The sequence below is a fragment of the Lathyrus oleraceus genome, chromosome 5 (assembly GCF_024323335.1).
Source record: "Lathyrus oleraceus cultivar Zhongwan6 chromosome 5, CAAS_Psat_ZW6_1.0, whole genome shotgun sequence".
NCBI classification, from domain to species: domain Eukaryota; kingdom Viridiplantae; phylum Streptophyta; class Magnoliopsida; order Fabales; family Fabaceae; genus Lathyrus; species Lathyrus oleraceus.
The window spans coordinates 37,639,574-37,711,662 of record NC_066583.1 but is presented as its reverse complement, the minus strand read 5'-3'; the positions used below and the strand labels follow the sequence as shown (position 1 = coordinate 37,711,662).

Sequence of the window (72,089 nt, the reverse complement as noted above, 5' to 3'; positions counted from 1 at the left end):
CTCACAAAAAAGGTATCAAATTCACCCATAATACCTCATACATTTAGAGCATTCAAATAAAAGGCATAAAGATGATGGATATAGGGCAAACCTGATTGGAGAGCTTGATTGAAATTGAGTTGCACCCGTGAGGTTTACAAGTTGAGTTCCCTTCAGGGTTTGGAGGCTGCTCTGAGTTCTCTGTCAGGTCTTCTCTCACTATCTTTTTCCTCAGGGTTTGTTCCAAGGAAACCTCAGAGTGTTTTGTTTCTCCTCAAAATCCCCCTTTGTTCTGTCTTCTTTCTCTCACTATCTTTTTCCAGTGAATCTCCCAGTGTAACTCCAAGTGTAACTCCAAGTGTGTTTTCCTCTACTGAAACTTCAGTATTTATAGACTGATTTTCGTGGGTAGTGGGCTCAAATGAGGGAGACCCAAGTCCAAAAAAATTTGTTATATTTTATTTATTTATTTTATTTATTTAATTAATTAATTAATTAATTAATTAATTAATTAAATAATTTTTTTTTCGTTTTTTTTTCGTTTTTTTTTTTTTCGTTTTTTTTTCCAGGAACAATGAAGGGTAAATTTTGGGGTATTACAGCTGTCCCTATTCAATCAACTGGAGACCCGGAAAGAAGATGGCAGCTGCTTTCGTGCTTTCGAGGTATCAAGGGATTGAATACAATAAAAGCCCAAAATTGCACTGAAGTGAAGTGAAGTAACAATGTCTGTCAGAATCGACAAAGAGGTGGTCTTGAAAGAAGAATCCGTCTGGTACGGTGAGAGTCAGTCTGAATATCGAAAAAGAATGTTAAACTGGATACCAAAATAAATGGTAACACAGAAATAACCATGGCCTGAATGCCGCTCAGCAGTCTGAATACTGGAAAGGATTTCGATCTGAACATCGGAAAATTGGCCTGAATGCCACAAGTCGCATCGACCTGAACGTCGGAAACTTCTTCGATCTGAACATCGGAAAGACTTGGCCTGAATGCCACAAGTCGCATCGACCTGAACGTCGGAAACTTCTTCGATCTGAACATCAGAACACTGGCCTGAACGTCACTTCGGTCTGAATACCAGAAACTGGCCTGAACGCCACTTCGATCTGAATATCGGAACACTGGCCTGAATGCCACTTCGGTCTGGATACCGGAAAACTGGCCTGAATGCCACTTCGGTCTGGATACCGGAAAACTGGCCTGAATGCCACTTCGGTCTGGATACCGGAAAACTGGCCTGAATGCTACTTCGGTCTGGATACCGGAAAACTTCATGCCTGTCAGCATTGGCAGAAATAGGGAATGATAATAGAGGCGGCGCATGGGCCAATGACACTTGCTGGGGATAACAAAGGTAAGTCATGAACAATCTTCAGTTTGAGTACTGGAAACAACTTCTAGCTTATCACTTGGGATACCGAGAATGTTTTATGCTTACATGCGTATGTTTGAATTTTTCAATGGCGTAATGCTCCATGAAAATGGAAATGCTACGCGATTTGGAAGGATGCAATGCAATATGATTCTACATGCAGGGATGCAAAATGCTGGGTAGAATGCCAAGCCGAGGCAAGGGGATCTGCTGGGGAAATGATTACCATCCTCTGGGCTCTGGCCAGGCTGCTGGAGATACACACCACAATGAACTCTGTGGGGAGATGACTAGCCATGCGGTGTTCTGGCCATACCGAGACTCCGATCGGGGAAAGAATGGCATTGGAAGCCTGCTGCTGAGGAAAGCTACAATGGTTCTAGCAACCACGATTTGCGAGAGATGACTCAGCAGGGGGAGCAAACACTGATACGGTACCGAGGTTCTGCTTCAAGGAAAGAAACCATGGATCTGGCATTGGGATTATCGATCTGGCATCGAACTCTAAGGAGCAGCCACTTCTGCTGGGAAGATACAGTCTGGCACTGTCAACTCCGTTGGGGAGTGTATGTCCTGAAACAACCGCTTGGGGAAGTACGGTGGTGAGAAACTGCTGGGGATTGAAGAATCCAACGCTCTGATCAGCTCTGCAGGGATAAGACACCGAATTTGTCTGTTGGTGACTTCACTGAGGAAGATATTCACGATCATCTGCAGGGAATTTTAAGGAAATGCCCCGAGGGTATCTGTTCTGAATAGACGATCCAAAGCACTTAAAGTTTACAGCAATTTTAAATGTTTATTAAGCATGTACCTGTAAAGCCCTTACGTGTCATGATGCGATGTTTATCAAAAATTCGGACGTCATTTTTGCAAACAAAACAGTAAAATGAAAATGAAAACAGAGATATACTGAATAACATGATTTTATTGATTGAATGGCCTCTGAATAGGCATTTACATCAGGAAGCAGTCCCTGGAAAGAGGTAATCGCACAAAAGATAAAAACAGAAATTAATCTAATGGCAATGTGAAATGGATTTCTATTGGGTTCCAATTCTGCTATGACTTGCTCATCTTCAAGATCCTCCAGATAATCAGCCTTCTGAAAGAGTGATTGGACTGTTTCCTATCCTTCAAAAATTTCCAGTCATTGGCACGAGATGAGATTCAGAACTACTCAGAACGCAGTCATTCGCTTAATCCCTAACTTTTGCCTGGATCGCCCTTTTCGGGTTTTCAATCCACCGGGATACCCATTTTTGCCTAAGTTGCCTTTTCAGGTTTTCAACTTACCGGGTGTACAATCTTTTTTTTATTTTTGTCCCTAATTTTTGCCCGAACCCTTTCATTTTCTTGGTTCGCCGGGACGCCCATTTTTGCCTGGACTACTCTTTTTTACTGTCCAGCGGGTCTATTTTATGCGAAGTATTTTTTAACTGCGTCTGAGTTCACAGGGGAAGTGAAGTTTTCACCATCCATAGTTGCAAGCATTAAGGCCCCACCATCAAAAACCTTGGTGACAATATACGGTCCATCATAGTTAGGAGTCCACTTGCCCCTGTGATCTGTCTGAGGAGGAAGGATCCTTTTCAACACTAAATCTCCGACTTGGAAACAATGAGGATGCACTTTCTGATCAAAGGCTCTCTTCATCCGACTCTGATACAACTGCCCATGACAAATGGCTGCCATTCGCTTCTCTTCGATAAGACTCAACTCATTAAACCTTGTCCGAATCCATTCAGCTTCGCCTAGCTTGACATCCAACAAGACTCTTAGAGAAGGAATCTCCACTTCAACAGGTAGGACTGCTTCCATACCATACACAAGGGAGTAAGGGGTTGCCCCAGTCGATGTACGTACTGAAGTGCGGTACCCATGCAAGGCGAAAGGTAGCATCTCATGCCAATCTCTGTACGTGACGACCATCTTCTGCACAATCTTCTTTATGTTCTTATTTTCCGCCTCAACAGCGCCGTTCATCTTAGGGCGGTAAGGGGAAGAATTGTGATGCTGAATGTTGAAGTTCTGACACAACTCCTTCATCATTTTGTTGTTGAGATTAGAACCATTATCAGTAATGATTCTTTCGGGAATCCCATAGCGACAAATGATTTCTTTCTTGATGAAACGGGCAACCACATGTCTGGTGACATTCGCGAACGACGCTGCCTCGACCCACTTGGTGAAATAGTCGATGGCAACAAGGATGAAGCGATGCCCATTGGAAGCAGTCGACTCAATCTTTCCAATCATGTCAATGCCCCACATGGCAAACGGCCACGGCGAAGACATCACATTCAGAGGATTCGGCGGTACATGCACCTTATCAGCATAAATCTGGCATTTATGACACTTCCGAGCATACTTGAAACAATCTGATTCCATGGTCATCCAATAATAACCCGCTCTCAACAATTTCTTAGCCATTGCATGTCCGCCGGCATGAGTACCGAAGGAACCTTCATGAACTTCCTGCATTAACATGTCCGCCTCGTGTCTGTCCACGCATCTGAGCAAAACCATGTCGAAGTTCCTCTTATACAGCACATCATCTTTGTTCAAGAAGAAACTGCCTGCCAATCTTCTCAAAGTCTTTCTGTCATTGTTGGATGCCCCTGCAGGGTACTCTTGATTCTTCAGAAAGCACTTGATATCGTGATACTAGGGCTTGTCATCGACTACCAGTTCAGCAGCAAACACATACGCGGCCCTGTCAAGGCGCATTACATCGATCCTGGGAGCATGGTTCCAACGAATTACCTTGATCATGGAGGATAGAGTAGCAAGTGCGTCTGCCATCTGGTTCTCATCACGAGGTATATGATACAATTTTACTGTTGTGAAGAAAGTCAACAGTCTTCTCGTGTAATCTCTGTAGGGGACCAGAGTGGGCTGGAGAGTATTCCAATCACCATTTACTTGATTGATCACCAGAGTTGAATCTCCGAAGATGTCCAAAGTCTTGATTCTCAAATCAATGGCTTGCTCAATACCCAAGATACAGGCCTCGTACTCAGCTTCATTATTTGTGCACTCAAAAGTCAAACGAGCGGTGAAAGGCATGTGGGCACCCTTCGGAGTAGTAATGACAGCGCCAATTCCACTACCTCTAGCATTGACAGTCCCATCAAACAACAAAGTCCACTTTTCGTTTGGATCAGGTCCCTCCTCAACAACTGGCTCTTCACAGTCTTTCATCTTGAGGAACATGATGTCTTCATCTGGAAAATCAAACTTCATCGGCTCATAATCATCAATCGGTTGCTCGGCAAGGTAGTCTGACAGAATACTCCCTTTGATGGCCTTCTGTGACGTATACTGGATATCATACTCTGTTAAAATCATCTGCCAACGGGCAACACGTCCGGTGAGAGCCGGCTTCTCAAAGATGTACTTCACTGGATCCATCTTAGAAATCAACAAGGTAGTATGGTTCAACATATACTGTCTCAGTCGGCGAGCAGCCCAGGCCAAAGCACAGCAAGTTTTCTCAAGCTGCGAATATTTGATTTCACAGTCGGTAAACTTTTTGCTAAGGTAGTATATGGCATGCTCTTTTCGACCAGACTCGTCATGCTGTCCCAATACACACCCCATCGAGTTCTCAATCAATGATAGGTACATTATCAGAGGTCTCCCAGGAACTGGAGGTATAAGGATCGGAGGTTTCTGTAGATACTCTTTTATCTTCTCGAAAGCCCTTTGACAATCTTCATTCCACCTGATAGCCTGATCTTTCCTCAGCAATTTGAAAATTGGCTCACACGTGGTTGTTAGGTGAGAGATGAACCTTGCAATGTAGTTCAACCTCCCTAAGAAACTACGGACTTGCTTCTCTGTTCTTGGCTCAGGCATTTCCTGTATTGCTTTCACTTTGTCAGGATCCACCTCAATCCCTTTTCCGCTAACAATAAAACCCAGCAATTTTCCCGATCTCACCCCGAAAGTGCACTTGTTCGGATTAAGTCTCAGTTTGAATTTCCTCAAACGCTCAAACAGTTTCTGCAAATTCACCAAATGTTCTTCTTCTGTCTGAGATTTGGCAATCATATCATCCACATAAACCTCGATTTCATGATGAATCATATCATGGAACAAAGTCACCATAGCTCGTTGATATGTTGCTCCGGCATTTTTCAGACCAAACGGCATCACCTTGTAGCAGAAAGTGCCCCATGGGGTTATGAAAGTTGTCTTTTCCATGTCCTCTGGTGCCATCTTGATTTGGTTATAGCCAGAAAAGCCATCCATGAAGGAGAATACCGAGAACTGAGCTATATTATCCACCAAAACGTCGATGTGAGGTAATGGGAAATCATCTTTAGGGCTAGCTCTATTCAGATCCCGGTAGTCGACACACATCCGTACCTTTCCGTCCTTCTTAGGTATTGGGACGATGTTCGCAACCCATGGCGGATAATTGGTGACTGCTAGAAACCCTGCATCCAACTGCTTTTGTACTTCTTCCTTTATCTTGACAACCATCTCTGGTCTTGTTCTTCTGAGTTTCTGCTTGACCGGAGGACAACCTTCTTTGAGAGGCAAGCGGTGTACCACGATGTCTGTGTCCAGCCCAGGCATGTCCTGATAAGACCAGGCGAAGATGTCAACGTATTCTTGCAGCAATTCAATCAGCCCTTTCTTCACATTGTCTTCTAAAGCAGCCCCTATCTTGATTTCTCTCTTGGCGTCCTCGGTGCCGAGATTAATCACTTCAACAGACTCTTGATGCGGTTGAATGACCCTTTCTTCCTGTTTTAATAACCTGGTAATTTCTTCAGGGAGTTCACAGTCTTCATCACCCTCTTCTTCAGCTTGAAAGATTGGATTTTCAAAGTCGAAGCGAGCCATAGCAGAACCGTTATCAATAGGATCCGGTGATGTGCATCTGCATGAGTGATGGTATGTGCTTATGAGTGTGAACAAGAAGTGAAAACTAAACAAAACATTGCCATTTTTTTATTTGAAAAACTGCAAAAAGAAAGACAGGGAACGAAATATTTGAATGCAAAAATACGTCCTTTATTTATGATAAAAATGCAAGTGTCACATAGACGGGCCCTACAATGAGTCATTACGCCCTGGGCGGAACGTAAGACTTGGATATGCATGAATAAACAAAGAAAATTACTCTTCAAGAAGAGTGACTTGGATAATCTCTTCAGAAGACCAATTGTTGATGACTTCACCCGGGATCCTCGGACGCACCCAGTTGTCGATGTCACAATCACTATCCCCATCTTCTTCGTTGACTGCAGAGACTTGACCATACTGAATGATGCCAGCACTGGAGAAAGTGATCGGCCCCTGAAGAGTCTGAGGCGTTGAAGTACACACGTCCGAAACATCGGAATCAAGTTCAATTACATCAAGATCATCCACATTGGAAAAAATAAATACATCATCATGGATTACAGAATCAGTAGGAACAACATCTGCGAATTCATCAGTAGCATCTTCAAACCCTTCTTCCTCAACCCCTTCCACAGACTCTTGGACAGACAAATCTTCAACCTGGAGGATACCTTTGTCGAGCAAGGCCTGGATACCCTGCTGTAGCTTCAAACAACCTCCACTCTGAGTGGCACAATCCAAACAACCCTTCCCACAACCGGGGAAAACATCGGCCTTTAGTAAGCATCCTTTGATATCCAACAATGGAGTCTTCAACTTCAACACATCCTTAATGGACTTGGCTTCTCCCTCTACCAAATTAACGTTCGCACCACCATGCTGGGGCATGGGATTGTTAACGACATTCAGAGCCGGTGCAAGGTCGATGGCCTTTGAATCTATGAGGTCTTGAACTACGTGCTTAAAAGCTTTGCAGTTCTCAATATTGTGGCCAGGTGCCCCAAAGTGGAAGCTACACCTAGCGTTGGCGTCGTAACCCACCGGAAGTCTACCAATAGGAGGAGCCAGAGTGCGTAATTGCACAAGTTGTAGTTGTTGAAGACTAGAAAGCAACTGGGCGTACGACATTGGAAGGGTGTCGAAACGCCGGTCCATCATCCTTTGCCTCTGTTGATAAGCGGGTTTGTTACCCGGTTGTTGCTGCTGTTGATACTGAGCTGGTTGACGTTGTGATTGTTGTTGTTGTAGTGGCGCTGCAGCTGGAATGGTCACAGCTGCAACATACGGTTGCTGATGATAATTCTGAAAGTTATTCCTCCGGTTATCCCTGTTCTGATAAGAAGATATGGCACTTGCATCCCCTTCTCTCCTCTTTTGTCCCTGAATGAACGGCTTCTTCACCCCTGATGAGGATCCACCTCCACTCTGGCTCTTATAGGTCTTTAGGTAATTCTCCACCCTTTCTCCAGTAGAGACCACATCAGCAAAGTTGGAAGCATTGCAACCTACCAGACGCTCCAAGTAAGGTTCAGGCAGCGTATTCATGAACATGTTGGCCATTTCCTTTTCCAACATAGGAGGCTGAACACGGGAAGCTGTATCCCTCCAGCGTTGAGCGTATTCCCTGAAGCACTCATTGCTTTTAAGAGACAGATTCTGAAGTTGAGTTCTGTCCGGAGCCATGTCTGCATTATACTGATACTGCTTCACGAAAGCCTCTGCCAAATCCCTCCAGCAACGGATGTGGGCTCTGTCCAGCCTCATATACCATTCCAAGGATGCCCCAGCTAGACTATCCTGGAAGAAGTACATAAGTAGCTTCTCGTTATCAGAGTATGCAACCATTTTACGAAAATAGGCTTGCACGTGAGTTTTGGGGCAAGAGCTGCCATTGTATTTGTCAAATATCGGGACCTTGAATTTCGGTGGCACTCTCACACCTGGGACCGGCCCCAAGTCAGCAACATCTACTCCCAGAGGATTCTGTCCTTCCACTGCCTTCAACCTTTCTTCCAATCTCCTAAACATGGGGTCCATGCCAAAGTCTTCCTGAAGCAAGGGGAACTGATCATCCTGACCATCCTGAATGGGTTGTTGACCGGAGGTGACATGTAGGATTGAGATAGGCCCCGGTCCATTGGGACCATTAGCCTCTCCAGCTGGAGGATCAGCCAACGTCTCCGGTTGAGTAATAGGGGGATCCCTCTGTACCAACAATCTAAGCTCCTGCTGTCCTTGAGCCACCCCTTGAACCAAATCCATGAATTGATTCATGCGAATCTTCATCTCGGCGAGCTCTGCTTGTAGGCTTTCCATTACTCTCTGTTGATTCCTGCGGGTACCGTATCGGTGAATGCCTGAGTCAGCTATCCTGCTGATGGAACACCAAACAAACTGAGAACACTGTGGCGGTACCTGTTATGCAAGACATGCGGATGACTATGCAAATGCAATGACATGTTTATCAATTCCAAAAGTATTCTACCCCCTTGATTCCAGTCTCACATTTGATAAACAGTGTAAAAAAAAAAAGACTAAGCCGTTGATGAGAACCAAGAAAATTCCGACTAGAATCAAGTAGAAGATATAAACCCCACAGAAATGGATAAACATGTGTTAAATGATATGAATGCAAATGATGTGATGCAATGATGTGAATGCAATGCAGTGGCATGTCAATCAGGATTGCTGTATCTGCTTGAACATCTGTCAGGTTGCACTGTCTGGAGAGAAATTAAGAGCACACCAAACAAAGGTCATGGGATGGATCATGTTATCCTTAATATCAACCACCCATTTTGGCGGATTATGGTTTACACCTTATCAATACCCGAGTTTCATTGATATTAAGGATACCTGATCGGATCAACCATGAATCAAGGGTTTGTCGCAAGTCACGAGCATGGAGTTTAGGTTAAGAACCACCCAAAAGGAGTGTACTAAGGTTTAAACCTGCCAAACATGTTCTACAAAAGGTTCCCATAGTCATAATCCCATCTTTCGGATATTATTAGAGGAACGACTACTCGTATTCCAACAATATTCTCAAGAGAGACTCTTATGAGTGTAGTATCGCGTAACAATCGTATCAAATCTTACATTTGAACGACTTTCGCACTACGTCCTACGAATAGGCCAAGATGGGTTAGGTAAACTAAGGTCCTTGGCTTCTTAGGTCTATATTGGAACAAGTAATGTCTAACCACAACTTACTTATGTGACATTATTGATCTCAACATGACCTCCACCAAGTGAATGGGCTTGCAAGTCAACTCGCTAAGGAATACTCCACACAAGTTGACAGGACTATGCCATTCTCCTATCTTAAGTGCACTCGAGTTCGGGTATAGAACTCATCTCACAAAGATCACCAAGCAGCCATAGCCAGCCAACAGATACAACAATGATATGTACACAATGCAATAAGGTAAAGCAGGTAAATAAATAACTGTACAAAAGCATGAACACCCAATAAACAAACAAACTACAAAAGCTAGGAGGGACTCGCTTAGGGAAGATGGACCAGCAAGAGGTCAACTTCTTAGGGTCCCCAGTGGAGTCGCCAGCTGTCGCAACCTGAAAAATACAGTGTGCGAAAAAAACAACCGGCGAAAGAAAATGACAAAAGAGTCTCCACCGTGCGTTATTTATCCCAAGGGAGGGAAGGGAAACGCTCGAAGTAAACCTGAAAAAGGAAAGAACAAGACGGGGTCTCGCAACCAAATCTTGGGTTCGGGAGTCGGTTATGCGAAGGGAAGGTATTAGCACCCCTACGCATCCGTAGTACTCTACGGGATCCACTTTTGTAGTTTTTGTCTAAAGGGTGCGGGTTTACCTAATGTGTTTATTTACTAAAAAGGTTAAGAGAAATGACTCGCGTGGATGTCGCATCCACTGCATACGTATCTCATCTGAATATGAGAATCAGAGTCTTCGTAGCTCGGCTGACCTATGGGTTGGGGGATGTGTGCTCGCTAAGACATCGCGTCTTATGCCTACGTATCTCATCTGGAATGAGAATCAGAGCAAGCCGTAGTTCGGCTAACTACGGGGTTATGGATTGGGTTTTGGACGAACGACGTCACTACGCAATCTACCGGATGCTCGACCTTCGGAGACTTACTCGCCTGTAGTAGGAGGAGTAAACGTGTGTTATGGGTTTTAGGGTTTGGGATGCTCGAGGGCAAAAAGGCAGTCCTTGACGAAGGAACCACGCTACCTGCAGGGATATGAATACAAAACACAAAACATGTATCTCAAAGTAAAATGCCACCAAGGGGCTCAAACGTTGCCTCCTATCGAGGTCTTCCAGCTAGGAAAGCAGTAAAATGCGGGAAAAATGTAAAAGTACCACACGGATAAAGATCCGAAGCTATAGCAGTTAAAGGGGCAAGAAACCCTGAAATGTCTCCAGCTGGACCGTCAAAGGAAATCAGTCAACACGAATAATCAGAATAAAACTCCAGGGGGTATCCCACAAATAAAGTGGGAAACCACGCGAGTGTCTCTGCGAAAGCCATGTGAGCCCTCACAAAACTCGACAAAGGGTTAGAGCAGCAGGATGAAATCAAGAGAAAACAATGCCATGGAAACACAAGACAGGTTAGAATAAACAAAATAGGGTAACCCAGAGTTGCCCCTAAATCAAAATGTAACCACATGAATAATTCCATCAAAATTCACAAAAGGCTCACAAAAAAGGTATCAAATTCACCCATAATACCTCATACATTTAGAGCATTCAAATAGAAGGCATAAAGATGATGGATATAGGGCAAACCTGATTGGAGAGCTTGATTGAAATTGAGTTGCACCCGTGAGGTTTACAAGTTGAGTTCCCTTCAGGGTTTGGAGGCTGCTCTGAGTTCTCTGTCAGGTCTTCTCTCACTATCTTTTTCCTCAGGGTTTTGTTCCAAGGAAACCTCAGAGTGTTTTGTTTCTCCTCAAAAATCCCCCTTTGTTCTGTCTTCTTTCTCTCACTATCTTTTTCCAGTGAATCTCCCAGTGTAACTCCAAGTGTAACTCCAAGTGTGTTTTCCTCTACTGAAACTTCAGTATTTATAGACTGATTTTCGTGGGTAGTGGGCTCAAATGAGGGAGACCCAAGTCCAAAAAAATTTGTTATATTTTATTTATTTATTTTATTTATTTATTTATTTAATTAATTAATTAATTAAATAATTTTTTTTCCGTTTTTTTTTTTCGTTTTTTTTTTCCAGGAAAAATGAAGGGTAAATTTTGGGGTATTACAGTCATCCCTAAAGAGATCTGCAATAATTGGGTCGCTGTGGATATTCCAACAGTTATCCATAAGCCAAAGTAATGTTCATTGTGTTTAAAAACCCTCTTCCCATGCCAAAGGGAGGAGTGATGACATTGTTGGCGCCTAAATACAATGATATTTTCATTCAATAGATTCATGTTAAATGTTTATTTTTCCCATTATTTTCCCCTTTTCACTTTTGCATGAAATTGGTGATCACATAAAACCTCAAAAATAGAATAAAATCAATCTTTTCATCTGCATAATGATTTGCCTTGTTTGAATTCTAAAGCTCTTTATATCCAAAAAACATTATGCAGGTTGATCAAACCCATTGAACATAATGATCCTACACCATCTCCCAACTTTGAATTCTCTGTATTTGAGGCGGAAGAAGATGATGAAGAGATTCCTGACGAGATTACCCGTCTACTTGAGCATGAAGAGAAGATCATTCAGTCGCATCTTGAGAATCTGGAAACAGTCAACTTAGGGTCTGAGGATTGTGTGCGAGAAGTGAAGATTAGGGCACTCCTGGAAGAGTCTGTTAAGAAGGGGTTGATTGAGTTGCTACGAGAATACGTCGATGTCTTTGCCTGGTCATATGAAGACATGCCTAGTCTAGATACTGATATTGTACAACATTTCCTACCTTTGAAACCTGAGTGCGTGCCTGTGAAACAGAAGCTCAGAAGAACTCATCCTGATATGGCAGTAAAGATCAAAGAGGAAGTTCAGAAGCAAATTAATGCGGGGTTTCTGGTGACTTCTACATATGCTCAATGGGTGGCCAATATTGTGCCCGCGCCTAAGAAAGATGGAAAAGTCCGAATGTGCGTGGACTATAGAGACTTGAATAAGGCTAGTCCGAAAGATGATTTCCCTCTACCACACATAGATATGTTGGTAGATAATACGGCTAAATTCAATGTCTTCTCATTTATGGATGGATTTTCCGGATATAATCAGATTAAAATGGCACCCGAGGATATGGAGAAGACGACATTCATCACACCTTGGGGAACATTCTGTTATCGAGTGATGCCCTTCGGTTTGAAGAACTCCGGAGCCACATACCAACGAGCTATGACCACCCTGTTCCATGATATGATGCACAAGGAAATCGAGGTATATGTTGATGACATGATCACTAAGTCAAGAACGGAAGTTGAACATGTAGAACACCTGTTGAAGCTTTTTCAGCATTTGAGGAAGTATCAGCTTCGCCTGAATCCCAACAAGTGTACATTTGGAGTCCGTTCCGGTAAGTTATTGGGCTTTATTGTCAGTGAAAGAGGTATTGAGGTTGATCCTGCAAAGGTCAAAGCAATACAAGAGATGCCTGCGCCCAAGACTGAGAAACAAGTCGGAGGTTTTCTTGGCCGCTTGAATTACATTTCCAGATTCAGATCCCACATGACTGCCACATGTGCACCGATATACAAGCTCCTCCAGAAAGATCAGTCCCATAATTGGACCGAGGATTGCCAGAAAGCATTTGATAATATTAAAGAGTATCTGTCTGAGTCTCCGATCCTGTCTCCGCCCGTGGAAGGAAGACCATTGATTATGTATCTGACTGTTCTTGAAGATTCAATGGGTTGTGTCCTTGGTCAGCAAGACGAATCAGGAAAGAAAGAGTATGTTATTTACTATCTGAGCAAGAAGTTCACTGATTGTGAGTCTCGATACTCAATGCTTGAGAAGATATGTTGTGCTTTGGCTTATGCTGCTAAGCGCTTACGCCAGTATATGTTAAATCATACGACTTGGTTGATATCCAGAATGGATCCAATCAAGTATATCTTCGAGAAGTCTGCTTTAACAGGGAGAATTTCCCGTTGGCAGATGTTGTTATCTGAGTATGATATTGAGTATCGAGCTCAGAAGGCTATTAAAGGTAGTATCTTGGCTGATCACTTGGCATATCAGCCGATTGAGGATTATCAGTCAGTGCAATATGACTTCCCAGATGAGGAGATTCTGTATTTGAAAATGAAAGATTGTGATGAGCTTACGCTCGATGAAGGGCCAGAGCCTGGTTCCCTTTGGAGCATGGTATTTGATGGCGCTGTAAATCAATATGGAAATGGTATTGGGGCAGTGATTATTACTCCTCAGGGCACACATTTCCCTTTCACAGCAAGGCTAACTTTCAAATGCAAGAATAATATGGCTGAGTATGAGGCCTGTATTATGGGGTTGGAGGAGTGCATTGATCTAAGGATCAAGCATCTTGATGTATATGGTGATTCGGCCCTCGTTGTTAATCAGATTAACGGTGAATGGGAAACAAATCAGCCTGGCCTCATTCCATATAGGGATTATGCGAGGAGGATTTCAACGTTCTTTACTAAGATTGACTTCCATCATATTCCTCGAGATGAGAGTCGGATGGCAGATGCTCTTGTTACACTTGCTTCGATGATTGTGGTTAGACTCTGGAATGAAGTTCCCAATATCATTGTGATGTGCTTGGACAGACCAGCTCATGTATTTGCAGTAGAGGAAGTGCAAGATGATAAGCCATGGTATTATGATATCAAGCATTTCCTTCAGAGCCAGATTTACCCGCATGGGGCATCTGTGAAAGATAGGAAGACTTTGAGGAGATTGGCAGGCAGTTTCTACCTCAATGGTGACGTACTTTATAAGAGAAATTTTGACATGGTACTGCTCAGATGCGTGGATAGACACGAAGCAGACCTGTTAATGACTGAGGTCCATGAGGGTTCATTTGGTACTCATTCCAATGGACACGCCATGGCCAGAAAGATGTTGAGAGCAAGCTACAATTGGCTGACAATGGAGTCTGACTGCTGCAAGTACATGAAGAAATGCCATAAGTGTCAGATTTATGCGGATAAGATTCATATTCCCCCGACACTTCTGAATGTGATTTCATCACCATGGCCTTTCTCCATGTGGGGAATTGACATGATTGGCATGATAGAGCCAAAAGCGTCCAATGGACACAGATTTATTCTCGTAGCAATTGATTACTTCACAAAGTGGGTTGAAGCGGCATCATATGCTAATGTGACCAGGCAGGTGGTTGTGAAGAATCAACTCTTATGCCATTATGGTGTGCCAGATAAGATCATTACTGATAATGGATCTAACCTGAACAACAAGATGATAAAGGAGCTATGTAGCGAGTTCAAGATTGTGCATCATAATTCTTCCCCTTACAGACCCAAGATGAATGGGGTTGTTGAAGCTGCTAATAAGAATATCAAGAAGATTATCCAGAAGATGGTTGTTACGTATAAAGATTGGCATGAGATGCTGTCGTTTGCTTTACATGGATATCGTACCTCTGTTCGCACTTCGACAGGGGCAACCCCTTTCGCTCTCGTTTATGGCATGGAGGCTGTGCTCCCAGTAGAGGTGGAGATCCCATCAATGAGAGTCTTGATGGAAGCCAAGTTGATCGATGCTGAATGGGTTCAGAATTGTTATGACCAGTTGAATTTGATAGAAGAAGAGATTGACTGCCATGTGCCATGGTCAATTATATCAACAAAGGATGAAGAAAGCCTTTGATAAGAAGGTCAAGCCTCGTGTGTTCCGAGAAGGTGACCTTGTGCTCAAGAAAGTCTTGTCTTTCGCGCCCGATTCCAGGGGAAAGTGGACTCCAAACTATGAAGGTCCATATGTTGTTAAGAGAGCCTTTTCAGGCGGTGCTTTGATACTTACAACTATGGATGGGGAGGATTTCACTCGTCCTGTGAATTCAGATGCAGTCAAGAAATACTTCGCCTAAAAATAAAAACAGAACAACTCGCTAAGTGTAGCGGTGTATTCGTCACTTTATGATTTATTGATTAAACCAAAAGCAAAGCATACAAAGAATCGAGTCGCCACCGCACTTTTATTTATCCTAAGGAATGGCTAAAAAGCGAACAAAAGCCTAAGAAGTTTTACACATAGAAAACTAATGGAAAAGATCAGAGAATCTGGGTAAGGGGTAAATTACGCAATGGGAAGGTGTTAGGCACTCAAAACGTCCTAGGTACTCCTAGGGAGCCCTTTTCACACTTGTTGAATGAAATGTTATTTGTTATGGAAATATTATTGTGCAAACATGATTGGGAAGATGAGAAAAGAATATACAATTTATTATTTTTGTGTTTGAACGGATGAACCCGTTGCCTACGTACCTTTCCATGAAAGGTAAGGATCAAAACACCGTAGTTCGGCTAAAAGATTTCCAAAATATGAGTGGGTTCATTTTAAAACAAGAGCACTAAGGCTTTTCATTATCAATGGGAGAAAACTCAACCAAGACCAACAATCCACCATGCGAGGATAGCTTCAACATACTAGTGAGGGGTTAACCCTATAATAAGTATGGAAGACTTACAATCAACTCACTAAGGATGTGGTGAGATTTACATCAACCACTATGATAATTGAAACCTATGGCTAATGTATGAAAACATATCAACAATGGACAAAGCCACAAAACAATTGAATGGGTGTAATTAACCAATTATGAGTATTTACAAAATATGGTCAAAGTATGATTAGAATTCAATTCAAAGAAGTGTTAAGAAAATGAATTTGAAAATCAAGGGCTTAAGGCCCAGGTTTCTAATTTGAAAACAGGTGAAAAGTTTGCACAATAATATTTTCAAGTTTTGAAAGTCAACAAGTGAAAGGGGGTTTAAAGAAAACAAAAGGATGGGGGTGAAGGAGTGTAAACTTCTCAGAAAGGTTCACCTCTCGAGATCATATAGAAGATGATTCAAGTGTGTCCTTAGGAATAGGCAAATGAGCAATAACAAATAAGCAAAGCAAATGATACCGGATGCCAATTGCTGGACTTACACCAATCTCATAAACAAAGGTGGATACTGGATACCAATCAATGGATTTACACCAGTCTCCTAAAACAAACAAGGATATCAGATCCAATAAATGGACTTATACTAATCTCCCAAAACAAAACAAAACATGGATATCAGATGCCAATATATGGACTTATTCCAATCTCCCAAAACAAAACAAAACATGGATGTCAGATGCCAATCTATCTGGGTTACTCTAATCTCCAACAGATGATCATGGGAAAACAAATGCCAACAACATGGACTTACAATTGAATCCTCACATACAACAAACAAACAAAAGCACTAAGCAAAGAGGACATAAGTGGCCAATGAAATGGTCTTACACTCAATCCCTTCCAAATCATAGGAACAATGGCCAATGAATGGACTTACAGTTGATTCCTCAATGGACAAACAAAGATGTGTCACAAAGATATGAAATGATGATCATGCAATAATGGACAATTAATGATGATAAATGCACAAAGGCAAACAAGCAAACATGTACAGATGAACCAATAAGCAATCAATGATTCAGTTAGCACACACTATATACAAGCAATTAGGCTCAAGCAAGGATTAGACTTTACAGTCAACAGGAATTGGGTAATTGGTGCTCTTAACCTTAACATTGAGGGTTAAGGTGAAGCAGATGAAAAGGAAATGAGGGGTGTGCCTCATGGCTTCTATCCCTGGCCTGGGAGAGCTTTGAATATTAGAATGTGGGGGAGTTCAGAAAGTTGGAACTCTCTCCACAAGTGAATGACTCTATAGATCTTGGGTTAAGATCCACAATGCATCAACATGTGATGTGAGCAAAGGGATGACACACTGAATAGTAGGAGATGGACTCCACATCTCTTTTATCTACCAATTGCCTTATCAAAGGACTTTTCCTGCTTAGCACAAAGATAAACAATCACAAGCATTGCCTCTTAAGGAGGACTTCAGACAGGTGCCTGACCACATAACAGGCCAGGTCTTCCAGACTACATGAAGAAGAGAAATTATACCTAATGTGGTTAAGCAACCAAGCAAAAGCAAGTTCAAAATGAACTTAAGCAACTAATGTACCTGAAAACAATCCAACTCAATCAGTATACAATTCAAAAAAATCAAACAGATAATCCAACAGTCAACAGACAATACACAATCAAACAAGCAAGGCTACAATGTGCAAGGCACAAGCTCAACTCGAATGAGCTAAAAGCATCCTACAAAACAAGTCAAAGTTAGTCAATATCAATCCAATAAACCAACTCAAGCAATGTGAATCAATCCCCTTATGGCCATGTACTTCTTAACCTGAAAACAAGCTCAAACATGAGAAGCAAACCACTAGGACAAGGCCTAGGGTCAAAGAAGGAGAAATAATCTAAAACAGAACATGAAAATTGTCATGAATCAAACTCAACCAATTAAGAACATAATCCAAAAGGTCTCATGTCAATAGCATCAACCAAATTCATTTCATAAACCAAATAAGGCAAAGTATGCAAGTTGAAATCTCATTGCAGCAACAGAATGAACAAAGGCATATTAATTCCAAAATGGCTCAACAAATCTCAAGAAAAATCAAGGCTAAACAGGACACATCAAATGATCAACACACCAAAAATCAAGGCATTTGGACAAGTATAAGCATGGAAAATAAATTCCATAAAGCAATGTAAGCACAAACAAGCTCAAAGGAGGCACAAATTGATACATCAACTTAAGGCAATCCTAAAACAGAGATGACAAGTGATAAATGACTCAAACCAAAGCCACAATAAACTTCAAAGTGTCTAGAAACAATGTGCAAAATTTCACATCCATATGATACAGCATAAGCATTTCCCAAATCATGGAAGTTCAACACTCATCAAAAGTCCAAACATGACCAACCAACAAAGAAAATCTCAAACAAATCAGAAATGGATCCAAAATTCCACAAAAATTCATGATCAATCCTAACATCCAGAAGAAGCATCATGCAAAAAATCAGATCATTTGGCATTTATTTGGCATGGTAAAGAAAATCAACAAATCAAGCAAGCAAAGGTGTGACACACATTGTCACACCTACATTAAACAGATCATATCTCAACAATCAAAAATGCAAAAAATGCAAACTCAATTCCAAAATGTCAATTAGGATGTCTAGTTTAAGCATGTCAATTTTCACATTCATTGAATCAACCATCATTATTTCACAAAGAAAATGGCAAGCAAGGTACAAGATAGCATATGCATACACAAACCCTAGGCTGTAATACCCAAAAATTTACCCTTCATTTTTCCTGAAAAAAAAAACGAAAAAAAAAATGAAAAAAAAACGAAAAAAAAAAAAATTTAATTAATTAATTAATTAATTAATTAAATAAATAAATAAAATAAATAAATAAAATATAACAAATTATTTTGGACTTGGGTCTCCCTCATTTGAGCCCATTACCCACGAAAAATAAGTCTATAAATACTGAAGTTTCAGTAGAGGAAAACACACTTGGAGTTACACTGGGAGATTCACTGGAGAAAGAAGGAAGAGAAGCAAAACCCTGAGGAAAAGATAGTGAGAGAAAAGCCAACAGAGTTCAGAGCAACCTCCAAACCCTGAAAGGAACCCAACTTGTAAACCTCACGGGCGCAACTCAATCAAGCTCTCCAATCAGGTTTGCCCTATATCCATCATCTTTATGCCTTTTATTTGAATGCTCTAAATGTATGAGGTATTATGGGTGAATTTGATACCTTTTTGTGAGCCTTTTGTGAATTTTGATGGAATTATTCATGTGGTTACATTTTGATTTAGGGGCAACTCTGGGTTACCCTATTTTGTTTATTCTAACCTGTCTTGTGTTTCCATGGCATTGTTTTCTCTTGATTTCATCCTACTACTCTAACCCTTTGTCGAGTTTTATGAGGGCTCACATGGCTTTCGCAGAGACACTCGCGTGGTTTCCCACTTTATTTGTGGGATACCCCCTGGAGTTTTATTCTGATTATTCGTGTTGACTGATTTCTTTTGACGGTCCAGCTGGAGACATTTCAGGGTTTCTTGCCCTTTTAACTGCTATAGCTTCGGATCTTTATCCGTGTGGTAATTTTTTCCCTTTCTCATACTTTATCGCTTTCTTAGCTGGAAGACCTCGATAGGAGGCAATGTTTGAGCCCCTTGGTGGCATTTTACTTTGAGATACATGTTTTGTGTTTTGTATTCATATCCCTGCAGGTAGCGCGGTTCCTTCGTCAAGGACTGCCTCTTTGCCCTCGAGCATCCCAAACCCTAAAACCCAAAGCAACACGTTTACTCCTTCTACTACAGGCGAGTAAGTCTCCAAAGGTCGAGCATCCGGTAGATTGCGTAGTAACGTTGTTCGTCCAAAACCCAATCCATAACCCCGTAGTTAGCCGAACTACGGCTTGCTCTGATTCTCATTCTAGATGAGATACGTAGGCATAAGACGCGATGTCTTAGCGAGCACACATCCCCTAACCCATAGGTCAGCCGAGCTACGAAGACTCTGATTCTCATATTCAGATGAGATACGTATGCAGTGGATGCGACATCCGCGCGAGTCATTTTCATTTAACCCTTTTTTTTCTTTGGTAAACAGCACAAGATAAACTCACACCCTTTAGACAAGAACTACAAAAGTGGATCCCGTAGAGTACTACGGATGCGTAGGGGTGCTAATACCTTCCCTTCGCATAACCGACTCCCGAACCCAAGATTTGGTTGCGAGACCCTGTCTTGTCCTTTCCTTTTTTTCAGGTTTACTTCGAGCGTTTCCTTTCCCTCCGTTGGGATGAATAACGCACGGTGGCGACTCTTCTGTCTTTTTCTTTCGCCGGTTGTTTTTTTCGCGCACTGTATTTTTCAGGTTGCGACAGCTGGCGTCTCTGCTGGGGACTTTAAGAAGTTGACCTCTTGCTGGTCCATCTTCCCTAAGCGAGTCCCTCCTAGCTTTTGTAGTTTGTTTGTTTATTGGGTGTTCATGCTTTTGTACAGTTATTTATTTACCTGCTTTACCTTATTACATTGTGTACATATCATTGTTGTATCTGTTTCTGTTGGCTGGCTGCTTGGTGATCTTTGTGAGATGAGTTCTATACCCGAACTCGAGTGCACTTAAGATAGGAGAATGGCATAGTCCTGTCAACTTGTGTGGAGTATTCCTTAGCGAGTTGACTTGCAAGCCCATTCACTTGGTGGAGGTCATGTTGAGATCAATAATGTCACATAAGTAAGTTGTGGTTAGACATTACTTGTTCCAATATAGACCTAAGAAGCCAAGGACCTTAGTTTACCTAACCCATCTTGGCCTATTCGTAGGACGTAGTGCGAAAGTCGTTCAAATGTAAGATTTGATACGATTGTTACGCGATACTACACTCATAAGAGTCTCTCTTGAGAATATTGTTGGAATACGAGTAGTCGTTCCTCTAATAATATCCGAAAGATGGGATTATGACTATGGGAACTTTTTGTAGAACATGTTTGGCAGGTTTAAACCTTAGTACACTCCTTTTGGGTGGTTCTTAACCTAAACTCCATGCTCGTGACTTGCGACAAACCCTTGATTCATGGTTGATCCGATCAGGTATCCTTAATATCAATGAAACTCGGGTGTTGATAAGGTGTAAACTATAATCCGCCGAAATGGGTGGTTGATATTAAGGATAACATGATCCATCCCATGACCTTTGTTTGGTGTGCTCTTAATTTCTCTCCAGACAGTGCAACCTGACAGATGTTCAAGCAGATACAGCAATCCTGATTGACATGCCACTGCACTGCATTCACATCATTTTGCATCACATCATTTGCATTCATAATCATTCACACATTATCCATTTCTGTGGGGTTTATATCTTCCACTTGATTCTAGTTGGAATTTTCTTGGTTCTCATCAACGGCTTAGTCTTTTCTTACACTGTTTATCAAATGTGAGACTGGAATCAAGGGGGTAGAATACCTTTGGAATTGATAAACATGTCATTGCATTTGCATATTCATTAGCATGTCTTGCATAACAGGTACTGCCGTAGGGGTGACCATTCCAGCTGCAGCACCACTACAACAACAACAATCACAACGTCAACCAGCTCAGTATCAACAACAGCAACAACCGGGTAACAGACCCGCTTATCAACAGAGGCAAAGGATGATGGACCGGCGTTTCGACACCCTTCCAATGTCGTACGCCCAGTTGCTTTCTAGTCTTCAACAACTACAACTTGTGCAATTGCGCACTCTGGCTCCTCCTGTTGGTAGACTTCTGGTGGGTTACGACGCTAACGCTAGGTGTAGCTTCCACTCTGGGGCACCTGGCCATGATATTGAGAACTGCAAAGCTTTTAAGCACGTAGTTCAAGACCTCATAGATTCAAAGGCCATCGACCTTGCACCGGCTCCGAATGTCGTCAACAATTCCATGCCCCAGCATGGTGGTGCAAATGTTAATATGATAGAGGGAAAAGCCAAGTCCATTAAGGATGTGTTGAAGTTGAAGACTCCATTGTTGGATATCAAAGGATGCTTGCTGAAGGCCGATGTTTTCCCCGGTTGTGGGAAGGGTTGTTTAGATTGTGCTACTCAGAGTGGAGGTTGTTTGAAGCTACAGCAGGGTATCCAGGCCTTGCTCGACAAAGGTATCCTCCAGGTTGAAGATTTCTCTGTCCAAGAGTTTGTGGAAGGGGTTGAGGAAGAAGGGTTTGAAGATGCTATTGACGAATTCGCAGATGTTGTTCCTGTTAATTTTGTGATTCCCGGTGAGGTCTCTGCGGTCAACGAAGAAGATGGGGATAGTGATTGTGACATTGACAACTGGGTGCGTCCGAGGATCCCGGGTGAAGTCATCAACAATTGGTCTTCTGAAGAGATTATCCAAGTCACTCTTCTTGAAGAGTAATTTTCTTTGTTTATTCATGCATATCCAAGTCTTACGTTCCGCCCAGGGCGTAATGACTCATTGTAGGGCCCATCTATGTGACAATTGCATTTTTATCATAAATAAAGGACGTCTTTTTGCATTCAAATATTTCGTTCCCTGTCTTTCTATTTTTGCAGTTTTTCAAAATAAAAAAAATGGCAATGTTTTGTTTAGTTTTCACTTCTTGTTCACACTCATAAGCACATACCATCACTCATGCAGATGCACAACACCGGATCCTATTGATAACGGTTCTGCTATGGCTCGTTTCGACTTTGAAAATCCAATCTTTCAAGCTGAAGAAGAGGGTGATGAAGACTGTGAACTCCCTGAAGAGCTTACCAGGTTATTAAAACAAGAGGAAAGGGTTATTCAACCGCATCAAGAGTCTGTTGAAGTGATTAATCTCGGCACCGAGGACACCAAGAGAGAAATCAAGATAGGGGCTGCTTTAGAAGACAATGTGAAGAAAGGGCTGATTGAATTGCTGCAAGAATACGTTGACATCTTCGCCTGGTCTTATCAGAACATGCCCGGGCTGGACACAGACATCGTGGTGCACCGCTTGCCTCTCAAAGAAGGTTGTCCTCCGGTCAAGCAGAAACTCAGAAGAACAAGACCAGAGATGGCTGTCAAGATAAAGGAAGAAGTGCAAAAGCAGTTGGATGCAGGGTTTCTAGCAGTCACCAATTATCCGCCATGGGTTGCAAACATCGTCCCAGTACCTAAGAAGGACGGAAAGGTACGGATGTGTGTCGACTACCGGGATCTGAACAGAGCTAGCCCTAAAGATGATTTCCCATTACCTCACATCGACGTTTTGGTGGATAATACAGCTCAGTTCTCGGTATTCTCCTTCATGGATGGCTTTTCTGGCTATAACCAAATCAAGATGTCACCAGAAGATATGGAAAAGACAACTTTCATAACCCCATGGGGCACCTTCTGCTACAAGGTGATGCCGTTTGGTCTAAAAAATGCCGGAGCAACATATCAACGAGCAATGGTGACTCTGTTCCATGATATGATTCATCATGAAATCGAGGTTTATGTGGACGATATGATTGCCAAATCTCAGACAGAAGAAGAACATTTGTTGAATTTGCAGAAACTGTTTGAGCGTTTGAGGAAATTCAAACTGAGACTTAATCCGAATAAGTGCACTTTCGGGGTGAGATCGGGAAAATTGCTGGGTTTTATTGTTAGCGGAAAAGGGATTGAGGTGGATCCTGACAAAGTAAAAGCAATACAGGAAATGTCTGAGCCAAGAACAGAGAAGCAAGTCCGTAGTTTCTTAGGGAGGTTGAACTACATTGCAAGGTTCATCTCTCACCTAACAACCACGTGTGAGCCAATTTTCAAATTGCTGAGGAAGGATCAGGCTATCAGGTGGAATGAAGATTGTCAAAGGGCTTTCGAGAAGATAAAAGAGTATCTACAGAAACCTCCGATCCTTATACCTCCAGTTCCTGGGAGACCTCTGATAATGTACCTATCAGTGACCGAGAACTCGATGGGGTGTGTATTGGGACAGCATGACGAGTCTGGTCGAAAAGAGCATGCCATATACTACCTTAGCAAAAAGTTTACCGACTGTGAAATCAAATATTCGCAGCCTGAGAAAACTTGCTGTGCTTTGGCCTGGGTTGCTCGCCGACTGAGACAGTATATGTTGAACCATACTACCTTGTTGATTTCTAAGATGGATCCAGTGAAATACATCTTTGAGAAGTCGGCTCTCACCGGACGTGTTGCCCGTTGGCAGATGATTTTAACAGAGTATGATATTCAGTACACGTTACAGAAGGCCATCAAAGGGAGTATTCTGTCAGACTACCTTGCCGAGCAACCGATTGATGATTATGAGCCAATGAAGTTTGAATTCCCTGATGAAGACATCATGTTCCTCAAGATGAAAGACTGTGAAGAGCCAGTTGTTGAGGAGGGACCTGATCCAAACGAAAAGTGGACTTTGTTGTTTGATGGGGCTGTCAATGCTAGAGGTAGTGGAATTGGCGCTGTCATTACTACTCCGAAGGGTGCCCACATGCCTTTCACCGCTCGTTTGACTTTTGAGTGCACAAATAATGAAGCTGAGTACGAGGCCTGTATCTTGGGTATTGAGCAAGCCATTGATCTGAGAATCAAGACTCTGGACATCTTCGGAGATTCAGCTCTGGTGATCAATCAAGTGAATGGTGATTGGAATACTCTCCAGCCCACTCTGGTCCCCTACAGAGATTACACGAGAAGACTTTTGACTTTCTTCACAACGGTAAAATTGTATCATATACCTCGTGATGAGAACCAGATGGCAGACGCACTTGCTACTCTATCCTCCATGATCAAGGTAATTCGTTGGAACCATGCTCCCAGGATCGATGTGATGCGCCTTGACAGGGCCGCGTATGTGTTTGCTGCTGAACTGGTAGTCGATGACAAGCCCTGGTATCACGATATCAAGTGCTTTCTGAAGAATCAAGAGTACCCTGCAGGGGCATCCAACAATGACAGAAAGACTTTGAGAAGATTGGCAGGCAGTTTCTTCTTGAACAAAGACGATGTGCTGTATAAGAGGAACTTCGACATGGTTTTGCTCAGATGCGTGGACAGACACGAGGCGGACATGTTAATGCAGGAAGTTCATGAAGGTTCCTTCGGTACTCATGCCGGCGGACATGCAATGGCTAAGAAATTGTTGAGAGCGGGTTATTATTGGATGACCATGGAATCAGATTGTTTCAAGTATGCTCGGAAGTGTCATAAGTGCCAGATTTATGCTGATAAGGTGCATGTACCGCCGAATCCTCTGAATGTGATGTCTTCGCCGTGGCCGTTTGCCATGTGGGGTATTGACATGATTGGAAAGATTGAGCCGACTGCTTCCAATGGGCATCGCTTCATCCTTGTTGCGATCGACTATTTCACCAAGTGGGTCGAGGCAGCGTCGTTCGCGAATGTCACCAGACATGTGGTTGCCCGTTTCATCAAGAAAGAAATCATTTGTCGCTATGGGATTCCCGAAAGAATCATTACTGATAATGGTTCTAATCTCAACAACAAAATGATGAAGGAGTTGTGTCAGAACTTCAGCATTCAGCATCACAATTCTTCCCCTTACCGCCCTAAGATGAACGGCGCTGTTGAGGCGGCAAATAAGAACATAAAGAAGATTGTGCAGAAGATGGTCGTCACGTACAGAGATTGGCATGAGATGCTACCTTTCGCCTTGCATGGGTACCGTACTTCAGTACGTACATCGACCGGGGCAACCCCCTACTCCCTTGTGTATGGTATGGGAGCAGTCCTACCTGTTGAAGTGGAGATCCCTTCTCTAAGAGTCTTGTTGGATATCAAGCTAGACGAAGCTGAATGGATTCGGACAAGGTTCAATGAGTTGAGTCTTATCGAAGAGAAGCGAATGGCAGCCATTTGTCATGGGCAGTTATATCAGAGTCGGATGAAGAGAGCCTTTGATCAGAAAGTGCGTCCTCGTTGTTTCCAAGTCGGAGATTTAGTTTTGAAAAGGATCCTTCCTCCTCAGACAGATCGCAGGGGCAAGTGGACTCCTAACTATGATGGACCGTATATCGTCACCAAGGTTTTTGATGGTGGGGCTTTAATGCTTGCAACTATGGACACTCAGAACGCAGTCATTCGCTTAATCCCTAACTTTTGCCTGGATCGCCCTTTTCGGGTTTTCAATCCACCGGGATACCCATTTTTGCCTAAGTTGCCTTTTCAGGTTTTCAACTTACCGGGTGTACGATCTTTTCATTTTTAATCCCTAATTTTTGCCCGAACCTTTTCATTTTCTTGGTTCGTCGGGATGCCCATTTTTGTCGAGTTTTATGAGGGCTCACATGGCTTTCGCAGAGACACTCGCGTGGTTTCCCACTTTATTTGTGGGATACCCTCTGGAGTTTTATTCTGATTATTCGTGTTGACTGATTTCTTTTGACGGTCCAGCTGGAGACATTTCAGGGTTTCTTGCCCCTTTAACTGCTATAGCTTCAGATCTTTATCCGTGTGGTAATTTTTTCCCTTTCTCATACTTTATCGCTTTCTTAGCTGGAAGACCTCGATAGGAGGCAATGTTTGAGCCCCTTGGTGGCATTTTACTTTGAGATACATGTTTTGTGTTTTGTATTCATATCCCTGCAGGTAGCGCGGTTCCTTCGTCAAGGACTGCCTCTTTGCCCTCGAGCATCCCAAACCCTAAAACCCAAAGCAACACGTTTACTCCTTCTACTACAAGCGAGTAAGTCTCCAAAGGTCGAGCATCCGGTAGATTGCGTAGTAACGTTGTTCGTCCAAAACCCAATCCATAACCCCGTAGTTAGCCGAACTACGACTTGCTCTGATTCTCATTCTAGATGAGATACGTAGGCATAAGACGTGATGTCTTAGCGAGCACACATCCCCCAACCCATAGGTCAGCCGAGCTACGAAGACTCTGATTCTCATATTCAGATGAGATACGTATGCAGTGGATGCGACATCCGCGCGAGTCATTTTCATTTAACCCTTTTTTTTCTTTGGTAAAAAGCACAAGATAAACTCACACCCTTTAGACAAGAACTACAAAAGTGGATCCCGTAGAGTACTACGGATGCGTAGGGGTGCTAATACCTTCCCTTCGCATAACCGACTCCCGAACCCAAGATTTGGTTGCGAGATCCTGTCTTGTCCTTTCCTTTTTTTCAGGTTTACTTCGAGCGTTTCCTTTCCCTCCGTTGGGATGAATAACGCACGGTGGCGACTCTTCTGTCTTTTTCTTTCGCCGGTTGTTTTTTTCGCGCACTGTATTTTTCAGGTTGCGACATAGGCAAATTAAAATTCCAACCGAGCACAAATTCTGGAAAAATCATCAAAAAAATAGTAGACATCATAAGGAACAATATGCAAAAAATCTCATATGATTTGGATGAGTATTTATGGAGTTATGATTTTTTTAGTGAAGAGAAAAATTAAAAAAAAACATGAACAAGGTATGTGGAATGGCATGAAGAGCAATGAACTAAAATGCAAAGGCCTTTGGAAAAATGCTGTAGGCCAGGATCGAACCATGTGATATTTCAAATGGAAAAGCGCGCGCTACCAAAACAGGGTCGTTTAGACCAAACCCTAGCGTAACATGCATGCATGCAAAAGCCAGATCCGCGGGTAAAGCTCATGAATCCGCAGGAAAATTCGCAGCAAAGGCGATGAAGGTCATGGTAGATTCCGCAGGTAATTTCCAGCAAACAAGAACATGATGAAGATCTTCATGATCTTCATCAATAATTTTCCAGAAAAAAATCAAAGTCTCCAGAAACATGAATTAAGCATTGCATCACGTAGGTCTAACATCCAGCATCAAGAATCAACAATTAACATGTCCAAAAACATTATAACATGCATGAATCGAGCAAATCAAGAATCAACATGAAAACTTCAAATCATCGAATCTCAGTGGATATAGCAGGGAATCAAGTGAAATAAAGCTCAGAATCATCACACAAACGAGATCTACAACAATCATACAACAAAATTAAGAAAGGAGAGGATCGATTTCAACACCTCTTGTAGAGCAGTTTGCAATTCCACGAGTTCTAGGCCTTGTAGTGATCAAATCTTCCTTCAGCAAGCTTATGGAGTGTATTGGATGAGTTCTTGATGTTTAATTGAGCTTGAATCCACGAATTTTGCAATTCACCATTGATGATGTTCTTGCTTTGAACAGCTTCAAGATGCACGAATTCACCTGGATTTGGCTTGAATGTTGCTCAGTGATGATGTTAGATGAAGAATCAAACAAGAATTTGTGAATTGATATGAAAAAAAAAATGAGAGAAAAAATTGAGAGCAAAATTTTGAGATCTGAAAAAATGAATTGTGGTTAGGGTTTTTCTGTTATGATTTCACTTATATACTCCTAATTAACCAAACTTAATCATGATTAATCAATTGGTAATGAAAAATTAGTGAAAACAAAGTGTTTTGGACAATTTGCAAAAACACCTTATGCATGTGCATGGCAATGAACAGTGCACGTGATGTTGATCCAATTCACTTAAAAAAATCATTTTGGAGCTATTGGCAATTGTAGAATGTTCAAATGAATTACCAATTTTAAACTTTGAAAATTCCCTCCAAAATTCAAGATTTTTGCAAATGTTCATGAAATGAGAATTGATGCAATGTTATGCAAGAATATGAAATTATAGGTCATGACATGAAATTAGCAAAAAGAGCCATGTGATTTGGAGCAATGGTTGAGAAGTTATGCCCTTTTGAAGTTCAATCCACACTTGGCCATCTTTTGATCATATCTCTCCAAACACAAATGAGAAATTGATGTTCTTGGACTTTTTGGAAAGGTGAGAGCAAGATCTTCAACTTTCATATTGGACAAAATTTCATTTGAAGCATTTTTGGTCATGTAATCTTGAGGAGAAAACCTTTCCATTTTTGGCAATTCCAAATTACAGGTCACTTACTATTTTTGGAAAGTTTTCATCTGACCTCAAATTCTTCAATGTTGATGTTTGAAATGTCAAATGAGACTTGTATGGACATGAATGAGGCTTCTCTAACCATCTCCCACCTTCAAATCCATGATTGAATGCACAGTTGACCTATGTTGACTTTTCTAGGGTTTCAGTTGACTGAAGAATGCCTTGATGAGATTCAAGCCTCTACCACTTGGGATCTTGATTCAAAATGATATCATGGTTCATTTGAACTCTTGTGAATTCTCATGGTGCCCAAATTCTCAAGAATGGCCACCATCTATTGCTCAATGGCTGCCTTTGACTGTCTTGACCTAGTGTTGCTTCATCTGCAAGTAACAAGGTTAGATGACATATTTTTGTACTTTTGATTAGTAAACAAATGAAAAGCAATGATATACAAATGAAAAATATGCTTGGTGATCAAAAACCACTCTCAAAAGATGACCCACCCATAGGGAAGGAGGCAAGGTGCACAATGATCCTTGAGGCAATGATATGATATGGTATGATGTCATGAGGGATCTTAGGGACAAAATTGGGGTCTTACACTAAGTTGAAAACCCGAAAGGGCAACTTAGGCAAAAATGAGCGTCTCGGTGGATTGAGAACCTGAAAGGGCGATCCAGGCAAAAGTTAGAGACAGAAAAAAAATGAATGTATGTATCCCGCTAGATTGAGTACCTCACCCTGGGGCAATCTAGGCAAAAAAATAGGGATTTGGCAAGTAACTGCATCCTGACAAGACTTTGTTCTACAACTGTTATCCGTAAGAGATTCTCGCCCATTCATCATCAACCAAAGCTTCAAATACATCAGATTCAGAATTGGTGGAGAAATGGTCATTATGTTCAATGTAGCCCTTTTCCAATATATATCACCAATTTCAAATTTGTAAAGATCTATGGAGTCTTGCCATTTGCAGACTACCATTCCATCAAATAAACTTGAGCCTTTATCCAATTATTTGCACTCTTATTTGTTTCTATTCAACAAATGTTTTGCATGTTTTAATTGAAAAAAAATGTCATTGTTTTAAATAATCAAAATTTTCATAATTTGTTTTTAAACAAAGTGAACATTCACAATGACATAAGGATACTGGGAATGCCTTCAGTGCTCTCCCAAGGATGGTAAGATTCTTGACAGGGTAAGGTAGTTGTTCATATTCCTGGCATGTTGGTGTCCTCTTCCTCCTGAGCCTTTTGTGGTTTCTCCCCCTAGCAGAGTGTTGGAAAGATTTATTCCTCCCTCCTTCTTTTAGCAGAATAGTGATTCTTCCTCCTCGGAAGATGTGATTTCATTATTTGGGACAGTGTTTGATGACCTTTGGAAATTTCTGATTTGGTGGTTGTTCCCCACAGAGTTCCATGATCCCCTCTGATGATTTCCCCAGTAGAGTGTTTCCATGGCGGATTTTTGATGATCTTTGCCTCCAGTTGGAATGTTTTGCTCATTCCCCTGCGGAGATTTTTGTTATCCTGGCTTTCTCTCTTGAGATGTAGTACCGGATGTTTGTACTTGTTCGATGGACTTGTTGGTGTTAGAGATACCTGTTTGTCAGCTTTCATCATATATAAAACTATGCATGTGTGCATATAGTTTTCAAACATTCGGATATTCATATCGTATTCTTTGCCATATATCTTTGTTTGCGATCCCCTGCTAGTTGGTAATACATTTCCCCAAGCAGATGTCGGTGTCTGAACTCCCCATATAGAGTCCGCCCCTTAAGCAGAAAGTATTTATCTTTCCTTCCATATTCCCCACTGAGTCATATCCTCGTGGATGATGATTATTTCTGTTTCCATCCAACACATATATTGGGATGGGAATCTCCATTGAGTTATATCCTCACTGGATTGAGTCTTGATTCAGCTTACCTCTTTAGTTTGATCCTAGATTGGCTTCTTGTGACTGTTTCCTGCGCTTCCCTGTGGTACAAATGAATAATTGCTCAGTAATCAGTAATCATTCATCTTATCCCCGGCGGAGTCTGTGGTTTTCTACCCTTATACCGGTATTTGTAAACCCTATTTCATCCCCTTGCAGAGTTAACCTCTTTTTCATCCTAATCGATGACGGTTACCTTTCCGTGGTTTTCTACCCGGTATCCGGTAGATGTAATCCCCTCTTTGACGGTTATCATTATCCAATATTCGGTATTGATAAGTCCTTCACCCCCGGTGATATATCTCTTAGATGATTGCTCTTATCAAGCAGTTTATCCCCAACAAGTCATCTTTCATTTACCGATTGCCGGTAATGGTTGTTGCTCCCCTTGAATGGTCATCATTATATACCTAGTTTCAGTATCCTGATGCCTTTCTTTGACGGTCGATTTATCCTTTATTAACCCAGTAACCGGTTGTGGATAATCTTCCATGCGAGTATATTATCTACGTTCTGACGGTAATAGATAATATATCTCATGCACTCTTTGGTCGAAGCCTTTTGTTCTTCTCCAGTTGAGTAAGATTCGTATCCCTTTTTGGAATCGAATGTCCATCCTATAATCAAGTTTGCTTTTAGCCCTCTTTCGGATGATGAGTGTCTTGGGAATATTCCCAAACTCACGTTTTGGTTGGTCACCTATTATATGCCCAGTAACCGGTATCCTTGGTGTTCCTTCCTTCTGCTCCCTATTATGACCTTGTGTCCCCCTGCGGAGTCAGTTTTTTCCTGAGCCAAAGTTTACCTTTTTAGGTATACCTCAGATGATTTCGGATGTTTGATATCTCTCACCCTTGTACCGGTCTTAGATATTCATTCTTCCCAAGCTCGATGTTCTCTCACCTTTATACCGGTGTTCAGATCGCATGTCTCCTTGAACTTATTACCCAGTAATCGGTAGCACCCCATTTGTTATTTCCCCACCTGAGTCCGGATTTTATCCGAAGTATCCGTTATGGATAATTTTTGTTGTATTGGCATTATTCCCCAATACATGCATCTTCGAGTCAGCTCGAGTCTTTCCATGGATTTACTCCTTTTGGAATTCTGCTCCCCAAGCTTTGAGTCGTGACCTGCTCACGCAATGTATTCCTTTCTTATCCCCATGAGAGTCCCAGAGTCTCTGACCCATGGAGTAAATTACTCATATGGATTATCAGTTTCTCCTGATTTCTTTTCCTTCTTTGTGGACACATATCTCCCCAGAGTGTTACCTTTTGCATACATACATTTGCATCACGAGGTCTCTTAGGGACCAAAATTCGTCTCTCTGTTATTATTTAAGCCCATTCTACCTCGTCGAGACGAAGATTTTAACCTTCACTTCTCCGGCTAGAATGACCTTAAATAGGGGCATCTGTAAGACCCTAATTTTGTACCTAAGATCCCTCATGGCATCAAAACATTGCATTTGCATTGCCTCAAGGATCATAAGCATCTTGGTTCCCCTTAACTTTGGGTGGGACCTCTTGTGAGTGGTTTGAGATCACCAAGCATGTTTGAATTGTATATCATTGCTTTTCTTATTTTGTTTACTAACCAAAAGCACAAAAATATGTCACTAACATCTTTTGTTTGTAGCTTGAGCAATCACAAGGTCAAAAGCCTCTAGGAGATCATAAGTACAAAGATATGGCCAAGAGAAGATGAAAACAAGCATGGTAATGGTTCCCAAAGCTCTCGTCCATCAAATATGCCTCCCTAGCATCTCAATTCATCATTTTTTTATCAAAGCAAGTCAAAGAGTTTGAGGTTTGTTTCCAAAGGAAACCCTAATTCATCTGTGTACCACAATGCCTTGCTCTTGAAGCAACCTCAGCCCATGATCAAATACAATCAAGGTAAGTTCTCTCATTCATCATTTCATGCATATTTCAACTTATTTTAGTGTCCTCAATCATCAATTTATCAAGATATGAGTCTTGGACTTGAGAAGTTGATCAGTCAATTCATCTGACTATTTTGAAATATACTGAGACCTAACTTTTTATGTGTTGGTCAAATGGAGATGATCCCAAAAGCAAAAATGTTCTTAAGGACAATATGAACAACTTTTATGTTCATAAAAAATTTATTTGAAGCTTGGAAGGTCATCATCCATTCCAAGACATTATAGGTCATTTTGACTGAAACCCTAATTTTGGGTCAACTTCCCAAGAACATAACTCATTCATTTTTTATGATTTTTATGTGGGATAAAATGCATTGGAAAGCTTAAGATGTCTAATTCAAATTTTATGTTGAACAAAATTTCAAAATCTCAAAGGAAATACATGTGATAATGCAAAACATTATAGGTCACTTTGGACCAAATGCATTGAAAGGCAAAAAAGTCCAACTTCAAGTGCCCATAACTCTTTCATAAAAAATCCAAATGATGCAAAATTTAAGTCCATTTTGATCTTATTGAAAAGATATACAACTTTGATGTTGAAGGTCTTTTCATTTGAAGTTTGCATCATCAAAACAGAGGGGCTTGAACATTGGCCAAATCTGGAAACCTCACCTTTGCATGTTTTGCACCTTACACTTTAAACGCAAAATTCACTAATTTCCACACTTCAAATGGATTTTTGTCCAACATAACATTTGTTCCTTACATCAAGACCTTTCCAACCATTACTCACATGCTCATGTTTGGATTTGGCAAATGGCATTTTCGAAGAGGATAGGTTTTAGGCATAATTGTGCATAACATGTTGAAACTCATTACACAAGCCTATGCATTGCCAACTACACGTCCATTTCAGCTCAATTATACTTCAGATTGCATTTGGCATTGGATTTGGGTCTTCTACATGATCATGCAAGCCCATGCAATGCATATCCTCTTGCCATGCACACGGATTTTCCACCTCCTTGCATCAGCTTCCACTATAAATACACTTGCTTGCTTCACTTGAAATCATCCATGAATCAACCTGAAATGCTGCTGAACTGAAAACCAAACCTCTCACCAAAGGAACTATTTCATTTTCACTCAAATTTCTCAGATCTGAAATTCAACTAAATCTGGTTGAATTTCTAGATCTAAAGTTCCTAGACCTTCATCCTATAGTCCATTGTACTTCTGTTTGGCAAAAGGAAGCAAGGAAGCAAGCTCAGATCACCACAATTCAAAGGTTCTCTCCAACTTGTTTTTTCTTCGAAACTCACTATTTCTTGACCTATTTGCTTGGATATTGTGTTGGCTGAAGTCCTCTTCATAGAGACAATTGTTTTGAGTGCTCAATTGTTGAAATCCATAAAGTTCAGTATGAACACCATGATTTTCTCTCTCTGATTTCTCTCTCTATGAGGATCAAGAGGATAAACCGATGGTACAGGGATGATGTACATCACCCCAGCTTTCCAATGATGTATGGATCGTGTATTTTGGTTAAGCTTTTGAAATCTGCAATTTTGGCCGGAATCTTCATGCTCACCGGAGAAGACGGTGGCTCCGGTCACCGTCCCTTTGCCAGATGCATCGTGAGCCCTTAGATCTGATCTCCAGATTTAATCTCCATTGTCCAATGTTATGACTTTGTTTTAATGTTTGTGTGACGCATTGACTTGGATGTACCATGGAAGCGCGCATCTGGAGCGTTTGATCAGCCAAGTCAATTAATGAGGCTTGATCAGACGCTCCTGGTTTTTTTGATTTTCTGATTTAATTTCTTTTATTTCTTTTATTTTCAAAAATTCATATCTTCTTCATTTTTAATCCAAAAAATATGGGACCAATTGCATTCTTCTCCAAATAATTTCTAGTTTCTAATTTTGATTTTTAATATTTTTTATTTTGTCATTTGATATTTTTTGTGAATTTTCTCTTTTCTGGTTATTTTTAATTCATTTTAAATAGTTTTTGATATTCAAAAAATACAAAAATATTTTCCTAACCTATTTGAATGATGATGGATCTATGAAAAATATTCTCATCAATTCTTTAATTGATTTGAGATTTATTTGAGATTTTAGTTCAATTAGGTTATTTTTATTCATTTTTAATTGATTAAAAATAGTTTCCGACTTTTAAAAATGCTGAAATTTTTTGTCAAACCTTGTTTGACCTTGTTGAACTTGGGATAAATCACTTGGACCTTTCAAGGTTGATTTGAAGTGATTTTGAAGTTTGACCTTTCTTTTATTTTTAATTCAAGTTTATTTTGATATTAAAAATGCCAAAAATATTTTGCTTATTATTTGACCTCCAATCTTCATCCCATTTCTGGTTTCTCATGGTTTGACTTTGACTTCAAATGTCATTTGGTCAACACATATGGATTGGTACATTTTATTTCACCTTATGCACTTTATTCTTTCCATTTCCATTATTCATCTCTTTCTTCTTCTTCTTCTTTTTCTTTTTGATCAATGAGTTGAAGGTTGATAAGTTAGCATTGATTAGGGAGACTTAATCTTCCTTGATTCAAATCTAATTCATCTTGATCAATTGATCAAGTGAATGGCTTTGCATTAAGGATAGGTTGTTTCCTAAATCATGCAAAAGACTTAAACCAATACAAGATCAATTCTCTTCTTCTTTTTGGCATGGCAAGTTGTTGGAACTTGGTTCACTAATCAAGACTCCTAACTTGTGTTGTTGCCTACATTATTATTGACCGGCCTCAGATAGTTGTGACTTCTACATAAGTCCAATTACGATTGTTTAACATAGCGCTAAATTTGCCTTATGGTACACTAACTACTAACACTAACTATTAACCATTAACATTTACTTTTGCTCTTTACTTTTATGCAATTTACTATTATTGCACATATTATCCATTTATTTTTTCCTTTGCTCACTTGAGCACATGTTTATGTTAATGCAATTTGCCTTTTGCTCACTTGAGCACATAATTGTGTATATACTATTGTGTTTGTGTTTTGTTTGATTGTTGTGGACCAAATGCAAAAAATGGACAAAAGGACTTAGACTTTAGGACCTTCCCTATGCCAAATGGAGTTAAAGAGCAACTAGTCCTCATGCCTTTAGAGTGCTATAAATGTCAAAGAGCAACTAGGCCTCATGCCTTTAGAATGCTTAAAGCTTGAAGATGAACATTGAAAGGACCATATTCTAAACTCCCTCTTGTCCATTCTTTGATTTATAAATAGAACCTTTTGATGTGTGTGTTTCTTTGTGCTAGGGATTCCAACTTGATCCAAATTGGGGAACCATTGCCATGTGCTTCTAAGAGAGAGAGATTCAAGATACATTGAGGAACCTTCCAAGAGTTCATTTGATTGTTGATTGCTTGAGTTTATGCTTATGTGATTGCTTATTTCAAAGGGTGAGAGCTACTTGGATCATCCATATGATCTCAAGAGAGGAACTCATTTTGTTGTTTTGTTTCTTATCCCTCACCTTTTGCATTGCTTAGGATCTTAGCCATTCTTCTTCTTCCCTCCACTCTAACCCAAGTCAAAAAAATTTGTGCAAACATTTAACAATTGTTTTCAAACATTAGAAACCTAAGCCTTATGATTTTGATTTTCAAACTTTCTTTTCATAACACTTATTTTGAATTGAACTTCTAAGTCAACTTTGACAAAATTTTGTACATACTTTTCATTGGTAAATATAACCCATTCAAATGTCTTTTTGTGGTTTCAATGGCCACTCTCTTAATCAATTTTTTCATAACCTTTAGCCATTAGGTTTGAGTTATCCTTGAGGTAGATATAATACTCACCTATATCCTTAGTGATGGACAATGAGTCTTCCATGCTTATTATAGGGTTAACCCCTCACTAGCATGTTGAAGCTATCCTCACATGGTGGATTTGTGGTTTTAGGTTGAGTTTTCTCCCTTGGATAACAAAAGACCTTAAGGCTTTTTGACCAATCAATTCCCCAACTCATTTTGAGATTTTTACCCCGAACTACGAGGTTTTGATCCTAATCTTTTTAAGATGGTACGTAGGCAATGGGTTTATCCATCCAAACACAAAAATGTAAATAACTTGTATATTCTCTTCTCATCTCTTCAATCATGTTTGCACAAACAAATTTTTTTCACAAAAAAAACAACAACCTTACAACAAGTATGAAAAGGGCTCCCTCGGAGTACCTAGGATGTTTTGGGTGCCTAACACCTTCCCATTGCATAACCAACCCCCTACCCAGATCTCTGACTCTCTTTTACTAGTTTTTGATTCGATAAAACTTTTAGGTTTTTGTTCGCTTTCTAACCATTCCTTTGGATAAATAGAAGTGCGGTGGCGACTCGACTTGTATGATTTACCTTGGATTTAAACAATATCTCTAATGGTAACGAATACCCCGCTACAAGTACCAAAAGTATTGGCCTCTAGGGCTTACACCAACATACATGTGAGTCGTTGGATGAGTTTTCCAGATCTAATCGTGGCCATCGCTTGTTATGACTTTATTTAATGCGCTGTGTGATTCAGTTGACTTAGGTCCATGATGCGCGCGCATGCCACATCCTTTGGATGTGTCAGCTCAATTAATGAGACTGGATCCAACGCGCCAGATATTTTCCCATTTTCCATTTTCTGATTTTAATTTCTTTTATTTCCTTTTATTTCAAAAAATCATATCTCTCTCATTTTAATTCCAAAAAATATGGGACCAATTGAATTATTTCCCTTTTAATTTTTAGTTCCTAAAAATGATTTTTAATATTTTTTATTTTATCATTTGATATTTTTTATAAATCTTCTCTTTTCTGGTTATTTTTAATTCATTTTAAATAGTTTCCAATATTCAAAAAATACAAAAATATTTTCTTAACCTCTTTGAATGATTATGAGTCTATGAAAAATATTCTCATCAATTTATTAATTGATTTGAGATTTATTTGAGATTTTAGTTCAATTAGGTTATTTTTTTATTCATTTTTAATTGATTAAAAATAGTTTCTGGTTTTTAAAAATACTGAAATTTTTTGTCAAACTTTGTTTGACCTTGTTGAACTTAGGATGATCCATTTGGACTTTTCAAAGTTGTTTGAAATGGATTTGAAGTTTTACCTTTAATTGTTTATTTTAATTCAAGTATTATTTTAATTTTGAAAAATACCAAAAATATTTTATTTGTTTCTTGACCTTTAAGTTTCATTTTGCTTCTGTTTACTATTGTTTGACCTTGATCTCATTCATCTTTGGTCAATGTACTTTGCTTATTTCATTTGAATTCCATTAATGTACATTCTTATTCATCTTCTTCTTCATCTTTTTCTTTTTGATCAATGAGTTAAAGATTGGTGGTTAGCCTTGATATATGGGAGGCTTAACCTTCCTTGATTCAAATTTAATTCATCTTGATCATAGATCAAGTGAATGGCTTTGCATTAAGGATAGGTTGCTTCTTGATCAAGCAAAAAACCTAAATCAATACAAGATCATTCTTCTTTTCTTTTGGCATGGCAATTTGTAGGAGCTTGGCTTACTAGTCAAGGTCTTATAAATTGTGTTTGTTGCCTATATTTTTATTGACCGGCCTCAAATAGGTGTGACTACTACATTAGTCCACTTACGATTGCTTAACATAGCGCTAAATTGCCTTATGACACACTAACACTAACTATTGACCATTAACTTTTAATTCAAGTCATTTAATTCTTGCAATTTAATATTTTGTACATATTATTCATTTGCTTTTGCCCTTTGCTCACTTGAGCTCATGTTTATGTTAATGCAATTTGCCTTTTGCTCACTTGAGCACATAATTGTGTATATACTATTGTGCTTGTGTTTTGTTTTGATTGTTGTGAACCAAATGCAAATGGACAAAAGGACTTAGACTTTAGGACATTCCCTATGCAAAATGGAGTCAAAGAGCAACTAGGTCTCATGCCTTTAGAATGCTATAAAAGAAGAAATAATGTCAAAGAGCAACTAGGCCTCATGCCTTTAGAATGCTTAATCTTGAAGAGGACTTTGAAATGACCAATTTCTAAACTCCCTCTTGTTCATTCTTTGTTTGTATTATAGAACTTTTTGATGTGTGTATTCTTGTGCTAGGTATTCCAACTTGAGTCAAATAGAAGAACCATTGTCATGAGCATCCAAAGTGAGAGATACAAAAACCATTGGAAGTTTCCTAGGAGCTTGTTTGATTGTGTGCTTGATTGCTTGAGTATTTTCTTATTTGCTTGCTTATTCCAAAGGATGGGGGATACTTGGATCATCACTATGATCTCAAGAAGGGAACTCCATTGTGGTTTTATTTCTCTTCCTTCATCTTTGTATGTTTAGGACTTAGCCATTCTTCTTCTTCCCTCCACTCTAACCCAAGCCAAAAATTTTGTGCAAACATTAACATTTATTTTCAACATTAGAAACCTAAGCACTATGCTTTTGATTTTCAAACTTCTTTTCATAACACTTATTTTGAATTGAATCCTTAAGTCAACTTTGACCATACTTTATAAATACTTTTCATTGGTAAATACAACCCATTCAATTGTTTTTGTGGTTTCAATGGCCACTTCTTATCAAAGCTTTTCATAAACATTAGCTATTAGGTTTGAGTTATCCTTGAGGTTGATATAATACTCACCTATATCCTTAGTGAGTGACTATAAGACTTCCATGCTTATTATAGGGTTAACCCCTCACTAGCATGTTGAAGCTATCCTCACATGGTGGATTTGTGGTTTTAGGTTGAGTTTTCTCCCTTTGATAACAAAAGACCTTAAGGATTTTGAACCAATCAATTCACCAACTTGTTTTGAGATTTTTACCCCGAACTACGAGGTGTTGATCCTAATCTTTTTTAAGATGGTCCGTAGGCAGTGGGTTTATCCATTCAAACACAAAATTGTAAATAATTTGTACATTCTTCTCTCATCCCCCCAATCATGTTTGCACAAATAATTTTCACAAATACCAACCTACCTTGCAACAATTATGAAAGGGGATCCCTAGGAGTACCTAGGATATTTTGGGTGCTTAAAACCTTCTCATTGCATAACCAACCCCCTTACCCCGATCTCTGACATTTTTATTAGTTTTTGATTTGATAGAACTTCTCGGTTTTTGTTCGCTTTCTAATCTTTCCTTTGGATAAATAGAAGTGCGGTGGCGACTCGAATTGTATGATTTACTTTTGATTTAGTCAATAAATCTAAAGGTAACGAATATCCCGCTACAATTTCTACAAGATTACCATTTCAATTTGATTGAGAATACAATTCAATCTACTCACTCAATCAATGAATCAACTTCTTCTCCAAGTAAGTATCCTTTATCCTCTTTTATCTCTTACCATAATGTCCCTACTTTTAATACCAAATATATTCTCAATTTTTCATCTATTTCTAAACCTCATTCATATGAAGAGGCCATTTGTGATACAAATTGGAATCATGCCATTCAATATGAACTGACTGCACTAATAAAAACTAACACATGGAAATTGGTTACCTTGCCTGATCATAAGAAAATTATTCGATGTAGATGGGTGTTTAAGCTCAAGTTACATGCTAATGGCTTTGTAGAGAGATGTAAGGCAAGGTTAGTTGCCAAGGGCTTCACTCAAACTGAAGGACTTGGCTACCAAGACGCCTTCAGTCCAGTTATTAAGATGACAACCATCATGGTTTTTATGGCTATTGCAATCACTCAAAGACGCCTTGTTTCAACTTGATGTCAATACACCATTCATACATGGGGATCTCAATGAAGAGGTCTTGTTGCAACCTCCTTCTAATCTTGAGCTACCTCATCCCAACTTAGTATGCGAGCTTCAAATACCTCTTTATGGCTTGAAACAAGTGAGTAGGCAATGGAATACAAAGCTCACTACAACTTTGTTACATTCAGGGTACATTCAATCAGAATCTGATTATTCATTGTACACTAAGTCTAATGGTTCCTTGTTTACAACGATCCTTGTATATGCAAATGATTTAGTCATATGTGGATTGATGTTGACGAGATTACTAACATTAAAACCCTCTTAAATGACAAATTTAGCATCAACGATCTAGGAGTTCTCAAATACTTTATAGGTTTTTAAGTGAGCAGATCCAATGAAGGCATCACATTATGTCAAAAAAAATATACATTTTATTTCCTACAAGACACTGACTTAAGTGGAGTAAAACCATAAAGAATTTGGTAACCTACTATTTGATACAATAATATATAAAAGATTAATTGGGAGACTTTTGTACTTGATACACTCCATGCTAGAGATTTCTTATGATGTAAGCAAACCTAGTCAATTCTTAGGTGCACCAACTGATGAACATATGCTGACAGGTTTGCATGTTTTGAAAGAGCTCAAACGTAGCCTTGGTAATGGTTTATTTTTCAGTTCATCATCAACATTGACACTTAAAGGATTATCTGATTCTGATTGGGGAGAATGTCCCAATACTAAAATATCTACAACTGGCTTGTGTTTATTCCTTGGAACCTCTTTAGTTAGTTGGAAAAGCAAGAAACAAACTGTAGTTTCCAAATCATCGTCAGAGGCTGAATATAGAGCACTAGCTTAAGTAACATGTGAGGGTCAATGGATCATATACATGCTGCAAGATTTCCACATCAATCATCTTTCTCCTTTTGTGATTTACTATGACAACAAGTTAGCTCTCCACATAACTACAAATCCAATTTTTCATGAAAAAACTAAGCATATAAAGATTTATTTCCATGTGACGAGAGAAAAGGTCAGAGGAGGAGTTATTCACTTGCTTCTTATTACATAAAAAGATCAAATGGCTGACATCATAACTAAGTCACTGCATGTAGGGTCATTGAACAACCTTCGAAGCAAGCTAGAACATATTCTCTAACTTGAAGGAAAATGTTAAGCATGGGGATTGATGATGGTTAATGCAGTTACTTACTTAGCAAGTCAAGTCAACCTTTGATGTTATCTTTAACTTAGCCTAGCAATAACTAACTTGTAATAGGTTGTTATGAAGGGTTAAGAGTTAGTTACTAATAACTAATTATAAATTATATAAATATGGTGAGCTTGATCATTTATATAATAGATTTGTTGTAACTCCTTCATTATGCAATGGAAACTATTCTATTCATTTCAACAGTGTTCTTGCTTTTGTTTTCAAAAATGACACTCGTTACAAACTAACCTTTGCATACTAAATACAACAATGCTAACTTGTCCAATAGCATTGGAATAAGCTCCACGATTCCAAAAGCAAATTGGAATCAAACAAATCTAAATTACTCCGCTCAAGGTTGTCAAAATTGAGATCTTATATAAGATCGACATGGGATGGTAAGATCCTAAAATATAAGATTATAACTAAGATCGGAAGATCCAACTCAATTTTTTTTTATAAGATCGAGAGGGAATAGCATGATCGTAAAACATAAGTTGTAACAAAAATCGTAAGATACTACTTAAATGGAAAGTAATACTACATATTTGAAGTATTTCAATATGATATTTTAGTAGGCAAGTGTATTTGTGAAAAAATGGACGCCGCCGAATTAAAATTGTTTTGTCTTTGTATCTTGTATTCCTACTCGGCTTGTAATGGCCATGGCCGGAAAATGGCCAATTGTGGCCGGAATTGGCCAATCGCACGTAATCATTGGTTTTATAAAAAAAAATCCCACAATTTGACTACAACATACAATTCTACTTAAGATCTAGATCGTTGGAGGTGAGTGAAATCGTAAAATTGTAAAATTTTAAGATTTAGATTGTGATCTTGATAACCATGACTCCACAGTATCAAGACCGGTATCAAATTAATGTCTCAACTCCAACTTGAAAAATCACACAAAATACTGCTTATAATTCAATTACCATGAGCATTGCTTTCAATTACCCTACATTTGAAATCAAGAAATTTTAAACCTCTATGAAGATATGTACAACTGGAAATTAGAGCATCAGCACAAACAACATTTGCTATCTTCTTCCATGTGCTAGTATCTTTGTCTCTAAATTTGAGAGGAGTTTTCACAAACCTTTAAACGAAAAGAGATGCTAATGATATTGAAAAAGTGTGGAATCAGAAAACCAAATAACAAACAAGAAATACTGATCTACGACTAGGGGTGGCAATTAGATCCATTAAGAGAAAATCCATCCAATTCATCCATCAAAAAATCCATCCAATCCATCAACTACATAAAAAATTAAGTTAATGGATTGATCCAATCCATCCATTTATAAACATGGATTGATCCAATCCATCCAACACATTTTAATGATCCAATGAATTTTTTTATCTAATTTTAAAAAAATATTTTTTTTCAAATATTAAATTTTTTTTATAAAAAATAAAAAATAATTTTTTTTTCGAAAAAAAATCAATTTTTTTTCGAAAATAAATCAATTTTTTTTTCGAAAAAAAATCTTTTTTTTTTGAAAATACAAAAAATCGATTTTTTCCAAAAATTTAAAAATAAAAAAAATCTTATTTTTAAATTAGAAAACTGATATTGTTTTTTTACGAATATAAAAAAAATTTAATACTTTTTTTACGAATATAAAAAAAAATTTAAATTATTTTTTTCAAAAATACAAAAATATATTTTTTTTTTGAAAAAAAAATAATTTTTCTCAAAAAAAAAACTGATATTGTTTTATTAAAAAAAAGTAAAAAACTTTTAAAAAAAAATAAATTTCAAAGAAAAATTTTAAAGGAAAAAAAAATGGATGGATGGATATCCATCCACTAAAAATATGATAATGGATGGATTGGATGGATTTTTATTCTTAATGGATGGATTGGATTGGATATTTTTAAAAAAAATTTAGTGGATTATTAATGGATAATGGATTGTTTTGATCCATCCATTAACGATCCAATCCATATCCATCCAATCCATCCATTTTGCCACCCCTATCTACGACGCAAACGACTGAGTTTGTCATCAAAACATATTTCAAAATCAGGATTGAAACCGTGTCTGTAACGACATGAAAAACAACCAAAAGAAACATAATCAGAGCAGGAGAGGCAACCAAGTCAGAGCAACATGCAACAGATTGTCAAAAACTATGACATCAAAATCAAATCAACAACATATTAGACGTGCAAAATAGAAGAAAGGAATGCACCAATGACTGAACGAAATCAGGATGAATGACTCGCAAAATTGATAGGCGATTAAAGTGAAACCCTTAAAAGTTGGAGAAGACCAAATTAGACAAGAGAATTTGACTCTTAACAGAAAAATTGAACAAAAAAGTTTGGATCCATTTCAAAACATAGATCCATCCTTTCTAGTATAAAGTTTGGATCGGCCGAGCATTCCCTAACCTATCAATATCTCATACTATTATCTGTTTCCTTTCATACCCTATTTGACTGTTTGGAATAGAATGACTCGCGTATTACAAACTGATAAGCTATTGGAAATATTCAACAATATAAATGAGTGATGGAAATGATAAATACTCATTGAGATTTCCAATCTCTTGTCTGATGGAAAGTATCTTCTTTATCAGATGCCATTGTTATCGTTCCATTTGCAACTCTCTGCAAGTTAAAGACTGAAATCAGTAAGCATAAAAAACAACTGCAGCCAACAACATGGTAATCAGCTTAAAACTCTAGTGTTGATTTCGAAGCTCGCGAATAATTAAATTCTGCTATAGCGCTATCGCCGCTATTTACAACATTGACAAATCTATCAACCAGTTTGTTCAACATGACATTTACTTAAGATGAGTTTAGAAAGGAGATAGATCATACAAACCTTAAGACACTGGCTCTTTCTAGTGTCGCAAATCGGATAATCTTGTGGACAACAGTGACGCTTGTCCTTACAACACACGGCAGAATTTACACCGCAACATTTCCAAGAGAAACATATTCCGAGAAATTTCGAGGCACAGCAACATGTTTCCCCTTCTGAACAGCGAGTAAACAGATTACACCTTACAGGACCTGGTGGAGGTGGAACAGGAGGATTAGGTCTGGTCTTAGTTGGATATGAAGCTAACATGTTGATTCCACATAACCCTGCAGAATCTTCAGTGTTTCGTAAGATGTGTATGTAACCATTCATTCCCCAATATTTTCCCCATGAATTCTTCACAATCCAATAATCAACTCCGTTCTCCGAACCATATCCTACAATCAACACCGCATGATCAAGAGAAGTTGAACAAGGTCCGGTGAAGATACCCTGAAATGGAAATAATAACAGCATATTACCGCAAATTCGCTATAGTTATTAGTGAAACTATGATACCAATATCGACCATTGAGCTTAACCTTCGAGTACATCTGGAAAGCCCTTGCGCTACCACATATGCCCACGCTAACAGGTTGGACTGCAACAGCTTTTAGTAGTTTGTTCTCATCCTTCGAAGGCACATCAGCATAACCGTCAATCGTAACAACACGCCTTTTTAACTGTAGGATTAGATGTAAGTAAAACATTGTAAATGCTAGTAGCGATAAACAACAACGAGTTAAAGTGAATGATAAGACAATCTATAAGTATTTAGCAACATACCTTGTCTTTTTTGCAAAGTTCTTGACGACCTTGATACGGGTAATCTTCTTCGGTGTCGATACCTTTGTTTTCAATGATAAATTGATATGCATAGTCCATGAGTCCACCACCACAACCGCTGTTATACTTTGTATCACATTCTACCAATTCTTGTTCAGAAAGACTTACAAGAGACCCTGTCACAATTTTGTTTATCCCTTCTATAGCCCCTGTAGCTGAAAATGACCAACAAGCACCTGCATAACAATCATAACAATCATACATGATTACCACTATCACTATGAAGCAACACTACTTTTAATAATCACTATGAAGCAATGACGCATAGACGAAAATCGAACAACACTACATTTAATAATCACTATAAAACACGGACACAGAACACAGACACCTGGCAATAGCGGATACAGACACAAAACACAGAGACACCCTATAACACTACTTTTAATAATCATTACCCAGAATACAGACACTTACATCAGACAAGACTACTGTCATTATTTAGAAGATAACCATAAATAACTACAAACTCAATTTTAACCAATTTTTCAAATCAAATAATAATTTCTATATAGTAGAAAAAAAAGTATACCGCAGCTTCCTTGGTCTTTGACGGAAGTAACAGCGCCACTCTGTCTCCAATCAATCTCCGACGGAACTTCCACAAGATCATTATCACCAACCGTGTGATTGTTGAATTTGAATCTTAGCAACGACGGAGGCAAACCGAGACGAGTGGTCTTGAATTCATGGTGAGTGAGATCCGCGAAAGCGTTGAGGGAGAGGGTATAACTGGAATTTCCAATTTGGTTGTGTTGTGAGACAAACGCGTAATTGTCTTCGAACACCTTAAACCTGTAAAGCTTCTCTTCCTCGGAAGAGTATGTTTTGCCATGTTGTTTGCTCCAATCTTGGAAGAGTTTAGCAGTGTCGGAAGCAGAGACGAAAGATGAATGAGAGAAAAGGAGGAACAGAGACAGCAATTGTGGAATGAAAATGAAAAAATTCATTGTTTTTGGGGAAAAGTGAGTTTTTATTGCTTGGGATATATATATATGAGATAATTTGAGCTACCTGTTTTTTATTTTGATTGATTGAGATAAAATTATAAATTTGTGAGTTGAATGGTGGATTATTCAAATATTTGACATATAAATATAAATGATGTTTCTAAAAATGTCTCAACTATTTGTTTTTTAAATGGTTTAATATATTGGTGTAATAATAAATATTCAAAATTAAAAATTGAAACAATCAACTTTAAACACAGCGAAATCATCACTTATCAAATAATACTAGAATCAAAAATCGATGTCTTGATATTGTCCACAATTTAAAAAGAAATATTGACTTTAACATTAATATTCTTTACCAAACTCATATAATAAAAATAAAAATATTAGTTCATATAACAATTTTTTAAGGGACCTAAAAACAAAAATATATACTAACTAATGTATAGTAAATGGGGATGATGTTTTCAGCTTAGTCGAGACAACTTTTTTCTACAAGCTACTTTGATCCGGTCATCTCAAAAACATTAGTAGCACTTATTCCTAAAGTTGACACTCCAACAATATTTAAAGATTTGAGACCTATAAGCCTTTGCGACATAGTGTACAAGATTATCATCAAAGTTTTGGTTAATCGGCTTCGACCTCTCCTAGACACTATTATTGGGCCTTACCAAAGCATTTTTTTGCTAGGTAGGGGCACCATTGACAATGTTATCATTTCGTAGTAAATTGTTCACTACATGCGCAAAACAAAGAAGAAAAAAAAGGGATGTTGCCTTTAAATTGGATCTTGAAAAGGCTTTTGATAATGTTAAATGGGAGTTCCTCATAACCTGCTTGTTGGAATTTAGATTTCCTCTAATCACCATCTAGCTCATTATAAACTACATCACCTCCCCATCTTTATTTATTTCATAGTTTTTGACAAGTGGGTTCGTTATCTTCTTACATATTCATCATTTGCATGGAGAAGCTTTTTATTTCCATCAATGATATTGTTTGTAGTGGTTCTTGGAATCCTATTTTCATCTCATATATTGAGCCTAATCTATCTCACCTCCTTTTTGAGAATAATGTTATCCTGATCTCAAGAGTTAAGTCTCAAATAAAAGTTATTGTCACTCTCATGGATAATTTTAGTCGGGCATCAAGTCTGAAGACCAACCTTGCTAAGTTTTATGCATTCTACTCTTCAGGCATCCCTCAAACAAAAATCAATCAACTAACTACAATCTTAGGCATATAAAGTATTATTTCTCTTGATAAATACCTTGGATTTCCTATTCTTAGAGGAAGAACTAAAAGATCAGATTTAACTTCACCATGGAAAAAATGCAAACGCGAATGGCTTCTTGGAAAAACAAGCTTCTCAACAAGCCTGGTAGATTAGCCTTTCCTACACCAGTACTCACCTCCATCCCCTCTTACTACATACAAACCACTTGGCTCCCTCAAAACATATATGACACTATTGACCATCTGACTCAAAACTTTATTTGGAAGGGCAATAACACCACATGTATTCATTTGGTTGGTTAGAAAAAAATACCCGCCCAAGGAAGTTAGGTGGCTTAGGGGTTCGATCAACTAGAGATGAAAACATAGCTCTCCTTGGTAAAATTGTTTGGGATATGCTTCAAAATTCCGGATAAACTGTTGGTATCACTCCTCTCTCAAAAATATTTATTTGGTGTCTATTTTCTCTCCCTTTCGGCTGCTACAGGTTCCTCCACCCTGAACTCTATTGTCAAAGCAAAAAATATGCTTAAAGATGGTTTTAAATGAAGACATTGATTTGACTCCTCTTCCTTTTGTTATAGCCACTGAGCACCTCTTGGTCCCTTGGCAGCTCTTATTGACTATGTTCACATCCATGACATTAATCTATCAATTAAAGATTTATACTCTACAACATCATCTCACATCTATCACTTGTATACTCAGCTCCCTTAATATATTATCATTGAGATCACCACCAAAAGTATTAGTTTCAATCTCAATACAGAAGATGTCTTCACTTAGTTCGGTCATATAATGGAACTTACACTACCAATAGTTAATATGCTTGGATCTTTGGTAACAAAGAAGATTTACATGATCCTAATTTAGAGCCCTGGCCTTGGAGTTAGATTTGGAAACTCTGTCTTCTAGAAAAGATCAAGTTCCTTTTTTTGCACCGTGAAAAACACCTGAGCGCATCACACGCTCGAAGATACAACATAGTTGTCACTGATCTTTATTAATTCCAGAAGGAAAGGGAAAATATCGATAAAACCCAGGGGAAGAGAAACGGGTAAGGAAGTCGATTACGCAAGGGGAAAGTATTAACATTTCTCACATTTGTTGTACTCAACGGGAACCATTTTGATTATTCTTTGCGTGAATGGGTGTTACTATCTAAAGGTTACTTATGGTTGAGAAAAAATAAGTTTATTAATTAGTGTGCTCGTCAAGGATTCGAACCCTCGTGTCTACGTATTCACATAGTGCAATGAGAAAATCAGAGCTTCATAGTTCATGGTAGAAAATACGGATGTGTTGGTTGCTTTTAGGGAACAATTATAATTATATCCTAAAAGTGTGTAGACGTTAGCTGATTCTGATCCTTGTTCGGATACTCTAAGCTTTTAGTTTGACCGCTAAGGAACGAATTATAACAGTTCCTTTATGAAAAAGAAAGAAACAAGTTTTAAAAAGGTTTGTATGATAAAAGAAAAAGAAAGAGTTTTGAATTGGAAAAAAGGAAAGGGTTTCTTGACTTGAATAAAGGAAAGAGTTTGCTTCTTTTGTAAAACTGTTGTTTGAATTATAAAAGAAATGGTGCAATGAGGAAAGAGTTTGGAAATGAGAAATAAGTTGTTTGTGTGTGGTGAAAGTATTGTTTGGACCAAAGATTGTATTGTTTGAATACATATAATAGTTGTATCTGAACCAAAAAGTGTGACATTAACCAATAGATGGTATGGTCAATGCAAAAGTGTAGATTTTTGCCTAAATCCAAGGATCAAGACCTACAAGAAGGGGGTCTCCAGAGCATGAAGCTCCACAGGGTAATGTATGAAGGTTTTCCAGAGCATGAGGCTCCACAGGGTAATGCATGAGAGTTTCTAGAGCATGAGGCTCTAGAGGGTAATGCATGAGTTGCCAGAGCATAAGGCTCCACAATGCAAAATAAAATAAAACGGTTTGCTAAAGCATGAGGCTCCACAGGGAAATGCATGAGAGTTGCCAGAGCATGAGGCTCCACAGGCCAAAATAAAAAAAAAAGTTTGCTAGAGCATGAGGCTCCACAGGGCAATGTATGAGAGTTGCCATAACATGAAGCTCCATAGGGCAATGCATAAGGGTATTGGTTTAGAGATGGGTGTTTGACCATGATGTGTTTAACCCGAAGAATGTATGGAAGTCTAAATAATGCATTGTTTCGTCCAAAGAGGAAGTGTATTATTGTTGAAGATTGTTGCAATGTTGAGACATGGAGAAGAAGACTTGACAGTTATTCGATTTGAATTGCACTAAAATCTATGAATGGATGTGAATACTTTGAATAATTAGGTAAGGCGTCCCGTATCTAAAGATATTCAGAATGAGGATAAGAATATTCACTATCATCCCTTCTCCACTACTTAAGACTCATGGCGTATAATTCGCGTCATAACCCACAGATGTTGAAAGGAGGATCGTTTGCTATGCATGAATGATGAAACAGTAATCTAATTTTGATGTCCCGAGTCTTCAAAATCTTGACTGTAAAGTGTTGTCTGTAAGGGAGATGACTTGAAAATTATTTGACTTGAATTACACTAAAGTCTATGAGTAGAGATGAATACTTTGAACAACTAGGTAAGGCGTCCCGTATCAAAAGATATTCAGAATGAGGATAGGAATATTCCCTATCATCCTTTCTCTACTACTTAATGCTCGTAATTCGCAATCCTTATTATAATTAACAAGTGTTGAAGATGAATCTTTTTGTTGTGCTTGAAGGATGAAGTAATGGTCCAGTTTTGGAGTCTAGAGTCCCCAAAGTTTGCATGGTGTCTTGAGCTTGTGGTATGATTTGGAATCCAGTGTGATGCAAGTACATAAATTTAATCATATCAAGTGATCAAGGGACTTATGATCACTTGACTGGATAAGGGAATCAAATAAAATGTGAAGTGGTTAATTGATCAAAGATGACTTTGATCAATCAATCAACACATGGATCAAGATATCAAGCATATGAATTTTTATTAAAGGACTAAAATCATGAAGAAATTACAATGTTAACACCTATTAACTTCTAAAATTGAAACTAAAATTCTAATCAAAATTATAATATTAAGATGTGTATTAGTTTCTAAAAATACAATTGAAAATTAAATCTAAAACTAATCTTGATTAATTGTTAATTAAAAACTAAGTGTATTGTCATTTTGTAAAGAATTTTTCAAATGAAAAAAGAGATTAAGACCTAATTAAATCCTAAGCACTACTATTAATTCTTCTAAGTGTTTTTCATGATGAAACTTATTAAATGAATTAGAAAGACTTAGCAAAACGCATCAAAAATATTTAACTAAAAAGAGATATTAAAAATAAAAACAAAAGATTAAAAAAAAGAAGAAATAGGAAAACTGGGGTGCAATGTGTAAGCAGAGGGAGTATGCTAAGAAAAGGTACTAGTTCCATGAAGTATAGGGCCCAACGTTGCTGAACCAAAGGCTTGCTGAGTCTAGTAAGGGTGCATGGCTTGGACAGGGTGCAGGAAGCAAGTGGTATTGGGCTCAGGACTTTGAGGCCCACCACGAAATGTACAGGTAAGGGTGAATCCAACAAAACTCCCTTACTTGAATCATTCAAATTCAATTCTCTCTCCCTCAAACAACTCCTCACCGGAACCTTTGCTCCGCCGCGCCGAAAATCGCCTCCGATGGCTGCGGAGGTCCAAACCACTCCCAACCTACCTCAGTTTATTCGTCCCTCTCTTCTCTTTCATAATCCCAAAATTATTTTTTCCTAACTCATATCCATAAGCTCAGATCGAAACCACGAATTCAAGAACCCTATGTGCAAATTAATTAAATACTACCAAGGAGGAATCAAAGCCTAAAATATTAGGGCTTTGATTCCTCAAGACTAATGCTACATAGTGGTAACGCGACTTACGTGAATTGATAAAGAAGAAATGACACTCACCTACGAGGCGGAGATTGGCCTCAGAACTGTAGGAATTAAAGAAGGTGAAGCTGAAAACAGAGGAGAATCAAAGATATTCAGGTAATAGCTCAAGCTTGCAAACTCTTTTACTTAGATTCTTCCTTCTTCTTCTTCAACCTCTCTTTAGTTCATAGGTGTGTTGTGTTGTTGCTTTATTTACTTGAGAGTGAATGAATGGCGAGGGAGTGTTGAACAAGCTTGTAGAGAGTGAGAGAGGATTGAGAGTGATCAGAATGCAGAGAGGATTCAATGAAAATTCTTAGAGTGAAAGTGTGAGAATTCTGCAGATTTCTGGAATGTGATTTATGGTCCTTGATAGTTGAAGGACGAACGAATTTATAGAGATAAGAATGTAATTGATAATTGATTAGGGTAGTGCTTGGGCAAAGGTGGTTATTAGTTAGGACAGGGTTAAGTGGCGAGTTAAATTGAGATAAAAAATTGTTTGCAATTATAACTCTGTGAAATCTGTTAAAATTAGTCATACAATTAAATCAGTTAGTTTGAAGTGTTTGAATTGCGTGTTAGTTAGCTTTTGTTAAAACTGTTAGTTCTGTTAGTATTAAGTTATGTGTTATTTAGCTTTTGTTAAAACGGTTAGTTCTGTTAGTATTAAGTTATGTGTTAGTTAGATTTATTATGTAGGTGAGATTGAAGGTTAGTGTTAGTTGATAGTTCGTTCGAATTAGTGAATTGTTAGTGAATTGATTTTTAGTTTAGTTATTGTAGAATTAGAGTTAGGTTATTTGAATTATGATAGGCATTAAGTGAAATTGTCAAATGGGGTTTAGGGATTTAAATGATGTTAGAGATTCAGTTAGGTTAATTGTGATGCTTAACTGAACTAATGCTAATTGGTTAATGACATGCTAGATTAATGTAAATGGTTTATTAATGAATTCAAAAAAAAGGTGTTAGTCAGCTTGATTGATTAGGTCTTTAGTCAAATGGTTAATTGCTAGATTTCTAACTATGTTAGTTAGTTAAGGAGTTTGTTAAACATGGTTTGTGGATTTCTTGAACTGTCGTGGTTTTTGGTTGATGCTATTATGTTAGAATGTTTGAATTTGAATTGTTACATTAGATTGAAATCATGATTGTTGTAGTACTGCACTGGTATTGTGGACTATTTTGGATTGAATTCATGCCATGGATGTTAGTTAGCATAACAGGTTAATGAACATTAGCTAATTGGTTAGCTTGATGTTAGGGTTGTGGTGAAATGAATTAATCTGAAACAAGTAAATCAGTTAGAGTTAGTTATGTTAGTTTGATTTGGTAAAACAATTAAAAGTTAGAGATGGTTAGTAGGCTCTTAGTTGAACCTATTTTGAATTTGAAAGTTAGTGAATGTTATAAAATGTATGTTGATTGAATGATGTTAGTTTGATAGCATATCTTGAACTTGTTGTGAATTGTTATTGCATTTGCATGGAAATTTAGTCAGGGGACTGTTACGATGCTATGGAGGAGTTGTGTATTAATGGATGTTGGATACACTAATTTGTATTTTGAAACCCAATTCTGACTGATATCTGAAATGCTATGCTGCTTTGGTGTCATTGGATGGGTTAGTGTGTAAAGGCAATGTATGGACTTGATTGCATTAATGTAATTGTGAACCTAATGTTATGTGATGCTGAACTATTGTGTAAAATCTAAACCATGATTACATTGATTATGATATGGCTATTAGTATGTTAGTGAAACATGCCTAAATTGTTGGGTTTGAATACGAATTGGTTTGTGTCCATCATGGCTTGTTTTGATTGTGCATTTGTGCAATCATATTGAACTCTGTTCAATTTGTTGCAGAGCCATTACACACATGAGATGATTTGGCATGGGATGGGAAAGTTTGAAGATATTGGCTTAAGCATAATGGTCGTAAGGTTTAAAGAAATGGACCAAAAATTGCATTGAACCAAATGGATCATGAAGGCAAATCATAGCATGATTGAAGAACATCTTGAAAAGGGAAGATCAATGTGGATTTAGGAGTTAGAGTAACTAGTTTGACTTTGGTCAAATGTTGACAAAAAATTTAACAGTTGACCAAAGTCAACTTTAGGTCAACAATGGGTATTTTTGTATAGAATTTGGATTTGTATCTCTTGTAGTGCAACTTGGAATGTTTATAATGATATTTGACCCTTGAATGGCAATGTAGCTTAATCTTCAAGAAAACACTTTTCCCTCAAATTTGCATTTGAAAATTTGAAATTTAATTGAACTTGAATGCTTTGAATAAAACTTGACCTTGAATTTGAACATGAATCATGAAACTTGAATATGAATCTTGGAACTTGAATATGATTCTTGAATGAACCACAATGGTTGGCCTTGAGTCCAAAAACCAGATAAATAATGGACTAATGTATTAAAAAAGGCACATAAAGAGATTAATCATTCAAAATCAAACTTTCATGGTTGACCAATGTGATACTTGTAATCCACAATATAATCTAATGCCATGATTCAAATCACATGATTCGTAGGTGGCAAAGATCAAGAATTAGGGTTCCACAAGAATTGATCCATAAAGAATGAATTAACCATAATTGTTGTGCCAAAATAGTCAAGACATAACATAAGCTTGATCCACTAACTTTATATCATAAATAGAAAGACCATTTGAATCAATGAGGCTTATTTGAGAATGCAGTTGTAAATGAATGTGTTATGATGGATGATTAGGGCATGTGGATATGCAGATGAAATGAGCCATGGGCTAGATGAAATGAAAAAAGCAGGGAAAATTTTGGTATATGATAGTTGCCCCTATTTAATCATCTTGGACATGAATGCACAAATGATGATAGCTTTTCGAGCATTCAAGGTAGAAGAGGATTAAATACAAGAATATCCAGAAATTTGTCCGTTGAAATGGAGTGGATGTAGTGTAAGGAAAGTAAGTGTATTATCGAGAATTTGTTTATTGGGGATATGAAATGGAGGATAAGCCTTTGTAGGTTCATCAACTGGGGATTGACTGAAATATTTTGTTGGGGAAAATAGATCAGTCGCAAGAGAAATGTTTGATATGCATGCAATGTATGATTGATCTTCATGATGCACGATGTTACGTATGCTATGCGGCAATGCAAATTATTTTTATGAGAGAAATGGTTGGTATCTACAAGGGTGAGACTCTTTTGGTATGGTGGTAGACTTCAACTCTCCGACCTTTGATATCTGCACCAAAGGGTTTGTCACAAAGGAAAGGACTTCATTTGCCATAACTTGTTGGGGATTTCAAACATGACCCTTACTGGGGAGGAGAATGATTTATAATTCGATCGGGAAAATATTGACATGCCTTTGTGTATTAAACATCCTCTGTAGACCGTCGATCTCCCTTTATAACTTTTCAATTAAACAAGGCAATGCATAAAGTTTTTCTTTTGTTTTAGCTTTTTATTATTCTAGATGTTTTGTGGTATTATATGATAAAAAAATAATCAATTATTCACACTCAAAATACGGAAAATGAAAATTGATAACAAAAAGAAAATTGATAAAGGAAAAGGAGAATTTTATTGAATATGGAAAATTTGTACATATGATGTGTATACAAGGATACAAAATCCTAGAAGAGGAAATTACAAAAAATGAAAAATAAAGGTAAATGACAATGAGAAATTTATATGAATTTCCATTGGTTATAACATAGGCTACCATCCCCTGTAAGATTTGGGTCCTAACATTTTGCTTTGGTTGACGATGATTGGGTTGATTTGTTTCTGTTTGGGATCTAGTTATGATGAAGTAGGCTCAAGGTTGCAGTCAAACGCCTTTATCCCTAATTTTTGTCTGAACATTTTTCTTATTTTCCTTCCACCGGGATACCCATTTTTGCCTAAGTCGCCATTTCGAGTTTTTGACTTAGCGGGCTTTTATATATGTTATATTTTTTTTATCCCTAACTTTTGCATGGACATTTATTTTTTTGGTCAATCGGGATACCCAAATTTTCTTGGATTGTCCTTGTGGATGTTAACCTAGCAGGCTCTTATTCATTTATTTTTAGGCATAATATTTTTTTTATTGCGTCGAGTTCACGAGAAGTGGAAACTCCTCCCCATCCATGGCGGTAAGGATTAGAGCTATGTCTGAGAAGGCCTTATTAACAATAAAGGATCCTTCGTAGTTCGGAGTCGACTTGCCTCGTGGATCCGAGTGTATTAGAGAGTATTTCTTGATCACGAGGTCACCTTCTTGGAATACTCGAGGGCGAACCTTCTTGTCAAAAGATTTCTTAAGACGTCTCTAGTATATATGACCATGGCATAGAGCCTTCAAGCGCTTTTCTTCAATGAGATTTAGATGACCATATCTGGATTGGATCCATTCGGCTTCATCAAGTTTGGCTTCCACGATAACCCTTAATAATGGGATTTCGACCTTGACTAGGAGGACAACTTCCATGCCATATACAGGGAGAATGGAGTTTCCCTAGTAGAAGTACGAACTGAATTTTTGTAGCCATGAAGTGCAAAAGGAAGCATCTCATGCCAATCTTTGTGAGTCTTGACCATTTTCTGAATAATCTTCTTGATATTCTTGTTTGCTGCTTCTACGACGCCGTTCATCTTGGACCGGTATGATGAAGAGTTATGGTGCTCTATCTTAAATTCTTGACACAAATCTTTCATCATCTTGTTGTTCAGGTTACTGGTGTTGTTAGTAATAATCCTGCTAGGAACTCCATAGCGACAAACTATTTCTTTCTTGATAAACTTTGTAACCACTTGTCGTGTGACATTAGCATATGAAGCAACTTTAACCCATTTGGTGAAGTAATCAATATAAACTAGAATGAAGCGATGACTATTGGAAGCCTTTGGTTCGATCATTCTAATCATATCAACTTCCCATATAGAGAAGGCTCAAGGAGAAGTCAAGATGTTCAATAGAGTCGGTGGCACATGTACTTTGTCAGCATAGATCTGGCACTTATGACATCTCTTGACAAAGTTGTAACATTCAACCTCCATAGTTGTCCGGTAATAGCTAACTCGAAGGATCTTTTTAGCCATAACAGGCCCTTAGCATGGATTCCTTCACAACCTTCTTGGATGGATTTTATGATTGTGTTTGCTTCGTGTCTATCCACACATTTGATTAAGACAGAGTCATGATTCCTTTTGTACAACACATCCCTATTCAAAAATAACTTAGCAAAGAGCTTTCTCAGAGCCTTCTTATCAGTGATGAACACATTCCATGGATACTCTTGTTTCTCTATATACCTTTTAATGTCGTAGAACCAAGGTTGATCATCAGAATCAGCAGTTCATGAGAAGATTCTTCACATTCTCCAGGTTGGAAAGCTTTTGAAAGATGCATATGTAGTATTCAAGTAGTCCATCAAATTTTTCTCGTAGCCCGCCTAGGGCCTCAAATTTTTATTTTCTATTTATATGACTTTAATTAATTAATTTTTTAATTAAAAAAAGTAACTTTTTAAATTATTTTTGTTGCTATTGTAATACCCCAAAATTTACCCTTCATTTTTCCTAGAAGCATACGCTTTACACCTCATGCATGCATTCATTTGTAGGTCATTTAGCATTTGCATTTCATCATGGCAATCAGAATCGGACCCAAGAAGCTTGAACATCATCCAGGACACTTTGTGGGCCCTATTTAGATGATCAGTCAACACAAGGGAAAGACTTGAGTTACTTCCAACAGGGGTCTATTCGTCAGTCAAAACGTTAATCTTGAAGGAGCAAAGGTTTGTTCATGAGCTGTCATGCTCGCTAGGCGAAGCCCGCGTGTTTTGAAAAAAAAAACGAAAAAAAAAGAAAAAAGAAAAAAACGAAAAACGAAAATTAAAATAAAATAAATAAATAAATAAATAAAAGAAAAATCTTGGACTTGGACCTCTCCCATTTGAGCCCACAGGTCCACAAAAATCAGGTTATAAATTCAGAGTTTCAGTGAAACAAAAAGCCATTCGGTTCCTATTACCTTGTCTGGGAAAAAGATAGTGAGAGAAGAACCCTGGGGAAAAAGATAGTGAGAGAAGAGCTGACAGAGTTCAGAGCAACCTCCAGGAAACTCTGAAAGGTTCATTCTGACTCACACACTTTCAGCTCAAGCAAACCCTAACATTGGTTTACAAATCCAGCCGTGCCATTTGATTTCAACCGATCTCTCCAATCAGGTTTGCCCTTATTCCCATTACCTTTGTGCTTTGAAGTTGAATACTCTGAATGTTTGAGGTATGATGGATGAATTTCATTAGGTTTTTGCCCACGGGTTCATAATTATGAATGTATAAATAATGCCTTGAATGCTTAATCGTTTAATTTCTGAAGTGTATGCCACAGGGTTTGAGGTTTCTGAAACCATACTGTTATCCATGAAAAACCATACTGTTTTGCTCTAATCTGACTTACGTTTGTCATAGCATGTTTTCTCCTAATCCTTATCTTGTTTCACTAACCCTTTTGTTGAGTTTTTGTGAAGGCTCACATGACTTTTGCAGGGATAGCTCGCTGGATATTCCACTTTGCTTGTGGGATACCATTTGGGAGATTTATTCTGATTGCCTTGTTGGCACATTTACTTTATACATGTTTGTTTTGTATGTGTTCGTATCCCCGCAGGCAGCGCGGTTCCTTCGTCAAGGACTGCCTTTTTGCATGAGCATCCCAAACCCTAACCCTTCATTGATTTTTCTTCTCCTAAACACACGTTTACTCCTTCTACTATAGGTGAGTAAGTCTCCAAAGGTCGGGCATCCGGTAGATTGCGTAGTAACATCGTCCGCCCCCAAAACATAATCCTTAACCCCGTAGTTAGCCGAACTACGACTTGCTCTGATTCTCATTCCATATGAGATACGTAGGCATAAGACGCGATGTCTTAGCGAGCACACATCCCCCTAACCCATAGGTCAGCCGAGCTACGAAGACTCTGATTCTCATATTCAGATGAGATACGTATGCAGTGGATGCGACATCCGCGCGAGTCATTTTCGTTTAACCCCCTTTTTTAGTAAACAACACAAGATAAACTCACACCCTTTAGACAAGAACTACAAAAGTGGATCCCGTAGAGTACTACGGATGCGTAGGGGTGCTAATACCTTCCCTTTGCATAACCGACTCCCGAACCCAAGATTTGGTTGCGAGACCTTGTCTTTTCCTTTCCTCTTTTCAGGTTTACTTCGAGCGTTTCCTTTCCCTCCTTTGGGATAAATAACGCAAGATGGCGACTCTTCTGTCATTTTCTTTCGCCGGTTGTTTTTTCGCACACTGTATTTTTCAGGTTGCGACAGCTGGCGACTCTGCTGGGGACCGAACCCAGAATCTCTGGTTTCCCTAAGCGAGTCCCTCCTAGCTTTTGTAGTTTGTTTGTTTATTGGGTGTTCATGCTTTTGTACAGTTATTTATTTACCTGCTTTACCTTATTGCATTGTGTACATATCATTGTTGTGTCTGTTGGCTGGCTATGGCTGCTTGGTGATCTTTGTGAGATGAGTTCTATACTCGAACTCGAGTGCACTTAGGATAGGAGAATGGCATAGTCTTGTCGACTTGTGTGGAGTTATTCCTTAGCAAGTTGACTTGCAAGCCCATTCACTTGGTGGAGGTCATGTTGAGATCAATAATGTCACACAAGTAAGTTGTGGTTAGACATTACTTTTTCCAATATAGACCTTAGAAGCCGAGGACCTTAGTTTACCAAACCCATCTTGGCCTATTCGTAGGACGTAGTGCGAAAGTCGTTCAAGTGTAAGATTTGATACGATTGTTACGCGATACTACACTCATAAGAGTCTCTCTTGAGAATATTTTTGGAATACGAGTAGTCGTTCCTCCGATAATATCCGAAAGATGGGATTATGACTATGGGAACCTTTTGTAGAACATGTTTGGCAGGTTTAAACCTTAGTACACTCCTTTTGGGTGGTTCTTAACCTAAACTCCATGCTCGTGACTTCCAACAAACCCTTGATTCATGGTTGATCCGATCAGGTATCCTTAATATCAATGAAACTTGGGTGTTGATAAGGTGTAAACCATAATCCACCAAAATGGGTGGTTGATATTAAGGATAACATGATCCATCCCATGACCTTTGTTTGATGTGCTCTTAATTTCTCTCCAGACAGTGCAACCTGACAGATGTTCAAGCAAATACAGCGATCCTGATTCCCATGCCACTGCACTGCATTCACATCATTTTGCATCACATCATTTTGCATTCATAATCATTCACACATGTTTATCCATTTCTGTGGGGTTTATATCTTCTACTTGATTCTAGTCGTAATTTTCTTGGTTCTCATCAACGACTTATTCTTTTTTTTTTTACATCGTTTATCTATTGAGAGACTGGAATCAAGGGGGTAGAATACTTTTGGAATTGATAAACATGTCATTGCATTTACATATTCATTAGCATGTCTTGTATAACAGGTACCGCCACAGTGTTCTCAGTTTGTTTGGTGTTCCATCGACAGGATAGCTGACCCAGGCATTCACCGGTACGGTACCCGCAGAAACCAACAGAGAGTAATGGAGAGCCTACAAGCAGAGTTCGCCGAGATGAAAATCCGCATGAATCAATTCATGGATGTGGTTCAAGGGGTGGCTCAGGGACAACAAGAGCTCAGGCAGATGATACAGAGGAATCCCCCTGCTCAACTAGAGACGATGACTGATCCTCCAGCTGGAGAGGCTAATGGACCCAATAGACCGGGGCCTATCCCAATCCTACATGTCACCTCCGGTCAACAGCCCATTCATGATGATCAGGACGATCAGTTCCCCTTGCTGCAGGAAGACTTTGGTATGGGTCATGGTGTGGACCCCATGTTTAGAAGATTGGAAGAGAGGTTGAAGGCAGTGGAAGGATAGAATCCTCTGGGAGTAGATGTTGCTGACTTGGGGCTGGTCCCAAGTGTGAGAGTGCCACCGAAATTCAAGGTCCCGATATTTGACAAATACAATGGCAACTCTTGCCCGAAGACCCATGTGCAAGCCTATTTTCGTAAAATGGTTGCATACTCCGATGACGAAAAGTTGCTTATGTACTTTTTCCAGGACAGCCTAGCTGGGGCATCCCTGGAATGGTATATGAGGCTGGACAGAGCCCACATCCGTTGCTGGAGGGATTTGGCCGAGGCTTTCGTGAAGCAGTATCAGTATAACGCAGACATGGCTCCGGACAGAACTCAACTTCAAAATCTGTCTCTTAAAAGCAATGAGTGCTTCAGAGAATACGCTCAACGCTGGAGAGAAACAGCTTCCCGTGTTCAACCTCCTATGTTGGAGAAGGAAATGGCTAACATGTTCATGAACACTCTGCCAGGACCTTATTTGGAGAGCCTGGTGGGTTGCAATGCCTCCAATTTTACTGATGTAGTCTCTACCGGAGAGAGGGTGGAGAATTACCTGAGGACATACAAGACCCAGAGTGGAGGTGGATCCTCATCAGGGGTGAAGAAGCCGTTCATTCAGGGACATAAGAGGAGAGAAGGGGATGCAAGTGCCATATCTTCTTATCAGAACAGGGATAACCGGAGGAATAACTTTCAGAACTATCATCAGCAACCGTATGTTGCGGTTGTGACCATTCCAGCTGCAGCACCACTACAACAACAACAACCATAGCGTCAACCAGCTCAGTACCAACCACAACGACCGGGTAACAGACCCGCCTATCAACCTAGGCCAAGGACGATGGACCGGCGTTTCGACACTCTTCCAATTTCGTACGCTCAGTTGCTTTCTAGTTTTCAACAACTACAACTTGTGCAGTTGCGCACTCTGGCTCCTCCTGTTGGTAGGCTTCTGGTGGGTTATGACGCCAACACTAGGTGTAGCTTCCACTCTGGGGCACCTGGCCACAATATTGAGAACTGCACAGCTTTTAAGCACGTAGTTCAGGACCTCATTGATTCAAAGGCCGTTAACTTTGCACCAGCTCCTAATGTCGTCAACAATCCCATGCCCCAGCATGGTGGAGCCAACGTTAACATGGTTGAAGGAGAAGTCAAATTAGTCTCTGTGGTCAACAATGAAGATGGGGATAATGATTGCGACATCGATAACTGGGTACGTCCGAGGATCCCGGGTGAAGTTCTCAACAATTGGTCTTCTGAGGAGATTGTCCAAGCCACTTGTTTGGAGGAGTAATTTTCTTTGTTTATTCATGCATATCCAAGTCTTACGTTCCGCCATGGCGTAATGACTCATTGTAGGGCTCATCTATGTGACACTTGCATTTTTTATCATAAATAAAGGACGTCTTTTTGCATTCAAATATTTCGTTCCCTGTCTTTCTATTTTTGCAGTTTTTAAAAAAAAATGGCAATGTTTTGTTTAGTTTCCACTTTTTTTTTTCTTTTTTTCACACTCATAAGCACATACCATCACCCATGCAGATGCACATCACCGGATCCTATTGATAACGGTTCTGCTATGGCTCGCTTCGACTTTGAAAATCCAATCTTTCAAGTTGAAGAAGAGGGTGATGAAGACTGTAAACTCCCCGAAGAACTTACCAGGTTATTAAAACAAGAGGAAAGGGTCATTCAATCGGATCAAGAGTCTGTTGAAGTGATTAATCTCGGCACCGAGCACGCCAGGAGAGAAATCAAGATAGGGGCTGCTTTGGAAGACAACGTGAAGAAGGGGTTGATTGAATTGCTGCAAGAGTATGTTGACATCTTCGCTTGGTCTTATCAGGACATGCCAGGGCTTGACACAGACATCGTGGTACATCGCTTGCCGCTCAAAGAAGGTTGCCCTCCGGTCAAGCAGAAGCTCAGAAGAACAAGACCAGAGATGGCTGTCAAGATAAAGGAAGAAGTGCAAAAACAGTTGGATGCGGGGTTTCTAGCAGTCACAAATTATCCGCCATGGGTTGCAAATATCGTTCCAGTACCTAAGAAGGATGGAAAGGTACGGATGTGTGTTGACTACCGGGATCTGAACAGGGCTAGTCCTAAAGATGATTTCCCCTTACCTCACATTGATGTTTTGGTGGATAACACGGCTTAGTTCTCGGTATTCTCCTTCATGGATGGCTTTTCTGGCTATAATCAAATTAAGATGGCACCATGTCGCATCGCGCGAAAAACCGGCGGGAAAACAAGAACAACAGAGCCGCCACCGTGCGTTATTTATCCCAAAAGAGGGAAAGGAAACGCTCAGAGTAAACCTAGGAAAGAACATGGTCTCGCGACCAAAGAGGATGGGTTCGGGAGTCGGTTATGCGAAGGGAAGGTATTAGCACCCCTACGCATCCGTAGTACTCTACGGGATCCACGCACACTAGAAAGGAAAATGGTTGCTAAACACTGCTCAAATACTCACACACACTGGCTGAAAAGAGACACAAGGAACTGACTGAAACTGACTCGGCAGGATATCGCATCCTGGGCCTACTTAGTCTATCAGACACAGACATCAGAGTCGAAGTAGTTCGGACTGGGGAAAACACATGCTCGCTAGGATATCGCATCCTATGCATACGTATCTTCTCGGACGAGAGAAGAATCAGAGCATTCGTAGCTCGGCTGACACGCACACAAACAAACAAGACACACATAGGCAAACGTGGAGCCCGACTGCCAATCACTGGACTTACATCAGCATCCGAACCAAACACACGCACACTGGAACCCAAATGCCACTCGATGGACTTACATCGGCTTCCAAGCACACAACAACACAACAGGTTAATAGGGAGTCGGGGACTCGAGCCTATAACTGTCAAGCACACACTCAAACAGACAGACAACAAATTGCTAAGGAGTCAGGCACTCGAGCCTAGCAAAGGTCAGACAACACACACAAAAAAGGAAAGGGGCGCCCGGAGAGATCAGCTCAATCTCCTGCCTACATACTTCATCTGGTGTGAAGATCAGGGCGATGTAGTTCCCCTACGCAGGGATAAAGGACTAGCCTAACCAGATAACAGAGGGAGACACAACTAGGGAGACTACGACTCGAGCCTAGATGTTGTCATGCAAAAGTCAACCCTAAGTTAAGGTTTCTAGCTAAATGGCACAAGGGCCAACCTATCCTAAGCAAGACTTGCACAGGGAGCAAGGGTCTCGATTGCAACTAGGGCAAGAGAAAGGGGAGGTCTCAATCGCAACGAGGACGAGAGAAAAGAGTTCTCAATCACACAGGGGTGAGAGAAAGGAGTTAGTGTTAGTGGTTAGTCAAACTCGACAAGACATCGCATCTCGTGCCTACGTATCTCATCTGAACATGAGAATCAGAGTTGCCGTAGTTCGGCCAAACAACTCTAAACATGGCTCACGCAGGAAGTAAGCCACACAGACTTGACTTTGCACAAGGGCAAATCAAGCACAACCTACCTTGCACAAGGGCAAGTCTAAGCTAAACCTAAAGAGGCAAAGCAAACAGGCAATCACATGAAGCACATACAGCATGAAATAAACACACCAACAAGGGGGCTCAAACATCAAGGGTTAGGCACTAGGGCCAGCTGAAATAGGGTAAGTGTGCTCTTAACCTTGCCATTGAGGGGCTAAGGTGAAGCAGATGAAAGGATGAAGTGAGGATGAGACCTCACAGCTCTTATCCCTGGCCAGGGAGAGCATTTGACAAGAATGTGTGGGTTCAGAAAGTGGGAACCCTTCTACACATTTAAAACTGACTCAACTGTACAATTGTACAAGATCTTGGGTTTGTATCTGCAATGCATCAACACAGTGGTGTGAGCAAAGCAGATGACACACTGAATAGTGGGGGATAGATTGCATATCCCTACCTTCCACCAATTGCCTCTTCACTTAGGAGGACTTTGACTCTATGCAAGGACAAAGTTAAACATCCACAAACATTGCCTCTTAAGGAGGACTTCAGACAGTTGCCTGGCCAAGTAACAGGCCAGGTCTTCCAGACTACATGAAGACAAAGAGACATACCTCAATGCAAATTGCTTACAAGCAAAGCAAAGCAAAAAGTTCACAAGGAACTAAAAGCAACTAAAGTACCTGAACAGGGCAATGTTGAATGTGATGTTGGAGGTGCTTTTAATGGTGCTAGATGATCCCTTTAGTACCTTTGATGCTCCAGGAATGTAATGCCATCGAGAATCTGCCTTAAAACCTCCTCAACTGTTCTGGCCAACTCAAGTTGCAAGTGTGAAAATGTGAGATTTGGATATGATGATTTAGTGATTACAGATGTGATTTTCTGCCTTCAGTAGCTTCTACATGTTATATGGAAGGTGTTTGAATGGATGGTTTGCAAGGGACTTGGGGAAAATATGATTTTGAAAATTTGGATTTTGGAGTAGAAAGTGAGTTTTTTGCAATGGTGAGTTTGGGGATGCTATATGCAGTTGGATGGCGGCTAGCTGTTTGTTGGCAGGGCAAAGTTTTAAAACACAAGGCAAGGCCCAGTTTGAAGGAGGTTTTTGGTGAGTGAGTTAAATCCAATGCCTTGTTATGTGTTGGCTACTGTTGCTGTTTCTCACAGCAGCAAAATAGTGAGGAACCATGTGGAAGGCAAGGCAAGGTTAAGTTGGTTGTGGTAAGCTGCAGGAAGTGTTGTGTATGGATGATGAAAACATGTTGCAAGGCTAGGCTTGGTTTGCAGACAGAAAATGGAAATGGCCAAGTCTAGGTTTTTTGGAAGTTTTTACTGTTTTGAAGCAATGCTCCAGTCAGCTTTTGAATGAGTGAGTCCCATGGTTCTTTTTCTGTTGGATGTTATGACAGGTTTTTTAGAAGAAAATGCCAAGGGTGTGTACCAATGCTTCAGTGAAATTCTACTGGTTTTTTCATGGCAGGGTTACTTGGTTTTTTGTTCTTTTGTTATGACAGCCAAGATGAAAGGCCAATAGCAAGCAAGGATGAGGTTGCAAAAAGTGAAGGTCTTTGGTCTACTGCTGCTTCTGTCTTTTGAAAATGCCACAGCCAAGGGTGAGTGCAGGTTTGAGGATTAGTTAGGCCCTTTGCTTTTTGCTGCAGTGTGGTTCTTTCTCCTGGTTTTGATGCAGGAAAATAAGGTGTCTAATATGCTGTTCTCAAGCTATGCCATGCTATTGGACATCTCCTTTTGGTTTTGGCAAGGCTTAGGTTATGTCATTTGGTGTTTTTTGAATAGGTCTTGAAGGAGTGCAAGAAGAGGTTGTCTTTTGAAGATGAATAAAAGATTGGTTTAAAGGCAATGGCTATTGGAAGTTGCTTTTTTGGTGGTAAGGCAAAGGCAAGGTTTGTTATGTTTTGACAGGAAAATGGGAAATCAAAAAAAATAAGGTGAGGGCAGCTTTGATTGGTTATGTTGGTTTTGTTGGATGCTGCAGGGTTTAGTTTTGGAAGTTTTTGACAGCCTTTTGGTCAAATGGCCAAAGATCCTTTTCTACAGCATGAAGTTTTTCCTGTTATGCAGCCCCTTGCCTTCAAAATGACAGAAAAATCTTTTATCCCCTAAAACCTGCTATGTGATATCTGGTTCCTAGAGGTATGGTTGTTCCTTTTTTAAAATGCAAGGCCAGTGTTTCTTTTTTGTGATGCTGCCATCCTGCTACTACTTGTTTCATGACAGGAAGTACACCCCTACCATATGCTGTTGAGTGTTGCTTCTATTTCAAACAATACCTTGCAGTTTTTAGTGGAGGTCCATGCCAAGTGAGAGAGTGAACATTTGTGCATGTGTGTGTTGGTTCAACTTCATTTCTGCTGTCATAGTACAAAGTAAAGCGTGGAGGTATGGATGGATGTGGTTGCTTTTGTCCTTTTGTCCCAAAATTCAAGTGAGCAAGCATGACTTCTTTTCTGAGATTTTAGGTTGCTAAGATGTGTTCAATTGACAGAGAATAGCCTCCAAAAACTCTGTTTTGGTGAGTACAAATCATGGTATGGTGGATAGCATGGAGTGGTATGGTGAACTTGTACTTTCATCCAAATTTCAAACAAGTTAAAGAATGGCTTCATGTACTGCATAATTGAGCTTGCAAACACCTTTTAAATGACTTTTTTGGGCTGTTCCAATTGGCCAAATGTGAAAAAAGTGTTTATATCAAAAAGTCAACTCTTGGTCAAACTTGCATTTAAATGAGGAAAGTCAAAATATGCCATTTTGATTGGTGAAGTTTTGGCTCATGAAATTTATATTTTTGGAAAGAGGGGATCAAATGTGACTTGTAGGAAAAAACCCCACCAAAATTGGCCAAACGGTTTGGGAGATATGGCCCTTTGAAGTTCAAGATTTTCTGAAATCGATTCGATCATAACTTGCCAACCACACATGGGAATTGAGAGTTCTAGGACTTTTTGGAAATGGGAGAACAAGATCTTCAACTTTCATGTTGGGCAAAAATTCATTTGAGGCTTGTATCAAGATGTAAGTTTGAGGATCAAGACTTTCCATTTATGGCAGGTTTCAGTTACAGGCCCAGTTTCTATTTTGGGAAATTTCTGATCTGGCTTCAAATTCTTCCATGATGGTGTTTGGCATGATATATGATGACTATTTGGACATGAATGAACTCTCACAAACCAATTCCAATCATCAAATCACTGATTAAATGGACAGTTGACCAACAGTTGACTTTTAGGGTTTCTGACTGATTGTGCATTGACTGATGACTTCCAAACCCTAATTCTTTGAGAACTTGACTTCAAATGATGTCCCAAGTTGTATGAACTCTTGATTATTGATCATGGTGCCCAAATTCCACAAGAATGACCACCATCCACTGCTTTGACTGACAGTTGACTTTTTAGGGTTTTTGACTGTCTGTGTATGAACTGCTGACCTCTGAGCCCTCAACCCTTGACCAAAATACTTCAAATAGACCTCCAAGCCATGTGAACTTGTTGGACAAACCCCAAGGCCTTGATTCAATGAGAAATTCCTTTGCTTGCTTGGTTGACTGATCAGGAGATTAGTTTGACCTGATTCTTGATTGGCTTGCACTTGAGGCAACTGAGGGACAATGCAAATGCTATGCAATGGATCATGATATGCTATGACCTAATATGAAAATGTATGCATAATGATAGGTGCAAATTTGAGGTGCTACAGCTGCCCCTATTCAATCAGCTGGGAACCCGAATGGATGAGAGCAGCGGCTGTCAGACTTTCAGGGTAAACAGGGATTGAATACCAAGAACCGTAGAATTTGCACAATACAGGGATCCACCAATGGAAACGTCCACTGGGATTTGATATTTATTACTGGGTATATTTTTTGTTTTCAAAGGGTATGGCCACATCCAGACATCACAACGATGGGGAATGGGAACAAAAATCACAACTAGATGCCAACGGACAACTAGGAAAAACTCGACGTTTATCGGGACCAACGGAGAGGTAACCAGACATTAATGAATAACTGGAAGGGATACATCCATACGTCAACGGACGAAATGGGAAAAACTCAACGTTTACCAAGACCAACGGAGAGGTAACCAGACATTAATGAATGACTGGAAGGGATACAACCATACGTCAACGGACGAAATGGGAAAAACTCAACGTTTACCGAGACCAACGGAGAGGTAACCAACTGGGGACGACCAGGAAAAACTCGACGTTTATCGAAACCAACGGAGAGGTAACCAACTGGGGACGACCAGGAAAAACTCGACGTTTATCGAAACCAACGGAGAGGTAACCAACTGGGGACGACCAGGAAAAACTCGACGTTTATCGAAACCAACGGAGAGGTAAGCCAAGCATCAACGGATGAATGGGAAGACTCGACCAGACGTCAACGGACGAAAGGGAGAAGCTCGACGTTTATCGACACCAACGGAGAAGGAGAATCAACTGGGGACGACCAGGAAAACTCGACCAGACGTCAACGGACGAAAGGGAGACTCGACCAGACATTAATGAATGACTGGGAAGGGGTATACAATCAGACGTCAACGGACGAATGAGAAAAACTCGACGTTTATCGAAACCAACGGAGAGGTAAATCCACGTGGGGATAGGTACAACTAGACATCATCGGATGACTAGGAAAAACTCGACGTTTATCGACACCAACGGAGAGGAGAAATACTTCACTAGGGAAGAAGGACACAAACAAATCATCAACGGATGATCGGGAAAAACTCGACGTTTATCGAAACCAACGGAGAGGTAACTCTGAATGGAGAGGGGTACAACTAGGCATCATCGGATGACTAGGAAAAACTCGACGTTTATCGACACCAACGGAGAGGTAACTCTGCATGGAGAGGGGTACAACTAGGCATCATCGGATGACTAGGAAAAACTCGACGTTTATCGACACCAACGGAGAGGTAACTCTGCATGGAGAGGGGTACAACTAGGCATCATCGGATGACTAGGAAAAACTCGACGTTTATCGACACCAACGGAGAGGAGGAAACTCTACTGGGGAGAGTGAACACCACCAAATCATCAACGGATGATTGGGAAAAACTCGACGTTTATCGACACCAACGGAGAGGAGAATACTTCTTCGGTCTGAATACCGGAAAATTGGCCTCGTGCCATGAGTACATCGACCTGATCGTCGGAAACTCCTTCGGTCTGAATACCGGAAAATTGGCCTTGTGCCATGAGTACATCGACCTGATCGTCGGAAACTCCTTCGGTCTGAATACCGGGAAATCATAAGTACATATTATCTATAGCCGTCAAAACATAGATAATACACTCGCATGGAAGATTATCCATAACCGGGTTGTAGGTTGCTAAATGAATAATCGACCGAAAAGAAAGGCATCTGGGTACCAGACTAGGTATGCAAAAGATGACCAATCAACAGGGGATAAAGCTGCTAACTCGGAGCAAGTATCCAAAAAGAAAGTGAAGACCCAATGGGGACAATACTGCTTGATCAAAGCAAGTATCCAAAGGGGACAAGACCATTAATACCACAAAGAGGGGATTACATCTACCGGTTTGTAGGCAGAAAACCACGGAAAAGTAACCAGTCATCATCGGGATGAGCACCAAGGGTTAATTCCAATAAGGGGAGGAAAGTGGGATTTTACAACTACCAACTAGTAGGAAACCACAAAGATAGGACTTACAACTACCGGTTTGGTGGTAGAGGCCCACACAAATTCCGCTGAGGATAAGATGAATGAGTGTCGGTTAGTGAGCGACTATTCATTCATGCCCCAGGGCAGCACAAGAGACAGTCAACAAGAAGCCAATTTAGGATCGATCCAAGAAGGCAGACTGAATCAAGACTCATCCTAGTGAGGAAAGAACTCAATAGGGAAAACCCATCCCATTAGGGAGGGAACGGAAGCAACCGTCATCCACGAGGATGTATCTCAGTGGGGAAATGGCAGGAAAAGATTGACACTTTCTGCTTAAGGGGTAGACTCTACATGGAGAGATCAGACACACCCATATTTGCTTAAGGAAAAAGACCCAAGCTGGCAAGACACTAACAATTGGGGAGTAACACTGCTGGGGATACCCGCTCGACTGAGGAATCACTTGTTAGGAAAACACCAACCTCTCAACCATGCTGATGAACCCAATCCTGAAGCCGATCCAATGGCGCGATGCTAAACTCTTTCCAACAACCCAACCTCGGCTGGTCGCCACGGCCTAGGGTTAATGGATATGCTTGCAATGTTGATACATGAGTCTTTTCTTGCTTTACACAATGCCCCATGATTATGGAAATGCTATGCACTAATGATGCGATATGCTATGCTTATCTAAATGATGAATGCATAAACACACGTCTCCTTCAGAGACAACACCGGGGAACTCCAGGAACTGTGCTGGGGAATGGTAAATCGACTTCACTGGGAGGAAGACTCAACCAATCTTCAGATAGGATAAACCCTGCTTTGGAGAACGTCTGTTACTCTGCTAGGGATAACCCACGCGATCCATGGGTAGAATCAACTCAGCTGGGGATGCAGATATCAGTCTACTATAGAAACCCGTCCAATCCACTGGTAGGATGAACTCTGCTGGAGAAATAAATGCTACTCCATTAGGGACGACCCAACCAATCCATATGTAGGAGAATTCTGCTGGAGATGTATTTCATGAGACCCGCTCCACTCGGGGAACTTGCTGAGGAAAAACCACACCATTCTGCTGAGGAGAACGATCCTAGTGGAGAGAACAACCATAGTGGTGAGAGTAACAACTCTGTTGAGGATGATAGCACGTCATATCATACTGGAGATGATAGCATCACGAAACCAATTGTTGGGGAACACACCAACAGTCTACTGATAAACTCCACTAGGGGACTTCCGGGGAAAATAACTGCCAGGCGCTCAGCGGGGATTCTCAACCGGGGAAATCTGCAGGCACAGGCCTGCTGGGGAGAAGCAATCCTTAGATCTGTTGGGGGAAAGAAGGTACTGTCCACAGGTATCTCTGCAGGGGAAATAACTCTGATAGCTTCAATACTGGCTTGGGCTGGGGACGTGATGACCTTCAGGCTTGCTGAGGAGACAACAATCTCGAATCTGCCAGGGAGATCACACTCTCAATCCTCTGGGGAGATACAGCTTGTTCGACAGGGATGTCGGTCGACTCGTCGAACACTGGTATCCATCATCCACCCATAGTGTTGACTTTCCACTTTTAAGAACTCTCAGACTCTTCTGGACTTTTCTGCTCCATCATCTTGTATTCCCAACTCGTCCGTACTTCACGGAGGTTGAACTCTTGGGATTCATACATACTTTCCAATCATCAGACTTTGAAGAGTCTTCTTGATTAATTTTCCAGGACCGTCGTCGTAATCCTTCACTGTCTTTTCACCGTTCAACTATTCCTTGCCCCTGATCAGGCCCCACCGGGATTTCTTGTCATAAAGGCTTCACATCACCATTGACAAGCGAATGAATATATCCAACAGTACTTGCACAAGAGATCGTTAGATAAAAAAACGTGCCCCAGGTATGCCCCATGATAAGGCTCAAACAGCACTCTACTGGGGATGCCCCACAATAGAGCTAATAGAGACTTGGAGGGAGAAATGTTGCACTACCGGGGACATGAAGATGAACATCTTCAAACAACACTGCGTCGGGCAGCTTCTTTGAGGAGAGACCATACGAGGTTCTGTAGGACAAAGATACAGTCATGCTCGAGATACGAACAATTGTTTTACCTGTTGGTAATCATACCACCCCCGGGAGAGCACTGTGGGTCTCCTAAGTATCTTTCCATCATTGTGAAGGTTCACTTTGTTTAAGAACAATTTTTTTGAAAATTTGTTTATTTTGAAAACAATGATACTTTATCAATTAAAACATGCAAAACGTTTGTTGAGTTAAAACAATAAGAGTGCAAATAATGGGATAAAAGCTCAAATAGATGTAATGGAATGGTAGTCTGCAAAGGGCGAGACTCCATAGATCTGTACAAGTTTGAAATCGGTGATATATATTGGAGAGGGCTACATTGAACATAATGACCTTTCCTCTACCATTCTGAATTTTCGATGTATTCAGAGCTTCAGTCGACGACGAATCGAGAATCCCTGACGGATGACAGACGTACAACACAGTCTTGTCAAGATGCAGTTACTTGCCAAATCCCTAATTTTGCCTAGATTGCCCCAGTGTGAGGTGTTCAATCTAGCGGGATGCAAATTCTTCTTTTTTTTTTTCAATGTCTCTAACTTTTGCCTGGATCGCCCTTTCGGGTTTTCAATCCACCGAGACGCTCCTTTTTGTCTAAGTCGCCCTTTGGGGTGTTCGACTTAGCGAGCTTTTGCTTTTTTGTTTTGTTTTAGGCGAAGTATTTCTTGACTGCATCAGGATTCACAGGACGAGTGAACTTCTTCATCC

At 39.7% G+C, this 72,089-nt stretch overlaps 1 protein-coding gene and 1 long non-coding RNA gene across 2 annotated transcripts; one reads left to right on the top strand and one right to left on the bottom strand.

The window, feature by feature from the left end:
• Positions 1–43,780: 43,780 nt before the first annotated feature.
• On the bottom strand, positions 43,781–46,642 carry LOC127084158 (zingipain-2). The gene is made up of 5 exons (XM_051024558.1): positions 45,694–46,642; positions 45,102–45,337; positions 44,858–44,998; positions 44,337–44,768; positions 43,781–44,116 (listed from the first exon to the last, which is right to left on the bottom strand). Exons 1-5 carry the CDS (start codon positions 46,109–46,111, stop codon positions 44,036–44,038), a joined length of 1,308 nt encoding a protein of 435 aa, XP_050880515.1. The 5' UTR covers positions 46,112–46,642; the 3' UTR covers positions 43,781–44,035.
• Positions 46,643–50,749: 4,107 nt separating this feature from the next.
• LOC127086429 (uncharacterized) lies at positions 50,750–53,506 on the top strand. Its single transcript, XR_007789478.1, has 2 exons — positions 50,750–51,379; positions 53,135–53,506. It is a non-coding gene; the product is annotated as an uncharacterized LOC127086429 (long non-coding RNA).
• Positions 53,507–72,089: the final 18,583 nt, after the last annotated feature.

Bases quoted from the DNA above. Each gene is read 5' to 3' on its own strand.
- LOC127084158 (XM_051024558.1), bottom strand. From the start codon at position 46,111: ATGAATTTTTTCATTTTCATTCCACAATTGCTGTCTCTGTTCCTCCTT. The intron at 44,769-44,857 runs GTTAAGCTCAAT...TTTCCATTTCAG, and splicing joins CTTTCCAGATGTACTCGAAG to GGTATCTTCACCGGACCTTG. The intron at 44,117-44,336 runs GTTTGTATGATC...TTTAACTTGCAG, and splicing joins GAAAGAGCCAGTGTCTTAAG to AGAGTTGCAAATGGAACGAT.